General features: G+C 40.5%; 6 protein-coding genes across 16 annotated transcripts; 4 read left to right on the top strand and 2 right to left on the bottom strand.

The window, feature by feature from the left end:
• The first annotated feature begins 2104 nt into the window (after positions 1-2104).
• Positions 2105-4067, top strand: LOC119721331. The gene is made up of 3 exons (XM_038191363.1): positions 2105-2597; positions 2729-2791; positions 2904-4067. The coding sequence occupies exons 1-3, from the start codon at positions 2450-2452 to the stop codon at positions 3704-3706; spliced, it is 1014 nt and encodes a 337-aa protein (XP_038047291.1). The 5' UTR covers positions 2105-2449; the 3' UTR covers positions 3707-4067.
• A 1659-nt stretch (positions 4068-5726) lies between these two features.
• LOC119721329 lies at positions 5727-7208 on the top strand. Its single transcript, XM_038191362.1, has 3 exons — positions 5727-6162; positions 6280-6342; positions 6455-7208. The coding sequence occupies exons 1-3, from the start codon at positions 6015-6017 to the stop codon at positions 6982-6984; spliced, it is 741 nt and encodes a 246-aa protein (XP_038047290.1). The 5' UTR covers positions 5727-6014; the 3' UTR covers positions 6985-7208.
• A 5497-nt stretch (positions 7209-12705) lies between these two features.
• LOC119721327 lies at positions 12706-14601 on the top strand. Of its 4 annotated transcripts, none has more exons than XM_038191359.1 (4): positions 12706-12833; positions 13548-13683; positions 13873-13938; positions 14064-14601. In XM_038191359.1, exons 1-4 carry the CDS (start codon positions 12768-12770, stop codon positions 14363-14365), a joined length of 570 nt encoding a protein of 189 aa, XP_038047287.1. In that variant the 5' UTR covers positions 12706-12767; the 3' UTR covers positions 14366-14601. The 4 variants fall into 4 exon arrangements, with proteins under 4 accessions (XP_038047287.1, XP_038047289.1, XP_038047288.1 ...); XM_038191361.1 differs by having other exon boundaries at positions 13531-13683; positions 14145-14601; XM_038191360.1 differs by having other exon boundaries at positions 13531-13683; positions 14142-14601.
• A 2002-nt stretch (positions 14602-16603) lies between these two features.
• LOC119721326 lies at positions 16604-20853 on the bottom strand. Its single transcript, XM_038191357.1, has one exon. It carries the CDS (start codon positions 17958-17960, stop codon positions 16932-16934), a length of 1029 nt encoding a protein of 342 aa, XP_038047285.1. The 5' UTR covers positions 17961-20853; the 3' UTR covers positions 16604-16931.
• Positions 20854-25595: 4742 nt separating this feature from the next.
• On the bottom strand, positions 25596-48511 carry LOC119721325 (adenylosuccinate lyase-like). Of its 3 annotated transcripts, none has more exons than XM_038191356.1 (7): positions 48384-48511; positions 43107-43310; positions 41472-41596; positions 39263-39481; positions 37733-37823; positions 35902-36119; positions 25596-26377 (listed from the first exon to the last, which is right to left on the bottom strand). In XM_038191356.1, the coding sequence occupies exons 2-7, from the start codon at positions 43269-43271 to the stop codon at positions 26227-26229; spliced, it is 969 nt and encodes a 322-aa protein (XP_038047284.1). In that variant the 5' UTR covers positions 43272-43310; positions 48384-48511; the 3' UTR covers positions 25596-26226. The 3 variants fall into 3 exon arrangements, with proteins under 3 accessions (XP_038047284.1, XP_038047282.1, XP_038047283.1); XM_038191354.1 differs by lacking the exon at positions 48384-48511 and adding an exon at positions 46497-46722; XM_038191355.1 differs by lacking the exon at positions 48384-48511 and adding an exon at positions 46497-46721 and having other exon boundaries at positions 26249-26360.
• Positions 48512-51622: 3111 nt separating this feature from the next.
• LOC119721323 lies at positions 51623-56422 on the top strand. 6 transcript variants are annotated; one of them, XM_038191351.1, is made up of 6 exons: positions 51624-51746; positions 52358-52433; positions 52877-52961; positions 53594-53889; positions 54390-54494; positions 55519-56422. In XM_038191351.1, the coding sequence occupies exons 2-6, from the start codon at positions 52425-52427 to the stop codon at positions 56050-56052; spliced, it is 1029 nt and encodes a 342-aa protein (XP_038047279.1). In that variant the 5' UTR covers positions 51624-51746; positions 52358-52424; the 3' UTR covers positions 56053-56422. The 6 variants fall into 6 exon arrangements, with proteins under 6 accessions (XP_038047277.1, XP_038047279.1, XP_038047278.1 ...); XM_038191350.1 differs by having other exon boundaries at positions 52342-52433; XM_038191347.1 differs by lacking the exon at positions 51624-51746 and adding an exon at positions 51753-52031 and having other exon boundaries at positions 52342-52433.
• The last annotated feature ends 14255 nt before the right edge of the window (positions 56423-70677 follow it).

The raw sequence follows: 70677 nt of genomic DNA, 5'->3' as shown, positions 1-70677 counted from the left end.
TTGTCAGTATTTTTATGTTTGTTCTTATTATTTTCTTTTAAAATTAATGCTCCCCATATATATTGACCGTAGATGTGAGGGGTGTATCTTAGATTACCCCTCACAAAAAAAACATAGTTGCATGTCAGAAACGAAAGAAAACCTTTTAAATTGGTATTTAGAGGATATGCTAGAGGACCTCTGTGACAACAGACATGAAGAATGCCTGGATACATGGTTGTTAGAAGTCGAACGCAATGAAGAATTACAAATGTATTTTAGAAATTCCAATATGGCCCTTCTCGATTTATGCCATTTCTTGTGTAGCGATTTGCAGCAAGAGAAAAATTTATACATTTTAAAACACTTTATTTTACACTATTAGTATTTTAAGTTTTTTTTTTTTCTTCAAGGCTGTTTCCACAGAGATCCTCTTTTTTAATTTTTTTGTTTTGCTTCGTTTGTTGTTTGTTCGTTTGTTTGTTTTTTAAATTGTTTATTTAACTATCATAAAGTTGTGTGTATGTGTGTAAAGATTTCATCCGTAACAAAACCAAAAAGTTAAAATTTGATATATTAATTTAATTGTGTGAAAAGTGTTAGACAAAAAGAAAAAAACTTTGTAAAAAAAAACAAACTCCAATTTGATCGTACTTGTGGGAGTTCAATAATTGTACAGCATACCGTGTGCATGAGTATCCTGATTAAGGAAGGTTGTATGCAAATTGGGATTCTGAACACCCCTGGGCAACCAATAAAAACAGAACATCGCTTGCGGGACGTGCGCAAACTTCATTGCGGACGTTGTATGCACTCTCCCTTTATTTTGCCGCGCTAGGATTGCGCGGCAGCCAATCAGCGCATTGTTTTCTATCGGGAGTGCGCAGATTCACTTTTAGTCACTAGAAACATCAACGCACGATTGAAAACTTTTTTTACACCCGAATTTCGGGTTTAATTAGAATTTGAATTACGAGCAATTGGCGCGTGAGGAGTCCGCAAAGACAAGGATATGCCAAGAGGTAGGCCCAAACGCAGGCCAGAGTCCGTACGGCCGTCATCGGGGCCACGAAAGAGAGCTTGCAGATCTTCGTCAGCGCCACAGAGAAGCTCGGCACGTCAGGCCGCAGTCCATGTCGCCGAGATTCACGGTGGGCCAAGTGTCGTCAGGGCACCAGGTCATGTTTTAAAGGTGTTTGAAATGATGACTTCATTGTTAATAATATTAAAGGGGGCAAACTGTATCAGATAGTCATTTTTAACTTCTGCTCCAATGAGTCAAGATCATGGATGATAAAGGACGGGTGGATTACTTAAAGACTTTATATTACGACATAGATTGTGAAAGCGGCTTGGGTAGTATTGACAAGTTGGATTCGCGCAGCTAAGCAGGAGGGGAAGTTCAAGATAATGCGAAAACAAATTCGAGACTTTCTCAGGGGTCAGGATGTGTATACTTTGCCCCGGTGCAGAATCCACCCTTCCTACCGCCCAATGACGACCTCTTCACGGAGGCTACAATTTTACTGTATATTTTTGTTTCTCAATTTTTAAAATTAATGCTTCCTATTTATATTGATTGTAGATGTGAGGGGTGTGCCATAGATCACCCCTCACAAACAAAACATAGTTGTATGATGGAAACAAGAGAGAACCTTTTAAATCGGTATGTAGAAGATATGTTAGAGGACCTCTAACATGAAGAATGCATCGATACATGGTTGTTAGAAGTCAAACACAATGAAGAATTACCGATGTATTATAGACAGCCCGCTAGAAAGAGATATCCGAGGAATAGAATTTTGACCGAGGGACGAGACGAGATACACGAGTTGGACTTGGTGGATGTTCTAACTTATCAAAGTACGGGATACAGAGGCTGCTTATGCAAACAAACGATCGTCTTCCAACGTGCATTCCCTAACCCCAAGGATCAGAAGCCAGCAGCATACCGTCAGGCATCCAGACTAGCTGTTATTTAGTAAAGGGACTATGCAATGAATTTTTAATGCAATCCTTAAAAATGCAGCTTTGGGTTCATCCCAACCATTCTCCTGTGTTTCTTAATCCCCTTTCATCTACTCAACACTGGTCCCCATTCCCCCCCCCCAGCAATCCCCCTTAATCCCCCTCCCCCACACTCCTTTGTTCCCTAATCCCCTTTCATCCACTGGACACTGGTCCCTCCTCCAACCCTTCCTGATTGCCTGACCCATGCATTTTTTTTGTCACTGTGTCATTTGCCTCTGAAGAAGTCTTTGCTAAAGACTTCTTATATCAGGCCTCTCAAATATTTGATGAAGCCATCAAAGAAGTGGCAGACGCGTGAATTGGGTTAGAATAAATTTGGCGGGAATTTCAATGAACAAAGACGAGGGAAGTGGTTAAAAGGGGAAGGGTTGGCCCTCTCGGCCCATCTTGCACTTACACCGCTGAAAGCCATCATCGTCATAATCATCTAGCGTACACCATGTCGCGATATTTTTTCAACGAGAACTTCAATGCCGAGGAGGAGTGGGTGAGACTGTTTGCCCTTGTGGGGAACGACCCGATGTGGGGACAAGCCGTCCCGCACGCACCTCTTGCCGCAACTGCGCATCGTCCGAGTTGGGAAATGGGTAAGTAACATTATTTTGAGTCTGATATCTATACCACATTCTCGTGCGTCTGTCACAAAGCTCCCTTAAAGTGATCCGTTTCCTATTTTTCCGTATTTTTATGGCTCTATTTTAATTTTTGCAACACGCAGATCCTGCCCAAGATGCTCAACATCGAGAGGCTGAACTCATTGACCTCACCTTATCCGATGACGGTAAGTTTCTTTTACATATCTAACCGTGTTCACATTTGTCTGTGTAACGCGAACGATGTTATCAGAAAAAAGTAAAGTAAAGCAGATTTGTATTGTTTCATTTTATACGCAGATGACGACGAGGTGTTTGAACCATTAGGCCCATCACCGATTCCACCGCCCAGCCCGGCTCTCGCTCTGCCTCAGACTCCACCGCCCATCCCAGCTCCCGCTCCCGCACAAGTTGCCTCGGCGCAGAATCCACCCTTCCTACCGCCCAATGACGACCTCTTCACGGAGGTTTCAATTTTATTATATATTTTTATTTCTAAATATTTAAAATTAATGCTCCCCATATATATTGACCGTAGATGTGAGGGGTGTATCTTAGATTACCCCTCACAAAAAAAACATAGTTGCATGTCAGAAACGAAAGAAAACCTTTTAAATCGGTATTTAGAGGATATGCTAGAGGACCTCTGTGACAACAGACATGAAGAATGCATCGATACATGGTTGTTAGAAGTCGAACGCAATGAAGAATTACAGATGAATTATAGACATCCCGATATGGCCGTCCTCCTGCCTAATGACGACCTCTTCACGGAGGCTACAATTTTACTGTATATTTTTGTTTCTCAATTTTTAAAATTAATGCTTCCTATTTATATTGATCGTAGATGTGAGGGGTGTATTAAAGATCATCCCTCACAAACAAAACATAGTTGTATGATAGAAACAAGAGAGAACCTTTTAAATCGGTATGTAGAAGATATGTTAGAGGGCCTCTGTGACAACAGACATGAAGAATGCATCGATACATGGTGGTTAGAAGTCGAACGCAATGAAGAATTACAGATGTATTATATCCCGATATGGCCATTCTCGATTTGTACCATTTCTTGTGTAGCGAATTGCAGCAAGAGGAAAAATTAGACATTTTCAAACAGTTCATTTTACATTATTAGGATTTTTTTCTTCAAGGCTGTTTCCACAAAGATCCTTGTTTTGCTTCTTTTTTTTTTGGAATGTGCTAACCCTTGTTTTGTAGTTTTTCACAGTAGTAATATTTTCATGAGGAGATTTACTTTTATTAAATTGCGTATTTGTTCTGTTTTTTTATAACTGTTTTATAAAAGTTTGATTCCTTTAAATGTTTGTAATTTTTATTCCTTTTTAATGTGTGTGATTTTTTATTCCTTTAAATATATATTTTTTTAATTCAAATAGAAAAAAAAACCTTGTAGAACAATTATTTAAAAAATCTTGCGTTTGAAATAAAATGGTTGTGAATGTACTTTTTGCCCTCCTGCTTTGTTTTTTGTTTGAAACTTAAACTAAATAAATAAATAACTAAAATTAAGGAAAGAAAAAAAGAAATAATAAAATAAAGAATAATATTAAGAAAAAGAAGAAGGAAATAAACATTATAATAATAATATGAAGAAAATAAACAAATCAAATAAAAAGAAAAATATAGAAAGAAAGCATGAAAAATGCTAATAATAATTATGAAAAAAAATGATACTGAGCCTCACCGTTAGTATTAAAAGGAATTTAACTCTATCAAACGGACATTTTTAACTTTGGATTCGATAAGACAGGATCATGGATGATAAAGGACGGGTGGATTACTTAAAGACTTTATATTATGACATAGATCGTGAAAGAGGCTTGGGTACGGTAGTATTGACAAGTTGTATCGCGCGGCTAAGCAGGTGGGGAAATACAAGATAACGCGAAAACAAATTCGAGACTTTCTTAGGGGTCAGGATGTGTATACTTTACATAAGCCCACTAGAAAGAGATATCCGAGGAATAGAATTTTGGCCGTGGGAGGAGACGAGATACATGAGTTGGACTTGGTGGATGTTTCTAGCTGAGGTGCAATGCATTTGGTAATTAACCCCCAAAGAGCCCTTAGGGGGCTAGGGTTAATCTTAATTAACCCCTCTTTCCCTCATTCAAGCTAATACCACATTCATCATCACTTTTCCTTTGTTCCTCCTGCTTCATTCAGTTTCCCCATCCCTACCACACTCCATTGTTCCCTAATTTAATGATGCTCCCCCTTCAATGACTTCAAAAGCATGTACACATGTGCAGGGCTGGTGGAACAGGGCACTTGGCACTTCAGATACATATATTGGGGTTCTTGCAGTTGATAGTGAAGTTCATCTTTTCTTCCAGCATCGAGTCTTCGCCCCAGCTAGTTTCAGCACTTAATTACATCGCTAGTGCTCCTCTCTTGCGGACAAAAATGTGCCCCCTCTTGTGGACATAAATGTGCCCCCTCGAACATAAATGTGGCCCTCGCTATGAAAACAAAACTGGCTCTCTAATTTTGTATTGTTTGCAGTGACCATTTCCTGAAATGGTATAGAGAGTTCTGACATGAATGATGAATATGAAAGTCAAGCCCAAAACCCTTACGATGTGCACTGAAAATGGGCACATAATGCATAGTTTGCATAATTGCCAGTTTAGAAGAGCACAACCTATTTGGGAAGATGGTACCATGGGAGGAAAGGTCCATGTATGATGAAAACCAGAAAACATTCATCATGAGATTCTAACTGTGTCACCTTATTGTTGTATAATTTTAGTTGACAAGTGAACTGCCATCTGAATAAAAAAATCTCTTTTTTAACCAAGTTTACTTCTCCACTTACAGAGGCTGCTTAAGCAAACAAACATTCCTTTTCCAACATGCATTTCCTAACCCCAAGGATCAGAAGCCAGCACCATACCATCAGGCATCCAGACTAGCTGTTATTTGGTAAAGGGACTATGCAATGAATTTTTAATGCAATCCTTAAAAATGCAGCTTTGGGTTCATCCCAACCATTCTCCTGTGTTTCTTAATCCCCTTTCATCTACTCAACACTGGTCCCCATTTCCCCCAGCAATCCCCCTCCCCACACTCCTTTGTTCCCTAATCCCTTATCATCCACTGAACACTGGTCCCTCCTCCAACCCTTCCTGATTGCCTGACCCATGCATTTTTGTCACTGTGTCATTTGCCTCTGAAGAAGTCTTTGACATCTTATATCAGGCCTCTCAAATATTTGATGAAGCCATCAAAGAAGTGGCAGACGCGTGAATTGGGTTAGAATAAAGTTGGCGGGAATTTCAACGAACAAAGACGAGGGAAGTGGTTAAAAGGGGAAGGGTTGGCCCTCTCGACCCATCTTGCACTTACACTGCTGAAAGCCATCATCGTCATAATCATCTAGCGTACACCATGTCGCGATATTTTTTCAACAAGAACTTCAATGCCGAGGAGGAGTGGGTGAGACTGTATGCCCTTGTGGGGAACGACCCGATGTGGGGACAAGCCGTCCCGCACGCACCTCTTGCAGCACCTGCGTATCATCCGAGTTGGGAAATGGGTAAGTAACATTATTTTGAGTCTGATATCTATACCACACTCTCGTGCGTCTTAAAAGTTATCCGTTTCCTATTTTTCCGTATTTTTATGGCTCTATTTTAATTTTTGTAACACGCAGATCCTGCCCAAGATGCTCAACATCGAGAGGCTGAAATCATTGACCTCACCTTGTCCGATGACGGTAAGTTTCTTTTACATATCTAACCGTGTTCACATTTGTCTGTGTAACGTGAACAATGTTATCAGAAAAAAGTAAAGTAAAGTAGATTTGTATTATTTCATTTTATACGCAGATGACGACGAGGTGTTTGAACCATTAGGCCTATCACCGATCCCACCGCCCAGCCTGGCTCTCGCTCTGCCTCAGACTCCACCGCCAAGCCCAGTTCCCGCTCCCGCACAAGTTGCCCCGGCACAGAATCCACCCTTCCTACCGCCCAATGACGACCTCTTCACGGAGGTTTCAATTTTATTATATATTTTTATTTCTAAATATTTAAAATTAATGCTCCCCATATATATGGACCGTAGATGTGAGGGGTGTATCTTAGATTACCCCTCACAAAAAAAACATAGTTGCATGTCAGAAACGAAAGAAAACCTTTTAAATTGGTATGTAGAAGATATGCAAGAGGACCTCTGTGACAACAGACATGAAGAATGCCTGGATACATGGTTGTTAGAAGTCAAACACAATGAAGAATTACAGATGTATAATAGAAATCCCGATATGGCCATTCTCGATTTGTACCATTTCTTGTGTAGCGAATTGCAGCAAGAGGAAAAATTAGACATTTTAAAACAGTTCATTTTACATTATTAGGATTTTTTTCTTCAAGGCTGTTTCCACAAAGATCCTTGTTTTGCTTCTTTTTTTTTTTTGGAATGTGCTAACCCTTGTTTTGTAGTTTTTCACAGTAGTAATATTTTGATGAGGGGATTTACTTTTTATTAAATTGCGTATTTGTTCTGTTTTTTATAACTGTTTTATAAAAGTTTGATTCCTTTAAATGTTTGTAGTTTTTATTCCTTTTTAATGTGTGTGATTTTTAATTCCTTTAAATGTATGTATTTTTTAAATTCAAATTGAAAAAAAAAACCTTGTAGAACAATTGTTTAAAAAATCTTGCGCTTGAAATAAAATGGTTGTGAATGTACTTTTTGCCTTTCTGCGTTGTTTTTTGTTTGAAACTTAAACTAAATAAATAAATATCTAAAATTAAGGAAAGAAAAAAGAAATAATAAAATAAAAAATAATATTAAGAAAAAGAAGAAGGAAATAAACATTATAATAATAATATGAAGAAAATAAACAAATAAATTACAAAGAAAAATATAGAAAGAAAGCATGAAAAATAATAATAATAATTATGAAAAAATTTGATACTGAGCCTCACCATTAGTATTAAAAGGAATTTAACTCTATCAAACGGACATTTTTAACTTTGGCTTCGATAAGACAGGATCATGGATGATAAAGGACGGGTGGATTACTTAAAGACTTTATATTATGACACAGATCTTGAAAGTGGCTTGGGTAGTATTGACAAGTTGTATCCCGCGGCTAAGCAGGTGGGGAAATACAAGATAACGCGAAAACAAATTCAAGACTTTCTTAGGGGTCAGGATGTGTATACTTTACATAAGCCTGCTAGAAAGAGATATCCGAGGAATATAATTTTGGCCGTGGGACGAGACGAGTTACACAAGTTGGACTTGGTGGCTGTTTCTAACTGAGGTGCAATGCATTTGGTAATTAACCCCCAAAGAGCCCTTAGTAGGGGGTTACGGTTAATCCTAATTAACCTCTTTTTCCCTCATTCAAGCTAGTAGTACCACATTCATCATCATGCAATGAATTTTTAATGCAATCCTTAAAATAAATGCAGCTTTAGGTTCATCCCAACCATTCTCCTGTGTTTCTTAATCCCCTTTCATCTACTCAACACTGGTCCCCATTTCCCCCAGCAATCCCCCTTAATCCCCTCCCTCACACTCCTTTGTTCCCTAATCCCCTTTCATCCACTGGACACTGGTCCCTCCTCCAACCCTTCCTGATTGCCTGACCCATGCATTTTTTGTTGTCACTGTGTCATTTGCCTCTGAAGAAGTCTTTGCTAAAGACTTCTTATATCAGGCCTCTCAAATATGTGTAGGATTTTTTTTTAACAAGAAACTTTATGGCCATTTTTTTTTTAACAAGAAACTTTATGGCCAAGTGGTCGAGACTGAATGTTGACCCAATGTGTCGTGCCATGCTTATTGACCACATGGGGCCTGATTACGGTAAGTTATTTTATCAGTTACTCAACAAGCAGTATTGAGTATAAGTAGCAAGTAGTAAGTATTTAGTAGTAAGGCCATTATTTCTCTCACATTTGTGAAATTGAAGAGGATCTCCTCTGTAAAGATAGAGATGTTTTGATGTTGCACTGGTTGAAGACAGTTCGGGCCAGTGGATTTGTAGGGAGATATTTTGAATTTGAAGAGGCAGCAGTGTCTGCCTTTGTGGAATATTCATTTCATGAGTTAAACGATAATACAACTCTACTAGAACTAAAACACTTTGTCGTTTAAAAGTTAAAAGGGACAACAACAACAAAAAGCCCACGAAGTCTCAGAATTTCGAAAAGAATCAGACAAGGTTGATAGGCATAATCTCATGGCTCAAGTACCTATGGATATGAAAAATTTAGGAAGGTACCTTACGTAAAGGTAAGGACTATCCACAAGTCAAGAGAAAGGGGTTTCCATTGTTTCCTGGGCGGGGAATTAACCACACCATATCCGATTGGTCCACAATGAAGGCACTTATACCGGCGATCGATGTGGCACTAGAAGAGGCAGATGTATGCATTGGTTAAAATAGGACAACGAGTCTAAGAAAATGCAGTGACTAAAGTTTTGAATAAAAAGGGCAGGGTTGGTCTTCAAGATCCATCTCGCTTCAGCTTTTCAACCATCGTCATCATTTTCAGCAGCATCATCTTCACTACAGATTATTATGGCCAGGCAACTCTTTTTTGGGGAGAGCTTTAACGCCAAGGATGAGTGGCGTCGTTTGGATGCTTCGGTGAATGGCGACCCTATGTGGGGACAAGGGCCGACTGTGCCACACCCGAGTTGGGAAATCGGTAAGTAATCAGGGTTTTTTTTCGTGTCTGTTATCAACCGTACAGTCAAAAACTCATGTCTGTCTGTACAAAGTGCATATAAGGTGATCAAAACTCCTCTATGTACCTTGTTTATATTTGTTTATGCGATCGTTCGTTTCGTCAGTATTTTTATGTTTTTTCTTATTATTTTCTTTAAAAATGCACAGATGACAACCAAGAAGACCAACAAGTCTTGGAAGAGGACTCTATTGATCTCACGGGGCCAGAGGCTCCAGAAGCAGTAGCGGCACGGCCAGATGCTCCGGAAGCAGCAGTGGCACGGCCAGAGGCTCCGGAAGCAGCAGCGGCAGCACCGCCAGAGGCTCCAGAAGCAGTAGCGGCGGCAGATGAAGACCTTGTACCGAGACCGTACTCCCCTCGCCCCAATTTTGATGTAAACGCAGAAGATCCAAATATAGAAGTAACGGGGCATTTATTGTGCTCCGTAGGCTTATACATAAGAACTGTCTTATTTCAATATGTGCGAAAAAATTGCTATGGTTGCTGCGTCGATCATCCATCGCAAAGACAACACAGTTGTCTGATGGATGACGCAGAAGACCATTACTACTCCCACATCCATGAAATCATTGAGGATCTTCTCCGAAATGACAGGGAAGTTCTAATGTTCCACTGGTTGGAAACAGTAAGAACCAGTGCATTTTTAAGGGCACATTATGTATTTGAAGAGGCAGAAATGTCTGCCCTTGTCGAATATTTATATAGCGAGTTGTGCGAAAACACAACTCTCATCAGCATCATCAGACAGCATCATCATCATGGCCAACGATAGTTTCAACGCCGAAGAAGAATGGGCGAGACTCGAGGCCCTCACGGGAAACGATCCGATGTGGGGACAAGGGCCCCCAGCACCACGCCCGAGTTAGGAAGTCAGTAAGTTATCAGGTTTTTTTTCGTGTTTATTATAAACCCATATCTGGTTGTACCAAGTGCATATAAAGTGATCAAAAACTCTTCTATGTACCTTGTTTATGCGAGCGTTCGTTTCGTCAGTGTTTTTATGGGTTTTTTCCCCCTTTTAAATAGGTAGATGTCCTACAGGGTTTAATGGATGAGGAGGCTGAAATCATTGACCTCACGGGATCCGATGACGATACGTTATTTTTTTCATCTTTATGTTTCGAATAAATTTTTTTGTGTGATGTAAACATTCTAATTTACCAAATGATCCAAAAAGATTCGAAAATACTAAATAGATATTTTTTTTCTTTTTAAAAAATGAGGAGATGGAGGTCATCGACCTCACGTAATCTGATGACGGTAAGTTTTTATCTTTTGTTGTTGTTGTTGTTGCTTTTTTTGGTTCCTTTTTTGTTTGAAAATGTTACGTTCCAGAAACGAGATAACGTTAGTATACATAAAAAGCATTATATTTAGTTATTTTTTGTATGTAATTATTTCGCAGAATTTGACTTAGAGGACTCGGTGTTTTATGAGTCCAGTCCCGACAGCCGGAGTCCAGCACCGAGTCTACAGCTCCCCAGCCCTGCCTTTCCAAGCCCCGCCTTCCCGAGCCCCCATTTTTGATTTTTTTGATTTTTTATGCGTTGATTTATTTGAACAACAGACCATAGAAGAACTCAAACCATACGTTGTAGGGGTGTAATGTGATGCAGCATTAGCAGTGCGTGTAGATATAGTGATTCTGATTTAATTTGTATTTTGTGCTTTTTCATTTTGTTTATTTCATTGCATTAATAGTTTGTATTTTGAATGTTTCCGTTTGTTTCTATAATTGCACATTTTTTTTAATTAACAAGATTTTTGGGGTTAATAATTGTAAATATTCGTGTGTTTACTTTTTGTTTTAACTTTAATAAAGAAGTTATTTTTTTATTTGTAAATATTTGTAATTTTTTAATTTACACAGAAAAATAAAATATTTTTTATGTGCTCACTTCAAATAAAATAAAAGGAAAGGCAAAAAAAAAGGTAAAAAAAGAATGGAGGGAAATACAAGAAAACGCGAAAACAAATTTGAGACTTTCTTAGTGGTCAGGATGTGTATACTTTACATAAGCCCGCTAGAAAGAGATATCCGAGGAATAGAATTTTGGCCGTGGGACGGGACGAGATACACGAGTTGGACTTGGTGGATGTTTCTACCTGAGGTGCAATTGCATTTGGCAATTAACCCCCAAAGAGTCCTTATGGAGTTACATGTAGGGTTAATCCTAATTAACCCCTCTTTCCCTCATTCAAGCTAATACCCCATTCATCATCACTTTTCCTTTGTTCCTCCTGCTTCATTCAGTTCCCCATCCCTACCACACTCCATTGTTCCCTAATCCTCTTTTAACCCTAATCGCCCCCATTGCTACAAAATACTACTACCCAGAATTGGTTTGGTAATTGTAATTGGGTTAGAATTACGCATGATCATTTAGTAACCAAAGAGAAACCACCGAACCAATTCTTGGTTATGACCGCCAAAACGCACCCCTAGTGGAACAGGGCACTTGACACTAGATATGGGGGTTCTTGCAGTTGATAGTGAAGTTCAGTTTTTGCCCCAGCTAGTTTCAGCACTTAAATACATCTCTTGCGGGAATAAATGTGCCCCCTCGAGCATAAATGTGCCCCTCGCGATGAAAACAAAACTGGCCCTTAAATTTCGTATTGTTTACAGTGACCATTTCCTGAAATGGTATAGAGAGTTCTGACATGAATAATGAATATGAAAGTCAAGCCCAAAACCCTTACAATGCACACTGAAAATGGGCACATAATGCGAAGTTTACATAATGCCCAGTTTAGAAGAGCACAACCTATTTGGGAAGATGGTACCATGGGAGGAAAGATCCATGTACGATGAAAACCAGAAAACATTCATCATGAGATTCTAACTGTGTCACCTTATTGTTGTATAATTTTAGTTAACAAGTGAGCGGCCATCTGAATAAATTTTAACCAAGTTTACTTCTCCACTAATACAGAGGTTGCTTTTAAAGCAAACAAACGATCGTCTTCCAACATGCATTCCTTAACCCCAAGATCAGAAGCCACCAGCATACCGTCAGACATCCAGACTAGTTGTTATTTAGTAAAGGGACTATGCAATGAATTTTTAATGCAATCCTTAAAAATGCAGCTTTGGGTCCATCCCAACCATTCTCCTGTGTTTCTTAATCCCCTTTCATCCACTCAACACTGGTCCCCATTCCCCCCAGCCATTCCCCCCAGCAATCCCCCTTAATCCCCCTCCCCCTACACTCCTTTGTTCCCTAACCCCCTTTCATCCACTGAACACTGGTCCCTCCTCCAACCCTTCCTGATTGCCTGACCCATGCATTTTTTTGTCACTGTGTCATTTGCCTCTGAAGAAGTCTTTGCTAAAGACTTCTTATACATGTATCAGGCCTCTCAAATATGTGTAGGATTTTTTTTTGAACAAGAAACTTTATGGCCGAGGAACAGTGGTCGAGACTGAATGCCGACCCAATGTGTCGTGCCATGCTTACTGATGAGTTTATTGACCACATGGGACCTGCATACGGTAAGTTATTTGATCAGTTACTCAACAAGCACTATTTAGTATAAGTAGCAAGTAGTAAGTATTTAGTTGTAAGGCCATTATTTCTCACACATTTGTGAAATTGAAGAGGATCTTCTCCATCAAGATGAGAGATGTATTGATGTTCCACTGGTTGGAGACAGTTCGGGCCAGTGGATTTGTAGGGAGATATTTTGAATTTGAAGAGGCAGCAGTGTCTCCCTTTGTGGAATATTTATTTCATGAGTTAAACGATAGTACAACTCTACTAGAACTAAAACACTATGTCGTGTAAAAGTTAAAAGGGACAACAACAACAAAAAGCCCATGAAGTCTCACAATTTTGAAAAGAATCAGACATGGTTGATAGGCATTTCTCATGGCTCAAGTACCTATGGATATGAAAAATTTAGGGAGGTACCTTACGTAAAGGTAAGGACTATCCACAAGTCAAGAGAAAGGGATTTTCATTGTTTCCTGGGCGGGCAATTAACCTCACCATATCCGATTGGTCCACAACGAAGGCACTAATATACCGGCGATCGATGTGGCACTAGAAGAGGCAGATGTATGCATTGGTTAAAATAGGACAATGAGTCTAAGAAAATGCAGTGGCTAAAGTTTTGAATAAAAAGGGCAGGGTTGGTCTTCAAGATCCATCTCGCTTCAGCTTTTCAACCGTCGTCATCATTTTCAGCAGCATCATCTTCACTACAGATTATTATGGCCAGGCAACTCTTTTTTGGGGAGAGCTTTAACGCCGAGGATGAGTGGCGTCGTTTGGATGCTTCAGTGAATGGCGACCCTATGTGGGGACAAGGGCCCCCAGTACCACACCCGAGTTGGGAAATCGGTAAGTTATCAGGGTTTTTTTTGCGTGTCGGTTATCTAAAGTACAGTCAAAAACTCATGTCTGTCTGTACAAAGTGCATATAAAGTGATCAAAACTCCTCTATGTACCTTGTTTATGTTTGTTTATGCGATCGTTCGTTTCGTCAGTATTTTTATGTTTTTTCTTATTATTTTCTTTAAAAATGCACAGATGACAACCAAGAAGACCAACAAGTCTCGGAAGAGGACTCTATTGATCTCACGGGGCCTGAATACGGTGAGTTATTTTATCAGTTACTCCCAGTCTCTCACAAACACTATTTAATATACCACATGATAAAAATATGGCAAAAGGACTTTAAATAATTGTTGTTGTATAATTTCTGTATTTGATGGCTTCAGATGGTGACGATTCCGTATTTGACTGGTCATCACACCCACCATCACCCCCAGCAGCGGCACGGCCAGAGGCTCCGGAAGCAGTAGCGGCAGCAGATGAAGACCTTGTACCGAGACCGTACTCCCCTTGCCCCGCTTTTGATGTAACTTCAGAAGATCCAAATATGGAAGTAAGGGGGCATTTATTGTGCTTCGTAGGCTTACATGTATATAAGAATTGTCTTATTCCAATATGTACAAAAAAACTGCTATGGTTGCTGCGTCGATCATTCATCACAAAGACAACACAGTTGTCTGATGGATGACGCAGAAGACCATTACTACTCCCACATCCATGAAATCATTGAGGATCTTCTCCGAAATGACAGGGAAGTTCTAATGTTCCACTGGTTGGAAAAAGTACGAACCAGTGGATTTTTAAGGGCACATTATGTATTTGAAGAGGCAGCAATGTCTGCCCTTGTACAATTTTTATATAGCAAGTTGTACGAAAACACAACTCTGCTAGAATTAAAACATGATGTCGTGTAGCCAAAAAACACCCCCAAAAAACACACAGAACCCCCCCCCCCCCAAATAAAAACCAGAAAGTTAGCTTTTTTTACAATTTTAATTTAGTTTTCTAATTGTTTAATTAACTATCATAAAGTTGTGAGAGTGTGTGAAGCTTTCATCTCTAACAAAACCAAAAAGTTCAAATTTGATTTCTGAATGTAATTGTATGAAATAAACTTTGTTGAAAAAAAAAGTGGGGAAAAATTTTTTTAAATGCTTAGAAAAAAAACACTGTAAAAAAAAAAATTGGCAAAAAAAAAAAAGAATTTGGAAAAAACAGCCACTTTGTATTTCTAAAAAAAAAAAAAAAAAAAATAATTTTATTCAATAAATAAAAAAAAGTGACATGTATATATTTTATTCTTGCGCGTTTGGTTTGAAAATAAAATGAAGGAAAGGAAATATTAGTTTGTGTGTGATGAATGCCTTGTAATGATAGTATAAAATAGGGGTGATAACGGGGTTAGGTTCAGAGTTCGTTTGTGATTGAACGAGTTAACATCATGGGGGATAGCAAAGCAAAGCATGGTTGGATTACTTAAAAATGTTATATTACAATATAAGGTTAGGGCTCCGCATCGCGTCAAAAAGAAGGGAATGTCATCAGCAGTTCCAGACAGATACAAGGTGCCAGCTCTTAAATGAGAATCCCCCTCCTCCAGTACCTGAAAACACAGCTCAACCATCAATCCAACCATAACTCACCGAAGAGCCAACCAAGGCGAACCGAGATGAAGTCCACCGCTTGAAGTTCCGAAGAACCTAATTCACATTTTTGAGGGTGATGGCTTCAAACAATTAGGAATTGTGCCAACGAAGACATGTGAAGTCTTCGTAAAGACGTTGGCAGCAATGACTGAATGGCTCTTCCAAAGCCAGATTCTAGTTACAATGCCACTGGCTAGGAGACGCCGAACTGTGAAGGGGATCAAAAAGCGGAGGGGGCAGCACAAGCATGAAAAGACCTTTTCGGATCTCAAGATCCAACATCTTCTCAACTTTATTGCTCAAATTGAAAATGAAAGGAAGATGGTTGAGGAAGGGGGGGGGGGGGGTGGACCGTAAAACAAATGTGGACCCACTTTTCGAAGACAACGATTCACTTTAAGATTCCACTATAACCCCAAACTGGTTGTCGATCAGGGCACACCACCAGTCCGCCCCACACAATTTTCAAACATTCAACTTTAGGCTCAATGATTTTTAACCTCACAAGATTGCGCAATACCTTCTCCTAAAAAGGTATAAAAGCGCGTGTAACGGACACAGTTTCAACATTTTGTCAACGAATAATCACACACAAAAATATCATTTAAAATGGATGATAGTCTTAGTAAAACACGGGCAGTTTGGTCTCCAAAAAGTTGTGCATTGCCGTCAAATAGACCGGGCTATAGTTGGGATTCAACAGGCGGTCTGGACGAAGTCTCTGAATTTCGTAAAGAAATTGCAACAAAGCAAGTACTATATCCACCAGAGTCTTACATGTTAAACTTTGCATACAAATAATCTGAACACTAGGTTCAATAAGCCATATACATTTGTAAACCTTGAAAATGATAAAGCCTGAGCAATGATACTATATACACCAAAGTATTAAACCGTACGTTGAAACGGTAGGCGTTTTTTTTTGGGGGGGGGGGGGTTGCCGGAAAATTATGTATGAGTGGGGATGCCTCTGAAAACTAGGATTAATAATGCATAATGCATTTAAAAACTATTTTAAAATGAAAAAGCCTGAGTAATGCCAATATATACTTCATAGTATTGAAACCGTAGGCATTGGTTTTATTGGATTAGGAAAATCATATGTATGTGGATGCCTCGTTCTCAAAAATATTTATTCTGTATTGGCAACAGCACATTATTAATGCATCGTAGTTTCCGAACACGACCTTTCCTGGAGTACATTTACATTGATATCATGATAATTATAGTACTTATAGTATTTTCTCAGGCAAAAGATAATAATTTGGTAAGTCAATGTTTGTTATTAATTGTTTGTTATTTTTCCCGACGGCCTGCATAAAATAAAGAAAATTGCAAAAATGCCGGAAAAAACCCTCAAGAATGTGAGTATATTCACTGGGTGAAAATGAAGACGATGAATCTGAAACAGCTTATGAAAAGTAAATGGACTTGGGTTCACAAGAAAGTTCTTACGATGAAATAAGAACGTCAGTTTTAGCTGCAACAATGCAAGTGAACAGGTTGAAAATACGATTAGTTATGCAAAAATATGCTGAAGAATGCAAGAATATTAATTTCATTTGAAATACTTTATCACATCAAAGCAAGTCTTCTGTTTTATTCATTCTAATGTGGGTTATATACCTTGACCACGTCATGAATGAACGCCTTAAAAATGTCACTGTCCTTGTGCTTGTACCGGTACAGAAACTCGGCCAGGTAACTTGCGTAGTGATGCTTACGGCGTCCGTGCGTTGATAGGTTGGTTTTCATTTGTCGCCAATGCCCCTCGATCTTGTTGGTGTGACTGCCGTCTTTGTTGACGAACTCCTTGGAGTGATTAACAGTCTCATGGGTGTATCCGTACTTAGGCAAGTTAATATATGCTTTCCAGCAATCCGAAATTATGGTTGTTCCTGGCGCAATCCATTCCTGGATTAAAGGGAGCAAGGTTGCTTCGTCTCTATGTTCCACAGTCACGATGAAGCATTCCCTGGAGTCTTCCTCGATGCCGCCAAACACCCACTGCCCTTCAACCTGATGTCCCCGGTAGTATTTTCGCTTCCCGATTTTGCTCTCGTCTATTTGAACCCGTTTCCCCTCTCCTCCGACCTTCTTCTTGTCCGCCTGCATCATGACCACTTCGCACGTCTCTCGACAGAACATGTCCCAATCTACAGCCGTGTGTTTGCCCAGTTGTAGTTGTTGGCGAATTTGATCTTGTTTCAGATCGCAACACCACCAGTAAGTAAATTTGAGGGTTTCTTCCAGCGATAGGTTGCTTTGAGCAAACCAACTTCCACTCCTTATTGATTTCTCGCAGCGATGTCTCTTGCGACCGATTTGCCTCCGGCATTCCCACTTCATATGGTCTGCTCTGTCGTTTGTCTCAACAATGGCCATGCATTCTCCGCACGTAGGACAAGGCATAGCCTTGGCGATGAGTCCAATGTCCTGACACCATGAGATGATGGCATCTTGGCTGCACAGTACTTCTCTGCAAAGTCTATCATAAGTCAGGAAGGCATCTCTATTGTCATCACTTTTTCCGTGATATGAGGAGGAAGGCTTCTCAACTTGGGTGCCTTTGGATTGTGTGCTCGGAGAACATCCATGCTGTATTCCAACATTGCATTTTCTTACGAACTTACTCATTATATGAACTACAGTCGCCTACAATATTTATTTCACTATCTACCGTTGCAAGCACCTCCATCAATATGACTATTACTTTTTTTCGTACGAGTCACGTAGCAACTGAACCTTCACCATAACTCACCTAGAGCCTACTTAAATTAACCATTCATATCCCAAACCACTGTCAGCTGTTTTCAATGGATCACACCAATGAACACATTGTCTAGCAAACATTACACAACAAGCACTTATCTATTACCGGTTGTTCAGCTGACGAAACGTGTTCTTTGTGTTCGTTTTCAATACCTCTCGGTTTTATGACGCCATTGATTGCCGGTTCCAATTAATCCCACTATCTTGCGCGCACTTGGCATTTTCGATGTGCTGTACGCTGCCTATTCACTTTGCCAAAACAATTATTTTACGGCATCAAAACATGTCTGTGAGCGCTACATGGCGGTGTTCTTTAAAGTCTGTGTACTATACCTCGGTCCATTGATTTGTAAATGCTACTGCGAGAAAGCCAACCCTTTCATAACAGTGTTACACGTCCTCATCACAATCGTTAACGGGCACGCTTGAAAGTGGAACTTTTGCCAAGGTTTAGACCACATCCAACACACAGCCATTAATCCTTCTCGTGAAGACCCATACTATTTGTGAGAAAAATGCAATACCAAGTGAGTAGTACTGCAATGAGGAAAATAAAAAAAACCCATAATTTGGACGCCATCCCCAAAAGGACGCATTGTAGTGGCACATGAAAAAAAGTCATATGATTCAGATGTGGAATTCTCAATCAGAATGTTGATCAAATTATCCGTATATTTTCCGTCAGCAACTACAAAAACATTTGCACGGTTTCATTGCAGCTACGTGTTACCATTGCAAAGCGCTAGCCGCTTACAATTGATCACACCTATTAACAACCAAAGGTCGATTCTGTGAAAAACAAACATAAGCAAAATCATTATACAATTTATGTTATAAAATAATTCAAATTAATTTCTGTTAACAGAATATTTCAATATATTGAAAAAAGCGGAGAAATCGTTGCTTACTGCTTGATTTGGAGTCATTTCTAATTCGTTTCAGTCAAAGCTCGAACACTCTTTGTCAGATATACGATCAAATTTGAAATTGAGTTTCAGATCACAATGATGACATGATTGAGAAATTTATTTTAACCTTTATTATTTACTTAACAATTAAAATGAGGTATGAGACTTCTTTCGCACTCCACGTAGTTCTGAAATGTAAATGCCAATGTCCTTCTTGCATAATAAGTTTCGCTCCAGTGATTTGACCACATTATTGTGAAGCCATTGAGCTAAGACTCGGGTGAAGTGTTGTACGTTTTAGTCCTCGTTGGACGTTTCTCTTGAAAATCACATTGATTGTTGAATTACTTGCTATGTTGTTTGTGACAACTTTCCAATGCGATCATTGATTGCATGTGTTTGGTTATCTCGCTGAAAAAGGGATGCATTCTTCTGGAACGCCCGCATCCTTTCAAGAAATACAGGATAAAAGCAGGCGGTGCGCTGAACTTCCTGCTAAGTTTACTGATGTTGTTCTTTGCTCTTCCTTGTCCATTGAAGATTGGACCGTATGACATAACTCAATAACCCAAAGAACAAATAGTGAAGCGGCTAGCACGGCCACTGGTCAATGAGTTGTGCAGAGTAAAAAGCAAACAGGCAATTCAATCAAATGACGCACTTTTGGCAAGTACTTATTGTTTTTGATTATGACAATAAAATATTGAAATGGATTTAGCAAAAGTTGGACGTCTGTAGCCTGCCTGGAAACCTTATAAAAGTCACGATCATAGTTGCCAATTTTGGAGTCGCCTATACAAATTGACCGAGGTAGTAAAAGGGCCTTGAAGAACACCGTCTGTTATTTAGCACTTCCAGGCATGTGCCATAAAACTGAGTGGTTTTCAAATTGAACAGAAAGGAACACGCCTAATCCGCTGTGCGCAGGGTCATTGGTGACTACTATACTTTTGTTCATGTTTGTATGACGATGTGATAATTGGTGGGATCAACAATTGGAGGCGACGACCGCTGGTATTGTAAAACTGAAGGGCTGGGGCTGACCAATTGAAAGCAGCTACCGGCTATAGATGTGATGTATTGAAATCGCCTACCGCTGGTTATACCAAGGGATAAGTGTGATCTATTGAAAGTGGCTATCATTGACTTCATCAAACTTAGTGGTATTGAAGTGGATCAGGAAAAATACAACTCGTCATTTGTATAGGCGGTCATTTACAAGAGCTGGCTTTTATAAGACATTTTGATAATAGGTGTGAACACTCGAAAGAGCTTATACTTCAGGTTGTCTGAGAGGATGGCTCATCACGCCCTCAAAAAAATTGTTGCCTCTTTTTATGAGCACATATATTTTGCAATGGTAACACCATTTATCCACCTCCCCTACGAAACCATCACAGAGCGCGAATTCATTGGAAAAACATTTCTACCCCCCCCCCACCATGATATGTCTTCTGATGGGTGGTCCATTGTCCAGTGATTCTGTGTATTTTGGATAGCTTTATAGAATATACATATTTGTCAAAAATAACAATATTCTCAAAGAAAGATCCACATTAAGAATGTTATGATTTAGTATAAAACTGTGTATTATAGCCGTGTGTAATGTAATGTCAAGCATTGTTGTGGTAGCCGTAAAAGTGCCAACAAGTTGAGTTAAAAAAAAAACAATTATCATCCCGGGGAAAAAAGCGTAAGTTGCAATTTGTATACGCCTACATTATAGAGGTGATCATAGATATGTACGTCATTTCATTATTATTATGATTATTATATTGGTATTATTTGTTTTGCCTTAAAAAAACCCACCAATTGAAACAACAAACGACAGCAGCACATTCAAACACCACTTACATGTACATAAAAATGTACCCTGACTAAATAAATGTTAGTTTAAATTAATAATTGCAAACTACTAAAAACTCAGTTTAAGTTACTCTTACGTTCTACCTCATCAAACACAACAAGGGTACACATTACAATTTATATGTGGCGTTATAAATGATAAACACCCAACACATATTACTCTGCGGCTTTTTAAATTTCTGCCTCCACAGAACGGTATGCCGCTGTCAGTCAAAACAATATTATTAGAGAACGATCCATCTTTAACTATTTGAGTTATAAGCGTGCACTTTCATCTCATTTCCCTTTAACACAAATCAGACTGAATTGTCAAATGCATTTGCTTGCACAATTACGCCATGGATTCTGCAAAACAGCTAAAACATTCACATTGTACACAATTAAAAGACAGGTGAATTCTTGCTTAATGTCCTTGTTTATCTTGTTAATCTTCAACAGTACATCATTATCTCGCAGAGCTACTTTATATCCAATTTATAGTCACTTCCAAAGACCATCGAAACGCGGCAGCCAGCGTTATTGTACACACACAATCACAGGGATGTGTATGCTTCGTTCTTAAAATCACTTTTCTTAGACTCATGTACAACTTTAATCATAAACATTACAATACTATTGGGTTATCATGGTTTACGCAATTGATTTTTTTGTTGTCCTACAGTCTTGACAACTGAAGGTTAAGATGGGGAATTTGGGATAATAACTGTCGCCAAATGGTTAGTTGGTTATGTTTGTGTTTGTACCGATTGAAACATTTGTGAACGTATCACCAAAATATCAAAGCTAATCATTGTGAAAGGTGCCCTTTCTGTTAACATGCATATTGATTGTTACATTCAACTTATCTAACAAAAGGATTGTTTTCGTCAATTGCGAGACATACCCATGCATAATACTCGCTGTATCAAGGTGCATGCCTTAAACAACAACAGGTTATGATGTCTTCAATTGCACCAAACAACCTTTTCTAATACCGACTAAACCAAAAGCTTCCGCAAATTAACCACCGGTCCTTATGAAAGAATGAACACGCAGTCGCAAGGGGGGGGGGGGCAATTGTTTGATGCTACAGTGAAAAAAAACCGCATAATGTAAGTGATGCTGAAAACTGTACACGTGATTATCGACGCCCACCTGCGCCACCAGCACGTCAAATCCACTCAATACAGTTATGCAACCTGTAACCATGGTGTCACCACCACAACAAGTACTAAAATTGCACTGACACTGATGATTCTAGTTGTCCGGGATCTTTTACTTTAGAATAAGAAAATTAAATCAGACCTACTCAATAAGGTTTACGCATTTCATACTCTTAAAAGTCATACGGTCATGTACAAACGTAATACAAACGTTGGCAGTGTTTTACGAGCATAACACGCCTTCAATACCGGTACCTTCAAGCAAGTGTTATCAATATGACCGGCCGAACAGTGGACGAAACGTAATCTTTGTGCTCATTTTCAATATAAAAACAACGATGCTACAAATTCCAATCAAGAGTATGGCCACTCTGGAATTTTTTTTATTGTCACACATTCTGTCATTATTTTTTCAGCGCCTTCAGTAATTTTACAGGAAATCTGTACATGGCAAAAACATTTGATTGCAACTGTTTAATACCGGATTATGTTATACGCCAAATGTTATCCCAAAACTTTCTGACGGAAATGCACCCATTCTATGTAATTATCCTAAATGTTTTTTTCAGTGAGGACCATAACTGTTTCTGAACAATTTTGAGTGTCGTACAATATCAAGTTTTCAACCTCCGTGACGGGAAAAAATAACAGGAATATCAACGTTACAAAACGCATAAGTTGTAAAGCTTTTCCACTATGATACTACGCGGCAAAACAAACTAGACATCGTGATTTACAATAAAAGAGTAGTCACTACATCTTCACGGCCGTTTCAAGCCTTGCATGGTTGTGGCCGTGATAACCTGCAGATCACAGATCTGGAAATATCTATCCAATCAGAGCGTCGGGCTTCAGAGCGTCAATACATCAAACCTTCCCAGCGTCCTGTTTGCTAAATGCGGGTACGACAGAACGAATACTAATGCGCACGCAACATTGAAGATTGCATAACCTTACATTAACCCTAACCCCCTAGGCCCTTGTTGCTTACAACCATCCTCAATCCTCCAAAATTTTCCAAAATTTTGCAACTCCGCCTAAATTTTTCAAAATTGTCAGACAGTCCTGCCTCAAAATGCATTCATCCTCAATCCTCCAAAATCCTCCTCATCCCAAAACTTTGCACTCGTGTTTAAATGAAGGATAACCAACGCCAAATCCTTCAAAATCATCAGACAGTCCTACCTCAAAATGCATTCATCCTCAATCCTCCAAAATCCTCTTGTGCTTCAATCACCATTCATCCTCAATCCTCCAAAATCCTCATATGCTTCAATCACCATTCATCCTCAATCCTCCAGAATCCTCATTTGATTCAATCACCATTCATCCTCAATCCTCTAGAATCCTCCAAAACCGCCAGGAGGATTTTGGAGGAGTGAGGTGGGTTAGGGTTAACAAAAATAGTCAGAAACTTTTTTTCTGTTAACTACACTAGAAACTAGAAGTAGTCAGAGTCATTTTACTCAAGGAACCAGACTAGTACAACATCAAGTTAACGCATGCGCACTTACTGTATCAAGTTTCATGTGTTATTAGCTAGTTCATCTCTTCAATTGATACACTCTCATTTGGATCTCTCAGATGCTAACAATGTCCAAGCTCACTAAGATTAGCAAACAGCATCCTAGGACATGGGCGCAATTACATCGGCGTCTAATATCAACCCCGTTCGATTATGGCAGTCTCTTTTCCGACACCACCCGTGATTTTGTCACAAATTCGGCTGCATCGTTGAACACCAATCCAGGATATTTGATCATGGCTCTCTTGACGACCACACTATTCGTCCTCAGCTTATCCGTGAAATTGACCACTTTCCACGGATTCGATGCTGTCCCGAATATTTACTCCCTGTTCGTCGGGCCACCCTCTACGGGCAAATCGCAAGCAATCAAACTCGGCGCATCAACCCCACTACACCAGCTCATCCAAGACAAAGAACTAATATCCTTCTTAACCCTAACCCACCTCACTCCTCCAAAATCCTCCTGGCGGTTTTGGAGGATTCTAGAGGATTGAGGATGAATGGTGATTGAATCAAATGAGGATTCTGGAGGATTGAGGATGAATGGTGATTGAAGCACATGAGGATTTTGGAGGATTGAGGATGAATGGTGATTGAAGCACAAGAGGATTTTGGAGGATTGAGGATGAATGCATTTTGAGGCAGGACTGTCTGATGATTTTGAAGGATTTGGCGTTGGTTATCCTTCATTTAAACACGAGTGCAAAGTTTTGGGATGAGGAGGATTTTGGAGGATTGAGGATGAATGCATTTTGAGGCAGGACTGTCTGACAATTTTGAAAAATTTAGGCGGAGTTGCAAAATTTTGGAAAATTTTGGAGGATTTTGGAGGATTGAGGATGGTTGTAAGCAACAAGGGCCTAGGGGGTTAGGGTTAATGGAGAAGGTGACACCCTCGGGCCTCTTCAAGAAATTAGCAACCGACAAACAAGGCATCCTGTTGTCTCCTGAAATGTTTGATGTCATTCACAAACTTTTGAAAACAGAGGAAGGTTCAAGTAGTGACATGTCCCTATTGTGCGAATTATTTTCCGGAGAAGGATCTTCATTTACCCTGGCCACACAATCAGATAGACGAATTCCACCCGGCACGCCATTCTCCATTCTAGGGAGTACCCAACTTCAACCCTTGGTTAAACTACTAGTCATGATGGATGAAGGCCAGGGCTTACTCGACAGATTCCTCATTCTAACACCCGAGTGTTACCGACCAACCCCCACTCATAAACTGGATGCGCAACAATACCGGTACATAGATCAGCAGACAATTACTTCTTTTGTTGATTATGTTTCGGCTGTCTATGATCTCCACGTAACTGCAACAACGTACTCGTTCAACGCATCGGCTAAAACAATGTTGAATGACCTGGAAAAATGAGTTTGTCCAATCATTAAATGAAGCCATCAGAACTGGTTCCGTCCCCCCCAAGTCCAAAAAGATCGACATCATACAAAGACTTGCACTTGGCTTACACGTCACAGACCACATAATGTCAAGCCTACTGACCGGCATTGAACTCGCCAAATCAGCCGTGAAACACTTGACAAGGCATGTCGCCTTACTTCCTACTGTGACATGCAAAAAGACGTCTTACTTCAGGTAAGCAATTTTTCTTTGCTTTTTACTTCACCCTTTCTATTATTATCTTTGAATAAAAACCTTCATTTATTATTTGTATACCCGCTCATATCGCTAAAACCCTATAAGGAATTACATAATTTCCCACAAATGATCCATTCAATAAAGGTGCATTCAAAAAGATGAAAAAGATACCCCACTTTATCTAAGCTTAAAAACTTTTTTTGGCCTATACTCATGCCGTGATCCTTTGTTCACATGTTCATTTCCTTAAGGTGTCAGTGTGGGTCTACTGCCCACTATAATTGAAGCTCATGCGCACATATACAAAGAGCTACGTCATCAGTACAAGCATCTCAATATTAGCCAATAGAAATTTAGGACGCTAATACTCTATGTCATGGTCTCTCCCTCATTCATGGACTGTGAGTACATGTATTAAGTTCACAACAAACTACACTGACATTAGTCAACACGGATCGTGAACACAATGACCAGTGAACATGGCTTCTTTTACTGACATTTCCGAATTTGTGAATTTCGCGGATTTACACAAAGTATTACAAGCCATCAGTCATATGTCACAAACCGATATTACTGCTAAACGCAAGGAGTTATTTGGTCTCATCAACGGCGACGTTTTTTGGCCAATCCGTCTCTGGCCCAGCACATTCGCCAAGTTATTCTGGCAAAAACCTTTGTCAGATACATCTACGTTCAAACTATTTCTGTTTCTAGTTGGAAATGGATGTCCCCCTCACATAGCTTGCGAGTGGATACTCATCTCCCAATACTGGAATGCCAAATGTCTGATAAAACGGTTCCAACAGCTTCAGTTCATCGTACGTCATTTTCACTCCTTCAGAAATAGGTGGTTTTACTTTGACGTCTTCACAAACACACACAAATTTGTGTCGGGCAACGCACGTTCTACATGAATCAAAATTTCTTCACGCTTGCTTCCCCACAGTTCATTTCCTCAACACTCAATTCTGTGATGGACACGGAACTTCGCCAACCGACACAAGAGGAAATCAAGCGAGCCATTTGCCTTTTCCAAGGACCAATTATGACTCCACGAGCCTTCATCCAAGCTGCACCCCGGTTTCTACGTAAACTCACCTCGGACGAAATTACCGGACACATGAAAAGCATGACCACCTGGGGAGATGTCATCACCGTCAAACAGCCAAGGAGTCGGGCCACGACTGTGTTCATCAAAAGAGCACCAGGGCAAGTGAACTGGGAGGAGAACAATACTGTCAACAGAGAGGAATACGAAGACAGATTTACACAGAGGATTCCAAACGCCATCTCGCCAACACTCCGGAACAAATTAAGCCGAGACGGATACATCAACCCTGACAACGAACTGTAGATATCTTCCAACAACATCTCCTCCACTCAAAATATCCACCATGTATTACTTCAACCTCCTAGTGTACTTGCTTTGATGCCGCTTTGATGTAGTAAGTACAGTCAAATCTCGTTACTACAAACTCGCTCGGACCTAGCCAAATTGTTTGTTACATGTATATCATAACTTTGTGTAAAGAGTAACATCAGCCCATTCATTGTGCACATACACAGTCGGGACTAAGGCTTCATATTTGTTACAACCCCAGTTCTGTATTAACAGAAATTGAACTTACGAAATTCGACTGTATTCCAACAAATATATATTTATATTTGTTGACATTCAAGGTTGTATAATGTTATTTTTCAACCTTATCACTTGCATTGTTGCAGCTACAGTTTACGCTCATAAATTCCACGTAATAATCTCATCCACACTCAATAACCTTTGATAGTATGTAAAATATTTATTGAGTACTCGTGCTTCAACCTCCATAATGTACTTGCTTACATGTATTAAAATTGTCCAAATATATATACATGTGTTTGTTTTCTTGAGCAAAATTGACATTCGTGGTTGTGTAATCCAGTTTTGCGACCTCAATCACATGCATTGTTCCGGCTACAATTGACGCCCTTTCCATTTCCTCTTTATAACGTTTTTGTATTCTTGAAGTATTGCATCTCCGATACATTATTCATGAATGCATTTACTTTATGTTCAGCGTCGACTAAAGTAACAGCGACATTAATTACAAACACTTTAATAATATTATCTCTCCCCTGGGAAACTGTACTGTAATTATCATGACTTCAATGTACATGTACTCCAAAGAATAAGTCATATTCGTAAACCTACGGGGCCGTATCTTACACATTGTGCTGATGTCACTAGAAACAATATTTTTGAGAACGAGACATCCACATCAATTTCATTCAGTTCCAAACAAAAAAAACGAAGACCTACAGTTTGATGTCCTTTGGATGTCAAGAGCAGGCTTTTCCAAATACATGGTGCATTATTAAGCTTAGGTTTCAGATGCTTCGTAATCATGTTTATCTTGTATATTCTGTTTTCACATTGATCATACTTTTCTTTTCTAGTTGGTGTATAAACTTGCATCCTTTTTTGACCTGGTGTATATACAGTCGACTCCCGTTATAACGAGCTCGGTCATAACGATAACCTGGATGTAACGAGCACATTCTGCCAGTCCCGATCAATTTGTGTACATTACTATGGGGAAATATTTGGTTATTACGTGCACGGACATAACGAGACTTCGGCTATTACGACGATTTTGGCTGACCCAATGCGAGGAAAAGCATTGTTCTCAACCCATTTACAACGACATCTTTTCAAAACTACGGGCATTGCAGCTTGTCAACGACAGACCTTTTGTCCCGAAACGGGTATCATGCTCCCGTCTTCCAATTCAAGCAACACACTTAAGCTTCACCCATCAATGTACCTTTGTAAAGACTTCAACCCAACGTTATTTCATCTCGCCGATCTTTATAAATAAATTCAATGGGACTGTGATAATCGGCGCAGTGGACCGCTGGTCTAGTCGCTAATCCCCCGCTGCGGTTTCCCTTAGCGTGACCAGGTTTGAAGTTTGCTTACGACTGCGGTACCACGTTTCTATATTATTACAAACTAACAATAGGGGGCGCTCAGGAGTTAAGTGTTAACATTGTAAGGAATAGCCTTTAGTACTACCGCCCGAACATCGGGTGCGTAATTGCTCCCTATTGTTGGCTTGTGGCTATAAAAAAAATACGAAGTAAAGAACACAGCATCACAAAACAAACGGCTCTTTTCAGAGCCACCACAACTTCCAAACAGAGATAATTCAGTCTGTCTTCAAAAAATAAAGTTTAAAACATACCGTGTTTCCCACCCCCAAAAAAGAATCCGAAGAATAAAAAAATAAAAATCTTAAACAAATTAAGAACCCCTCCGGCCCCGCCGAAAAAACAATCCCAATGAAAACAGGTTTCCAAGATCTTCAAACGCCCCACCACATATACATTGTACAAATTTTAATCCAAAATTATTACTTTTGTTTATTTATTATTATTATCTTAAAAGAATCCCTCCCGACAAATAATAATCACCAATTGCTGCGAAATTACACATTTAGACACTTAAACCCGGAAGTAATATTAGCGCCCTCTCTTGCCCGATTCCAGCAAATGCAAAACAAAAGCAAAATGTCACTTGGCACGAATGTGCGCTATAGTTAACCGAAATAATTACAATTTCAAAGAATCCCTTCAGAAACAATAATACCCAACTGTTCCAAAAAGTCAACAACCAAAAAGCATCTAAGGATCAGGAGTCATTAAAACCCGGAAGTAATGCATGTATTGGCGCCCTCTCTTGCCCGATTCCAGCAAATGCAAAATGAAAGCAAAATGTCACTCGGCACGATTTGTGCGAGTGACCTACTTGCCTGATTCTTCTCAGCGATGATGCCTTTTCCTCCGGATTCAGGTCCTCAAATATTGAACAATGTTCCCTCAAAGGTATTTTATTTATTTCATTTATTCATCACCATCAGTTAAATATTTAATATACATTATTAACAGACGTACATACCAACAAATGACCATCTTTTCATGTCTTCGGACGTGCGTTACACGATTAAAACACGCACGCACATGTACCGTACCTTGTGCACAACGAATGGGGAAAACTGCGCTCCGGTTTTAGCGAGGTTCCGGCTATAACGACAGTATTGTGAAAGTCCATCGGACCTCGTTATAACGGGAGCCGACTGTATATGCATTGTTGAGGCTGTTTCAGATACATAATTCGTCGATTTTTCATTTTCTACCTGTTAACTCTTTCTTAAATATTTCCATTGTTGAACCCTTTTCACATTGATCGTACTTTTCTTTTTTACTTGGTGTATACGTGTATACTTCATTTTTTTAAAACCTGGTGTATATATATGCATTGTTGAGGCTGTTCCAGATACATAATTCGTCGATTTTTCATTTTCTACCTGTTAACACTTTCTTATATACTTCCATTATTGAGGCTTTTTCACATCTAGTTGGTGTATATACTTGCTTCTTTTTGTTAACCTGGTGTATATATGCACTGTTGAAGTGATTTCAGATATATTATTATTCCATTTTTGACTACATGAGATTCTTCGCATCTATTTTCAACATGTTTCCTATACTCGCATAGTGAAAGGTACTCGAAAAGCAATGCAGCATTTTCCAATTTTACTCGTTATTTTCTAGACTAAAAAAAGTGTTAACAATACATGCAGCACAACAATAATATAAAGAAGCTGGCATGGTAAAAAACGTGTCTTTGTCATACTTCAGTTGTTTAAACCTTATTTCTGACGTCATCCAACTGTCAAATTCCCCTGTACTAACTCCAATTGTCCTAGATTAACTTACAATGTATTGAATTGTCAATGTATTGCACATTATTCCCCCCCCCCACATAAAAACCCCTTAAAATAATGCTCTCTTGTGGCCCTGTCCTTCTCTACATTCCACTCCGTAACCGCGTAGCCACCAACAGGGTGGTTGGTTTGGACTTAGACTTTTTTCAACGGTTCCCCTTGCCTTTGCGCATAAAACCCCCCGGAGCCAGCTCCCGTAGAATAGTACCGCGCCAAGCCACAATAACCAAAAAAAAAATAAAAAATATGTACCGCCCTCTTGTGGCCCTGTTCATCTCTACATTCCACTCCGTAACCGCGTAGCCGCCAACAGGGTGGTTGGTTTGGACTTAGACTTTTTTTCAACGGTTCCCATTGCCTTTGCGCTTGAAGCCCCGAGCCAGCTCCCGTAGTGCCGCGCCAAGCCACAATAACACACACACACACAAAATATATATATAGCGCCCTCTTGTGGCCCTGTCCTTCTCCATTCCACTCCGTAACCGCGTAGCCACCAACAGGGTGGTTGGTTTGGACTTAGACTTTTTTCAACGGTTCCCCTTGCCTTTGCGCATGAAACCCGCCAGCTCCCGTAGAATAGTACCGCGCCAAGCCACAATAACCAAAAAAAAAAAAAAAAAATATGTACCGCCCTCTTGTGGCCCTGTTCATCTCTACATTCCACTCCGTAACCGCGTAGCCGCCAACAGGGTGGTTGGTTTGGACTTAGACTTTTTTTCAACGGTTATCCTTGCAATAGTGTTGCTTCGTTCATCGTTTATGGGAGCACACTTAGTTTCCAATGGATTTCAAATGTTTCTTTTCCAGTAAAGTAATTCCGACATCGTAGCCAGTGATTTTAGGGGTGTATTTTCGAGTGGCGGGGTATTCTGCAATTACTCCAGCAGTTCTGTGTAGTAACATTTCTAAATATGATTTAAGTAAGATTTGAGGCTTTGCATGGTGAAGATACTAAATAATGAAAGGTTTGCGGAAACAACATGTGCGAATAATTTCTCAACTAAGAGAATGGTTCTGAAAAGCACCAGAGGTATAAACTCGACGGTCAGAGCATGCTGACCGGAACGTCGAGTTTATACCTCTGGTTCTTTTCAGAACCATTCTCTTAGTTGAGAAATTATTCGCACATGGTGTTTCCGCAAACCTTTCATTATTTAAATATGATTTAAATATTTTAAATATATAATTGTTAAGTAAGGCAATGGTCATTGTTTGCGTATTGAACGTATAGTGTAACTTTTACTGAAAGAAAAATGATTCAAAATTTCCAGAGCATCACATGAATTAAATATTGGTTTTTTGTTTTTTTGTTGCAGCCTCACTTCGTTCCATCAGCAGCGAATTGGCACTACAATTACACCAAGACACTGGTGTAAATGTAAAACCTGGTCAAAAGCTGTGCCCCAACTGTCGGAAGCAAGTTGGTGATCTTCCAAGTGTCAATGAAGAAAGTGTCCCACTAGCCTCTCTCCAGGCTGCAGAAAGAGAAAATGTTGCAGAAGCTTTCCCCCAGATGACCGAAAGTGACACTGATTTTCTTCCTGAAGAGGGGTCAGATGACTTAAACAGCAGTATAGGTAGCTTGGGATGCTCACCTTTGAAGAGGATGCATTCGGTTGGAAAACGTACTAAAGCACAGTATGGTAGAAAGAAGGTGAAACAAGCAGCAGAAACGATCACAAGCAAAGTTTCTAAAGTTCTTAACATCGATCCAGAAGAGTTAATAACATGCAATGGGTGCACTGATCTTCATCGCCTTATGAGTGGTTTGAAGGAAAAGTTGGTGACAGCTTCACGACAAGAACAAATCCGTCTTTTGACTCTAATCCCAAGTAGCTGGACAATTACAAAATCAATGTCTGAATTTGGGCATATCCATGGTATCACCAAGTACTTAATAAGGCAAGCCAGGACACTAAAATCAGACCATGGCCTCTTGGCAAACCCATCCGCAAAGCGTGGAAGACCACTTTCAGATGAAGTAATTCAAGCAGTAAGAAACTTTTATGAGGATGATGAATTGTCTCGAATTTGCCCTGGTCAGAAAAATGTTGTGTCAGTTAAAGTGGACGATGGTACTCGGCAGCACAAGACAAAACGTTTGCTTCTTGCCAACTTAAAGGAGCTCCACATCGAATTCAAAAAGCGGCACCCAAAGTTAAAAATTGGTTTATCTTCTTTCTGCGCACTTAGACCAAAGTGGTGTTTGACAGTGGACAGCAAGGGTATGCATACGGTGTGTGTATGTACAATACACCAGAACTTAAAACTCATGGTGGATGCCCTTCCGGTAGCTTTGGATTACAAGGAAATCCTTTCCAAACTTGTGTGTTCCCTCGATAGCCGTGACTGCATGATGCATCGATGTCCCAAATGTCCAGGAAAAGAAAGCCTTACAGATTTCCTTCACAATATGTTCGAAACTTCTGACATGGATGACGACGACTCAGTAGATTACAAACAGTGGCTAACAAGTGGTCAGGCAAAGTTACAACAAGTAAGGGATTCTGTCTCTGACTTTATCGAAGCAATCTGTACTTCCGCTGACACAGCAACAAACACATCAATATGTTGTCAAGACCCAATCAGCATACCTGCGAAACCTGAAAAAAAACACTGCCTGCATGCACTGAAGTTATTGTCTTAATGGACTTCGCTGAAAACTATTCTTTTGTCTGTCAGGATGCCATCCAGGGATTTCACTGGGAAACAGAGCAAACCACACTTCACCCTTTTGCCGTCTATTACCGAACAGAAGAAGGGGGTGAATTGCAATGTTTCAGTGCCTGTGTGGTGAGTGATGAACGTGAGCATGTTGCTACCACTATACACAAATTTATTGAGGAGTTACTAAATGATTTCAAGGAAAGATTTCCCCAGCTGAAATGTGTTCACTACTTTAGTGATGGTGCCGGTGGGCAATACAAAAATTGCAAAAACTTCACAAACTTGTGCTACCATGAAAAGGACTTTGGTGTAAAAGCAGCCTGGAACTTCTTTGCTACTTCACATGGGAAGAGCCCATGTGATGGGATTGGGGGTACAGTGAAGAGACTTGTTAGAAGAGCCAGCCCGCAAGCTGTAACCAAAGATCATATCTTCACTCCCAAAGATCTATACAACTGGGCCTCAATCAACATAAACAATGTTCATTTCTTATACATTTCTTCAGAAGAAATTCAGACCCATAACAACGACATCAAACAAGGCATGGAAAATGCAAAAACTGTATCAGGGTCTCGTAGTCATCACAGATTTGTACCAGTTGATGAGTGTGAGCTGCGGATGTACCGCCTTTCAACTGATGATAAATCAACATTAATATCTGCAACTGTATCAATGCAGGAAACTCATCATGCACCAATTGTAGCAGCTGACCTCAACCCAGGAAAATATGTTTGTGTGGTCTATGATGATGTTTGGTGCATTGCTATTGTAGAAGATGTATCACAACTTCATGAGGATGTGTATGTCCGCTTCATGTACAGGACGGAATCAACAAATACTCTCTATTGGCCACAAAGAGAGGATAAATGTAACATTCCATTTGTTGATGTGTTGTGTTGCGTACCAACACCAGAACTTCTACATAGCGGTGGAAGGCAATACAAACTTAGTGAGCCAACCATCATGCAACTCATTCAACTTCATCAAAACTACATCACAAGGAATGCATAATTTCACCTGTGAACAATTATATCAACTGATCAAAAGTCTACATGTACAAATGTAAGCTAAGTTTCATACCCAACTTATTCTTTATGTACCGACTGCTGTTATTCTATGTACGTGTACTTGTATGTAACGGAACCAGCATCGTAAGATTTCGACTCTTTATAAAGCCCAGCTATCCACTGAAGACATTTAGACACCAACATGAAACTTTTCAGAGGACTTCACTAAGGACCAACCTCAAACATATGTGAAGCAAAATTTGGTGCGGAATGTCTGACGTTGGTTTTCGGGGGGGGGGTCAAGTTATTGTAAAAATAAACAATTTGCTTTTTGCAAGGGCTATATCTCATTTAATGAAGTTAATATAAGTGTAAGATTTTACATGAAAGTAGTTTCAATTGGGGGCTATTACAGGAAAAAGATTTGGTGAAAAAAATATTTTCAATTTGTGACTTACACCCCCCCCCCCCCCCCAACATTGGTCCAGATGAGTTTTGGGCCATTTTGGGGCCCCTCTAACTTAAAAATGAAACAAGCTACTTTCTTTTTGTTTAAATATTTGAAATCTACAGCAAAAAATAGCCCAGATTACCAAGTTTGAAATGTCTGGGGGGTATACTTTTAAATATATGGCCCTTTAAACATTGAATTTCGTGACGCGACGCACTTTTGGCCCCGCCCACCTCAAATTTCAAAATGCTGTTGCGCAAGAACGAAAAGTCGTAGAGACTCCAAATTTTCAGAATTTGCATTTCTCCTAAGTATCTTTCAGTACACCAAAAAAGAAAAAAATCCAAGAGGTGATGGTGTGCACCATTTGTTGAGTTGGCATGGAATGACCCTCCTGTGTTGGTTGCACAAATGCTCCCAGAGTTCGGTATCGTCTTACTTCACTTAAATACAAGCTAGACAAGCATTTTGCAAAGACCTCTCCCATTTTGGTTGCACAAATGCTGCCCGAGTTCTTCGTGTCCCGGTTTATGGTTTAGTCATTAAAGAAACTGTTTGTCGTGTCTCATCACAGCCGCGAATGGGATTATAGCCGCATGATGCATAGAGCAAGGAACATTCAGGTTGAAACATACTTAATTGAGAGGCTTGGGTTAAGTAACATGTTGTCTACTTTGTCCCCTTTCGAGATACAGGCTTTGAAGTTACGGTAAGAACAAAAGGCAGGGGTCACGTCAACGATCTTTGCACCATATACGTACCATATCGCAGCGCAGTGTGTATAGGATAAAGCAACATGGATGAAGGAATAGAAAATGTGTGTGAAGACGGCTAACAAGGCAGAATCTAGTGATTTATCAGAGTCTGAAGCCTCAGAAAGTGACTTCGATGTAGAGCTGTCTGAAGAAGCTAGATCTGACTCGGATTCGGTGGAAGATTACCGGGATTTAGAAGGCCGTATTGTTCTGTACCTGTACGAGTCTAAGCTAGACAGCGACGATGACGGCAACGATGCGAACGAAATCCCTGGCGTTCACAATGACAACGATGATTTAGAGGGTAGACTTGGAAAAAGCGACTGGTAAATATGCCCCTTAAACCAATCAATCAATTTGAAATAAACCCCTTTACTAAAATCAATACTTTTTCACCGAACTTGTGAAGTTGTAGTGTAGGATTTAGTATATATTTTAACTTTTGTAAGGTTGATTATTATTACTGACAGCTATGTTAAAAAAAAATTTCAGTCATGCTAGGATCGTGTCTTGCTATTCAAGAGACAAAGAAGCGGCAAACACACACGAGTACACAAGGTTGTCAATAATCACGAATCTCTGTATGTCCATTTCGCACACCCCACTGGTACGCGATTTCAAACAGTGGACCGTTCACTTAAACTATTAGTAAACACTCATTAGTGAAAGAAAGTGGTGACTGTGGCTTAGTGGTTAGGGTTCATGATTCATTTATCAGAAGGGTCCTGGGTTCGGATCCAGATGCTGGCCATATCGTCGTGTCTGTGCAACAAGGTCATATCTCCTTAAATGACGTTTTCAATGTCAAAAGGTTGTATCTCAATCTCGCTTAAAATAACCCCCATGTACACACAAAGTCAATGGACATCCAGATACACGAGATACGACATTGTTGCACGGAGCGTATTTGCCCAAGATACGACTTTGTTGCAGAATCAAGTTACAAACTTGTTGCACTGACAAGACGACATGTTGTGTCCTCGGGCAAGCCACTTCATCCCCACTTGCCTCCCTTCACCCACGAGTATAAATGGGTACCGGCATTCACCAAAGAGTAACCTGCGATCCAAATGTCCATGTGCGACATTCAATTATCTGTGTCCCTATCCTCACCTGTTAGCGCTGTCGTCCAGCGTCCGCTCGAACCACTGCACGGCGTGCGTCTGCAAGGGGTCCCCTACCAGCGTCATGAGATGGCGTGCCAGCGAGCAGCAACGCTCGCTGCGCATCGGGTTGCGCTTGTACGGCATGGCGCTGGAGCCAATCTGGTCCGTCTCAAAGGGCTCCTCCACTTCCTTGAGATTGGCCAGAAGCCGTAGGTCCGTGCAAACCTGGAAACGGTACCAAAAGAAGATGATAAGTCCCAGACAGTTAGCTCAGTGGCTCAGAGTGAGTGACTAAGTTAAACAATGTTGACCACGGTTAAATGACCTGACCCCACTTGTTCAGAAAAGTGGAAAGATCTGCGTGACCATCCTGGCCGACAGAGGTGCAGAATTCAATGTAAATCATCTGACAAACGCGTGGTACAGCATGAGACTCTTCAGGGATCTGGACTAAGATATTCTTCTAGCCACTGCTCACTGACCTGAAAATTCAGGCAGAAATCCTGTAGAACATGTATGATCAGTTTTTATATCTGTGCCACTCTATCTTCCAGACCAGAGAACTACAACCTCAGCAGCAAAAGCTGAACGATGCAGAGAAAGACACTGAAGAAAAGAAGGCGCTCAATGCTGCACTGAACAAGCTGGACAGGTACTGGGCAGATCTTCACTATGGTGGGGTTAAAACAAACACCAGTCACTGTTCTGGCTCACATAACCCTACTCCGAATGACACAAATGAACAGGAACGGACTCACAAGCTACTGACCAGGCCCTACAAAGACATCAAGGCGGCTGACATAGCAGAAAACATGGAATTCTTCAAGAAACACATTGACAGACGCGAGGGTATGGCAATCTTCACAAGGTGTCTTCCACCGGAACAGTGTTCTCACTGTGTAGCAAAACCAATCAGGAATACTGAGTCAGTTCGTATATATAAAATAGGTTCCCTTCACCCGTATCATCAGTCATCCAACCTGGACGATTTGTGACTTTCCTTGAGGTACTAAACCTGGTTCCTGGACAACCTGATGGGAACATCCGCTCTGTTCACAAGAACCCGCTCACCGGCAAACAAAGTTCAGTTGGGGGTGACCGACCGACGCCATCTTGCCCGACTGAAATTTGCCGCGATGCGTGGCCGTACCACTGTGTGTACATAATACATATCCCCTGGTGTACGTGCGTCACACACAAGGAACGGTGCGTGTTAACCAGCTACATGTCCCGCCCATGGGACATCGTTGCTACGTAAAAGAGTGCCCTCTTTCAATGGCGCACGGAGCTCATACCATCAGTGAGAAGCAGCTTGGTGCTTGCTTGTATTGTGAAGGCTGACTGACAACATCATTCAACTCTTTCCGTCAAAATTATAACAACGGTCAACTGACCAAACTACCACGACCATAAATTCCCAAATCCAAGTCGACTAGTCGATATCTTCAGATGCCACTACCAAACCTCAGCTCACTATTCTTACATGTAAGGCTAGTTCCAACCACTAAGGAACACAAAAGGTTATGTATTTACTTGGAAACAGAAAGAGTACACTGTCCATAACACCAAGGTAGCGATGGTTGGCTGAACAAACTACTTCCCAACACCAGGTTATTTCATCACCTATGCAGTTTATCTCCTGATGATGCTGTAAAACTTAACACAGCTCAAACTAGTCAAGTATGATGCCAAAGCTTATAACCCCTTCAGAAATCATCAGACGTTGCATAAAACATTCCAACTCCTAACTATCTTTGTCAGGGTCTAGCTTAATTCGCATCATATTTAAGGTATTCAGTTGACACCTGCTGCAGATAAGTGACACCTGCTTTTCCTACCTTGTGAATGGTAGCGCCAAGGCCGGCCAGTGCAGACAAGACATCAATGTCCACCTTCCTGCTGTACGTCTGGCCGGTTACAATGTAGGACCTGCAATAGAATTGACAAAAATCTAACATTCAAGTAACAATTAGTATCACAAGGACTTTCATTCAGAATGGGGTAACTTTACCCCTTTCATTACCGCATTGTTTATTGACTTGGCTCTCCACAGGACCAAATTGTTTGCTCAGTCATGCGGAAATCACCAGAGCGTGAACAAAATGACCACAAGTCCAAAACTCACTTTTTTCAACCCAGATTTTCACTGCCAAGGAGTGTTTTAAATCATAGGTATTGTGTGTAAAGTTTGTTCCTTGAACCTTACTCTTTTATGTGATGTAAAAATGAAGTCCATGTGTGAAAATATAAGAATGCTGTTTTGTCCATCTGGTCCCATTTATCAAACTGCAAGCCATTTCACCACATGACAAAATGGCACTCCATACCTCAAATTGTGCGTGGATACTTCTGAAGCACTTTTCTCATTTTTTTGTAATGGTAACACTGTGAATAAACTACACCATTAGAATGATCCGAAAAAAACTCTTTCATCTGGAATCAGCAGGGGGGTTCTTGTCAACAAAAGTCGCCCATGGTAAGGAAAGGGTTAAGTTGGTGGGTCAACTTTTCTGGGGTGCGTGATCTTTTCAGTAAGGCTCAAGGATTGAAATGATTATTTTCCATAGCTTTCTAGAGAGGTGCACCTTGCTTTTAGCTTGTGCAAAGGTTTCCAGGGAAGCACTGGTGAAAAAAGGTTGTAAGAGTAAAAAAGGCTCAGAAAAGGGGCCCCAGTCTATTCTGAGATCAAATCCTGTACTAGACAACAGCATTTTGAAGTAATTGTTAATCTTCTCCCAGATTTGCAGATACTTTGCAAGTATTCATTCTTTGGATTTAACCAGGGGACTATTATCTGTGTCCATGTCCGTAAGTGAGGCCTGCTGTCCAAATACATTTTATCCGCATGCCGCTAGCCACCCCATTGTTGGGAAGATACTCCTACCTAGGTGCCTAAATTGTACTTGTGTGAAAATAAGGTTACATAATAAAATCACTGGTGGATTTTGGTTGATCTAGCGTGTTGGGCTTAAAGGGGCGGTTGCCCTTGTTTCACCTAATAGTCTACTAATAGTCTACAAGGACAACAGCATCATATAGCGCTTAGAAACGTAGTATTAAGCGCAGTATAAACGTTTGCTATTATTATTATTATTATAATGGAGGGCTGCTCAGAAACAAAAATTACTCTGTATTGGAGGTGAAAGTTATCACAAGTCATCACAAGTCAAACACAAATTATCTAGTCCCACTTGACAAGCAAGCTCTTCAAAAGAGACTGTGCCAAAGGCATTCCTTTGTCATTGTTCATCTCATATTACCTGAAATGAAATCTAAATTCAGGTTAACTTGTGGTTTGACTTGTGATGGACTTGATTTAACATCGCCCTGAATACATTTTTTCTTTGGTATAGTTTTCCGTTATTTACCTCTGGAATCCCGCCATTTCTGTCACCAGCCTGTCCAGTCGATCCACCTTCTCCCCGTCCCCGTCAAACAGTGCCAGGAAGCTGGCCTGGGTGCCCGTCGTGCCCTTGACCCCACGGAAGCGCAGGTCATCCCTGACCCGGGTCAGATTCCTTAGGTCCATCAGGAGATCTGAGAGCCACAGGCAGGCCCGCTTGCCCACTGTGGTCAGCTGTGCTGGTCTGTCAGTTCAAAACACAATGCATCATCATTAACAACAATGCTTTTTGTTTTGGTTGGGCAACCTTTTTCAAGCATGAGAGACATTAGGAAGCGATGCTGCTTTGTTATACACGGGCATGCAACTGGAAATTAAGAAAACAAGAGGAAATTCCAAATCACACAAGACTTTGTACAGTAGTTTTCAATTTGAAGCTGAAGCATTCAGCTGAAGTAAAAATGAGGAAATCAGCGGATCCGAGGAAAAGTTGCATGCCTGTACATACACTTTTTTGAGATAAAAACCTTGACTCTGTGTCTAAGTAGCCTTTAGTCAAGTCCCACGCGCTTACCCAGACACGTGACACACTCCAGATGCTGACACGTAAAAAGACTAGCACGAGCGGCGTAGCCGCGAGGGCCTTTACCATCTCGTGGAGAACGCTTATGTTTTTCTTTACATTTGTCTACCTATTTGGTAGACATGCATAATGCATTACCCGTTGTGAATTGACCAATGAAAATGCAGAATTACTAACGTAAATCAGCCGTCGTCTGGCGCCAGACAGCACGCACGCCATGGCGCGCACGCGTGCTGTTGCTGGTAACCGCAAACCACCGTTAGATGATTGGTTTATATTGCTTGATTTAAATAACGTGAATAAATGAATAAGTGATTATTTCCACGAGATAGTAAAGGCCCTCGCGGCTTTGCCGCTCGTGCTAGTCTTTTTACGTGCCAGCATCCGGGGTGCGTTACGTGTCCGGATGGTCCGGGTATAGGCGCGTGGGACTTGACTAAAGGCTAGTGTCTAAGGGACAAAGAGTCCTCTACATTCAACAAGTAGAATTGAATTACATGTATAGTTCACGTTGTTACATGATATGTTTTAATATTAAACACACATGGGCAATTCCAGCGTTTTTTTGAAAAGAAGTGTAATGTCAGTGATAAAGCCAATTAACCAGGATATCTTATTAATGATGTAGAGAAATGATCCCAAAACTCCTAGTCCGTAATCTCCTTGATCATTACTACATGGAGATGTATAAAATTTGAAAAATACAGTTTCATGTTTATTCACTGAGTTCTTAACAGCCCTGACAAGGACATTAAAAAACGTTGGACTTGCCAATTGTTTGTTCTTACACTGTTATTCTGTTTCTATGACAGAATTAATACATACTTTTGGACATGAATTACTAAAACACCCATTTTTCTAGAAAGGAAAACTGGCTTTGAATGCATTCGTGGGTGCATATGAAACCAATTTAGGATGGATTATCAAATGTAGTAAATATGTTCGCAGGACGTCAACCGTGACACTAAAAAAATAGCCTTTTTTAACTCCTCAAAGACAGTGGGCGGCCGCTAATACTTATTGGAATGCAGTTGCCAGCTGTGGTATACCCTGACATGGGGCTAGTGGGTAGTTCTACAGCTGCTGCTTTTGTGCAGTCCCGCTACCACACAAAGGCTGTGCAGTCACGCAGTTTGCTCTATGTATGGAGGAATGCCCCCATTACACGCCATCCTTAAGGAGTTAAGCAAATGTTTGATCATGCACTGCACTGGAAACCTCAAAATAAAAGCCTAAAATAAGGCCAAAAAAAAAAAATAAGTCGGTCTCTGGTCAGCGCGCGCGTCGATTTTAATCATGCACGTCAATCTTTTTTTTTTCCAAAATGTTCCGTGGTAGCTCCAACAGCGCCCTATATTGCACCTCCTCAATTTTTTTTTACCAAAGAGCACCAAGGAATGGGAAATTGCACCAAGGCAAATGATCGAGAGCACCAAGGCAAATTATGGAGGACACCAATGTACATGAGGACACCAAAAAAGCAAAATAGTATCACACCTTGTCTGTACAATCCAAGCTTGAAGAAAAAAAAAAAAAAGCAAAAAAAAAAAAAAAAAAGCTACGTCCCTGCGTCAATTCCGGAACTTTGGTCTGACCAGAGACCGAATATTTTTTTTTTTGGCCTAAAATAAATAAACAGAACAGCACATACTGATAATGTGTGAATCCCAACGTTGGTAAGTTCTTCTGAGCTTCGGCAAAGCTGGCAAGGCGCTGGATGCATCGAGCAAGACGGGGCAGTAGGAGGTTGAAGGCATCACTGATAACAATCAGATCCTGAGTGGGGGGAAAGGAAGAAAGGATGAGTTAGCACCAGTTTATGCAATCTATACCACATCACAAGCTGCATCCAATTACCCTTAATCCTAACCCACTTATTGATTTAGGACCAGCCTGTTTTGGGGTTGAGCCCACCCAGTATATGGAAGGGATTGGGGCTTTGGATGGAACAGATCTGGCCAGGATTAACTCCACCAGGATTAACTCCACCAGGCTTCTGACCATGCCCTGGCTCATCACAAAGGAACCAATTTGCAAGGCACTAAGCCTCCAGTAGTCAACAATGACTGTGAGCTTCACATAGTTTGCGACAATAATCCCTCATACAATTGCCTTAAAGGGAATATACATCATTTGCTTTTGCTGTAATTTTCAGAAATGGATGGAATTGGGGGGTTGGAAATATATAGCAAATATAGTTACACTGACTTTTTTGAGGTTTTGGGTTCGAAAATGCTATAAAAACCAAGAAAAACAATCATTTTCCTGTAGTCTGGTTCCCTGACTCCATATAAGAAGAAACAGCGTAGTTTACATATATTGGGGAATTGTAAGGTCAAGGCACAAGTCTAGCTGGCTTGTACCCGTTCATAGGTGTGTAATCGATTGCAAACAAGTGCGATGGTCAATTGGGGCTAGTATTTGAAAAAAAGCCAGTTTTTTCCAACGCTGGTCGGCCGACCAGCGTTGGAAATTGATACAAAAATACCACTTTTCTTGAAAATGACAGTATACCAGGTGTCATGATTTTACAGGATGCTTTACACTGTCATTCACTAACAGTCCAGCAAGGTATTTCAAAATGATTTGGTAGTTTTATTTTTTGATGTTTGCAAATGTTGTATTTTCCCTTTAATGTACTAAGCTCAAATAAAACAAAAAAACATGCTTAGCATCCTGCTTCCCCCCCCCAAAAAAAATGGCCGGCCGACCCATTTTCAAAACGACTGGCCAGGCTATTTTTCAAGATAGCCACAAGCTTTTTCTTAAAATGACTACAACTTGGACTCAGAAAATGACATCCAAGCTTTAATTGGCCTAGATGAAACAGACAAAGGGGCCAAAGTGATGTCACTTCTTAAAATTTATCATTGTTTCAGTTATAAAAAAAAAAAAAAAGAGGTGGCCTCCAAAAGGAAGCGGGTGGGGCACTAAACATGCTTTTTGGGCCAAGGGAATGCTTCTCCCTTCCCAGAAAAGCAAAACACAAAAGAAGAGGGAAAAAAAGAAAAAAACAAGATGCGAAGTCATATTGTTGTTAATCTAATACATATTTAACAACATGGGCGTCGGCAGGGGTGTAAATGGGGGTTGGGTGGGGTTGAGGATTTTTGGAAATAATATGCTTTGCCCCCCCCCCCCCCCCAAGTAATGATTCTACAGTGGTGTAACACATTTGAACTGAAGGTTAAGCTCAGAGATACCGATACCAAATTATTAGTTTCTCTGAATACAACACAAAGAGTAAAAAAAAGACACAGAATAATTTTATTGCAATCTTCTTTACCGTGTTGTCTCCGACGTAGCACGAGGTGGCTCCGAGATGGATGATGGAGGCAGCACGGGGGCAGCACTGAGCAAAGGTGTAGACGTGGGCCATGACATCGTGCCTCCTCTTTCTCTCCTCGGCAGCTGCCATTTCAAAGTCAATGTTGCCCACGTTGTCCTCCATCTCCTTCAACTGGTCATCTTTGATGTCAAGGCCAATGGTCTGTTGAGAAAGAGAGGAGTAACAAAAAATATCATAAAAAACAACACAAAAAATACTCGGAGGTTGGGGTTCCGTTTTGTAAACTGTAACCTTAAACGAGCACTTGGTCCTGAAATCCCTGAAAATTTTATGTTTTGGATTGTTTACTAAGCTTATTTCAGACATGTGGTTGAAAGGACACCAAACTAATGTCTTTACGTTCCCGAGAAAAGATGAAAAAAAACATGCTTGTTTACATCGGACATGACGGAGTATGAATACTTTTTTCGTGTCGTTCTCAGTGTACGCTATACACGTTGTGTGTCTCGGGAACAGCGGTGACCAATCACCAATGCAAAAGAGTGGTTTCGTCATAAAGGCAAACACTTTATGAATGAAATTACAACTAGCATCCAAAGTACCAAACAGCTCGAATTTATGGGGTCGCAAAAGTGAACCCCATGTTTTGGGGGGTGCATTGAGTTCACTGCTCCGTTTTTAGCATCACTGTAACTTGTTTCGTAAATTCCGTAAGACTGTAATCGGATTTAATTTGCTTAAGGGGAATATACATCATTTGCTTTTGCTGTAATTTTCAGCAATGGATGGAATTAGGGGGTTGGAAATATATAGCAAATATAGTTACACTGACTTTTTTGAGGTTTTGGGTTCGAAAATGCTATAAAAACCAAGAAAAACAATCATTTTCCTGTAGTCTGGTTCCCTGACTCCATATAAGAAGAAACAGAGCAGTTTACATACATTGGGGAATTGTAAGGTCAGGGAACCAGTCTAGCTGGCTTGTACACGTTCATAGGTGTGTAATCGATTGCAAACAAGTGCGATGGTCAATTGGGGCCAGTAGGCCCTATTTGAAAAAAAGCCATTTTTTTCCAACGCTGGTCGGCCGACCAGCGTTGGAAATTGATACAAAAATACCACTTTTCTTGAAAATGACAGTTTACCAGGACAGGTGCCATGATTTTACAGAATGCTTTACACTGTCATTCACTAACACTACAGTCCAGCATAGTCCCAGTAACTTGGACCCAACTTATCGCCTTTTTTAACATTTGGACATGGTCTGGCGATAGTAAGGTCCAAGCTAATACCGCGACCTGGACAACACCGTCCCGAAAACCAACATTTTCCAACAAAAAACATCAGATTTCACCTTCAGAACGGCCTCCAAATTACTAGATGTATGCCACCTGAGGTACAAGTAGACATCGATGATTAAGATGGTTGTACTGAAGTTTACTTACGATCCGGAAAAAAGTGAAATTTTCCGTTCATTTCGGAGAGCTCCCCTCGCGATCTTGAACACGTTAAATTTCCGATCGTGTTTAATGTTTGAACGACGCGATTTCTTCTTCATGCCCAGCATACATTCGATGGTCCCCGTATCCAGAGTGCGATTCCGTTACCGAGCGCGCGCGATGCATCGATTATGATAATGAGTCACGTTTGTAAACACATACATGTGCATTTCGAACTGTAAAAGGGAATCGGGAACCAGCTTGAACTGGTATCCGCCATAAAAGCTGCGCTAGTTCCCGACTCCCTATTATCGTTTGAAACGCACATGTGTTTACAAACGTGATCCAGTCTACTCATTATCATTATCGATGCATCGCGCGCGCTCGGTAACGGAATCGCACTCGGGATACGGGGACCATCGAATGTACGCTGGGCATGAAGAAGAAATCGCGTCGTTCAAACATTAAACACGATCGGAAATTTAACATGTTCAAGATCGCGAGGGGAGCTCTCCGAAATGAACGGAAAACTTCACTTTTTTCCGGATCGTAAGTAAACTTCAGTACAACCATCTTAATTATCGATGTCTACTTGTCATGCTTGTACCTCAGGTGGCATATCTAGTAATTTAGAGGCCGTTTTGAGGGTGAAATCTGATGTTTTTTGTTGGAAAATGTTGGTTTTTGGGACGGTGTTGTCCAGCTCGCGGTATTAGCTTGGACCCTACTAATCGCCAGACCATGTCCAAATGTTAAAAAAGGATAGTGGATATTTTGCCGGAGGTAATGACGGCAAACTAACGATTACTAAAGGTTTGCCGGTGGCAATCCATATCAACAGAGGGCGCTGTACTCTTTAAAATAGGGCTGAATTATAAGATGTATTACATTCCCACCAAAAGTTGTGTAGCACATTTGGTGTAATGGTTAAGCAAAGGCTCTAGTAAGCGGGATGACTCGCGTTCGATTCCGACCGCACCACATTTTAAAGTTTTTTTTTCTCATCCCCAAATAAATAAGAATATTCTTCTTTTATTATTTTAACATGTCTCAAACATTTTTTGCAGAGTATTACATTTTCTTTTTCAGATTTGTGGCTCTGGAGGATTTTTTTTAAACATGTTAAAAGGGAAATAAAGTCCGAAATTATAAAATGGTCTGAATCCCATCTTGTGAATACGAGGTAACAACGATAATTTTGGCATGGAGCCAGACTAAAACTTGTCACCGGAAAATGTTTAAGTAAAAAAAAACAGTAACTGCGCATGTTCAGTGCATATCCGGCAAACTAACGTTTACTAAAGGTTTGCCGTCTCCGGCAAAATATACAGTCACTGCCTTAAAAAAGGCGATAAGTTGGGTCCAAGTTACTCGGACTAAGTCCAGCATGGTATTTCAAAATGATTTGGTAGTTTTATTTTTCGAAGTGGCTATCGTTACGGCACTCGTTGTTTAGCGCCCTCTACGATATTTTTTTGGTACGCACGCAGGTATATAATTATTTGTTTCCACACGTTTTATCGAGTAGTGCGCCAGCTCAGCCGATAGAGGGTAGGATTTTGCACCGCGAGGTTGCGGGTTCGGATCTCAGTTTTGCACTCGAATTTTTTTCCTTTTCTAACCTGAGGCTTTGGAGGATTTTTTTTAAAAGGGAAATAAAGTCCGAATTTCATAAAGTTCAAATTCACTTTTTTCCTTCTAATTTTATATTTTCTTGTCATGTTTTTTTTATAAAAGTTGCCAGGTTGCAGTCTACCGTAACGATAGAAAATGGGAAATGCATTACGGCTGCCGTAACAATAGCCACTGCGTTTATTTTTTGATGTTTGCAAATGTTGTATTTTCCCTTTAACAACGCTATAGACGCAACCTCCTCAACCACAACTTGTTGCGTTGCATGTAATTTGAAACACCATTGCATTGGGTGCTGTAAAAATGGTCACTGCACCTGTTGAGCTTTCGCAAGATAAAGCCAAAGTTTCCGCCATGTCGTGAATTTCTTCACATCACTAAAGTTGAAAGCCATCTCGGGGGAAGCATATCTGGCCACCAGAGGCGAACGATACTTTCTGTACTCGTCTTTACAAGGAAATTTGTTGTCCATTTCGCCAGCAGAATTCTGAATTCCCGCCATGTCTTTCGCGTCCAAGTCGAGTATTGATTGGAACTGACTAGTATGTGCACGCAAAATGCATCATCAGCATGTCGTTTATGGTGCCTGGGAACCCGTCCATATGACATCTAAACACGTGTAAATAATGTCGCCGCAAGAGGTCGCTGTTCAAAATACATGGACGAGCGTCAGTTCAGGGTGCACGCAATCAAATAATTTCCCACCGACAACAGTTGTAAATGCCCATACTTCAAAATTCTTGTAAAAATACTCAAAACTCTCACAGGTGTTCGGGCTGCATAGAAAATGCTGGTCATTATGTCATCTTTCCCTTTTTTTTCAATTTCTGGTGGGTTGACGGATGACTATTCGAGAAATTTTCACTCAAAGAAAACCCTAAAACGAGTGATGTTTCCCCAAGCGGTGGAAACGTGTAAAACGGGTCCCTCCACAATACTACTAAATTCGGGATCGGTGGCATGCAATATGCCCTGAATTGGAAGCCCCAAGTCCGGGCAAACTGTTTATTTCCATATCTCTTCAATTTCCTAATTTCATGGCTCTCAGGAACTGTGTAATGTAAAATATATTGAGTGTGTAACTTTTTTTGGACGGGCGGATGTCATGCCATAGGCCTACTTTTGCAGGTGCACCCTTGAATTCTTGTGCGCGTTGGGTACGAGTGAACTCAACGCCCTTTGTTTCTGACAATTGACTTGCCAAGAGGTAATGACGTCACGCTTTCTTTACCTGCGCGCGTATTTAATTCAGACATTGTGGTCCTCGTTTGCACCTGTGAGAAAAAAAGCCTAATCCTGATCATAAACTTCCAGCATTAATTGGGACTTGTGCAGAATATTCATAAGGCTATAAGTCAACCTAAACTCATGAATAACAATGATGCATGAACAAAAGTCTTGGGCACTTCTTAAAAAGGATACCCTAATCCTTAATCCCTAGTCATACTGAGTGTGCAACTCCAACTATTGTGTTAAGCTTAGGCATAAGAGTGAACGCAGAAAAATCCCTTACGCAAGATAAAACGTACCACATGGTAAAAATACACAAGTTCAAAAATCAATCATTGGCTGAAACACATAAGTAGTAAGGAAAAGTCAAAGCAAGTGTGTCTTTACACCTTTTGGTACCTAGAAACACAATCAAGAATATTGAACTTTCAACATCTCAAAACTTCAGGAAACTCACAAATTTGCCTGTGTTCTTAAACAGCAACCTTAAGTAAGAAGCACCTTCATGAACAAACTTAAAAAAAAAAACCCGGGAATTCAAGAGCGATAATGGGAACACTTCAAAAGAGCTGCCGAATGAACAGCTACAAAAATCAATTTCCTATGGCAAATGTAACTGAAAACTACAGGAAACACACACACACACACACAAAACTTCTGCTTAAAATGAACTCAGCAGCTACGAAACAAAGCATTCCAGTAGCCCAAAGATCAGAAATAAAAGAACAATAATATGCAACTTGAAAGATTCTGCAAAAGCTCTGGGAATTCAGTCTCTATCTCTAAACTTCAAAACTCTCACAAAAACTTGGCTAAAAAAGTAACTAAAGCGAGTAACAAGTACAAAATACTTCTCAAACCATCAAGGGAAAGAATGTTGTTCCTCAATGCACATAACTCATATGATTTAATACACGAATATAATGATTAATAATTGACAATAGAAAACAAATAAAAAAAGTAAGAAACTCACCAAGTCCACTGCAGGCCTGGTCTTTCAAGCCCCGCAGACTTGGACACCAGCCGGACACCAGAGTGTATGTGTGCACTCACTGACTGCTGACCGGATTACTGAAACCAAGGCTCAATTCCCGCTCAAACATGCCTGTGCCTGGTCAAGCCACAATTACAGGGGTACACACAATGCAGTTTGTGCTGGGCAACTCAGGGGAGCCACCCCTATTCAGTACACTAACGGGCTTTACATGATAAAACGCACTTTAATTTGGGCGAGAGTCATTATAGCTACGAGAGCCTAATCGATGAAACCACATGCCATCATGCTATCCGAGCTCTTCTCACATCTCGACTTGACTATGGCAACTCCCTTGTTCAAGGATTATCCATCAAAAGCATCAAACGCATGCAACGACTCCAAAACAGGACAGCCAAACTAACTTTTATGGCAAAAAGTCAGACCATGCATCAACTCTTTTTCAACAGCTTCACTGGCTTCCCATCAATGAACGAATCATTTTAACAATCACTTAAAATGGTTTGAGTGACAGTGCTTCATCTTATCTCACTGAACTCATCACCCCATACCAGCCGAATCGTACTCTCCATTCTAGTTCCGATACCAGAATCCTCACTAAACCCAAAACTTGTATTTAATCTCAAAAAGTGTGTATGCGGCTGCTTCCAACCTTTGGAATAATCTTCCTCATGAAATCCGTCATGCCACATCCCTTACTGACTATAAGCTATTGCTTAAAACACATCTCTTCCAGACTTAAGGCCAAAAAAAAAAGTCTCCGGTTTCTGGTATGGAGCTTGCCCAAAAAGTGGTGCGGCGACGCGGCTTTTTTTTTTTTTTACCTGATTTTTTTGCTTCATATGTGTGCTGATGACTGCAAATGGTGCCCGATTAAACATAGTGCAAATATATGGGAGTCCAGAGAGGCCACATAAAGCTTATTCTCGACCATAACCCAATCTAAAAACACGTTAAAATTGTGCAGCAGCAGGATTCCAGTCAAACCAGTGAGTTTGGCGGTTTTGAGACATCATCTTTCATTGAAAAAAAACTTTTACATTTTGCCGACGCGCATGGCTACGGCGACGCGCGCGCATACCAGAAACCAGAGACTTATTTTTTTGGCCTAATTGCCTCATAGGTTGTTATTATTTCCATTCTCCGCTTGGTATTAAACACTTTAATTGGTTTCTTGTGTAAAGCATTGTGATACCAGTTTGTGTAAGAACGCTATGTAAGTGCCCTGATTATTATTATTATTATTATTATTATTAACAAGGAAACCGAGATGATAATCTGAGTCCCAATTGCCTTCAACATAATATTAAAAGAGATGCGAACCCCTATCTGAGTTCTGCGTCTACCACTGATAATCAAACATTCACGGCCTAGCCACATACGGCTACTGGACAACACCCAACCACATAATTAGGAGAGAAAGATTGGACACAGTGGCCCAAGAGCGGGGCAATGGTTCAGTCCAGCAAGCCCCTTTTGCCTAATTTCCCAAGGTTCGTCACTCCGTACCCCGAGCAGACCCGTCTCATTATTCCGTGTCGATGTTCAACCCGAATCGGGGAAACTGAGACCGTATCTGAATCTCTTCTCGTGGGTCTTCGACAAAATATAGCGGTGGAAGCCGGCCGTTTCTGTCTCCTCCCCCCCCCCGACAAAAATTGCACGTGCGACCCGTAAAGGCTGATAAGTTTAGTTTTCCGATTAGTCTCATATTAGGCTTACTAAAAGACATGCAAAATGCGCACATTCGATAATAGTACTCAGTAGACACTTTATATACAAAATAAACAAAATTCGACTGCAGCTTTGAATCCAATAATGTTTGTACCTCGGTGTCTCACTGTCGTTGTGCTGGCTGTAGATTTAATAAATTCCAATTTCTTTTTTTCCGCTTGCCAGTCTTTCACTTGAAATTAACACTTGTCAATTCTAGTATCGCATACCGCCCCTTGTTTAATTCTTCCTTCTTCTTTTCCTTGTTTTCCCATTTGGCTTTTTTTTTTACCTAGGCATATCATACGTCCCGCCCCGTGTTTTTCTTTAAATAAAAAATAATGAAAAATTGATAGGATCTCGTTTTCCTGTGGTAGGATGGCTCTGTAGAGGTGCTAGTCACCTGTTCCATCTTGCCACTCACTGGCTTAATCCGTATTCTGGCATAAACTCTTTTTTAACAATTTATTGAAATTGTAAAAAAAGTGTATTTTTTAATCTGTGGTTTTGTATATCTTGTAATATTTTTTTTATCAGCCAGTAAAGAAGTGTAAATAAATATAAATAAATAAATAAATACGGGCGACCGCAGTGCAAAAGAATTTGGCAGTTTCTTCGCCATCCCAGTGGCCATTTGCAAACTTTGAGCGTAGTAAGAAGTGTGAAAGAATAGAAAGACTCTCCGAACACGAGGTCCTGAAAATTGCTAGGCCCAATTAGGTCTGGTGAAAAGTTGGTCCTTGAATGGAGGATGAAGCGAGTATTAAAATGATAGCTCCGTGGTCCTAAAGGCAAAACTAACCGGCGCAACCCTTTGCGAAGGTTCCTCTAGTTGTATAAGGCCTACAGAAAAGTTAAATACCATTAGGCCAAAAAAAAAAAGTCTCCGGTTTCTGGTATGGAGCTTGCCCCAAAAGTGGTGCGGCGACGCGGCTTTTTTTTTTTTTTTACCTGTTTTTTTTTTTTTTTTTGGCTTCAAATGTCGGCTGATGACTGCAAATGGTGCCCGACTAAACTTAGTGCACATATATGGGAGTCCAAAGAGGCCACATAAAGCTTATTCTCGATCATAACCCCATCTAAAAACACGTTAAAATTGTGCAGCAGCAGAATTCCAGTCGAACCAGTGAGTTTGGCGGTTTTGAGACATCATCTTGTATTGAAAAAAAACCTTTTTCATTTTGCCGACGCGCATGGGTACGGCGACGCGCGCGCATACCAGAAACCGGAGACTTTTTTTTTTGGCCTTACGGGGGTAGGCCTATATGCAGGAAAATATCCTCAAAAATAGTGGCTGCGCAACCACGTGTCAGCAACGGGTTCACAGCAAGCGATTGTGAAACTTCAGATGTAGTGATGCGTGACACACAAAAGTTACCTTGAGCATAGAAGCAGGCGCCGCAGCAGGTAGGTTCTTGCCAACACACCGATAATAAGCCAAAGGATCGAGGCTTTGTTATCCATCTATTCATGATCTATCCTGCATTATGTAACAGTGCATTGTTGCGATCGGCATGAACGTGGAGGGATGAAGCAGGCATACATGGTGCATTGCTACACGCTGGCTTGTTCCGCCGAAATTGTCCTTAGACCACAGCTGATTCTGGGATGATCAAGTTTAGCCTAAAGGTGAGAAATTTCACGCCTTAAACACTGGGGCGTAGGTCAACGTGCTCAAGATCGTCATCCATGACATGACTTCAGTGGAATCATTGCAGACGGAAAATTGGCCAAGTGGTTTCACTTGATCACATGCAACCAAATACTTTGCCCCAATAATGCTTATTGAGCAGACTGTCATTAGGTGTTACCTGTTTTTGATTCAGGCTTTGGATGAGTCATCAGCCTTAATTTTCTGGAAGGTCTTCATGTCTCATTTCGCATCACATGCACGAGTGCCACGCCTGGTTTTGTGTACGTTTACATGATCAAACTTCAAACGGCAGTATGGAAAAGCGGAATTGACGTAATATGCACACAATGCAGTGCTTACGGTGGAAGACATGATGAGGAATGCGGTGCTGTTCAGATATAGGCCTAGCGGTGTGTCCTGTCGTCAGAATACGTAATTTGCTTTATGAAGATGGCAGAATTTAGAGTCAGTTAATTGGGGAATTTTCCTTTAAGTGATAAATCTGTGAATGTGACTGACTGTCTCTCTACTTCCTCCTTCACTCCAATCCTCGCCAAAAGATATCATATCATATTCCATTAATTTTTACAGCATCTCTTTTGTATAGACTCCATAGGCTTGGGAAACACATCACCATCTGCAGTGAAGTTGACAGAATCAGTGAATCAGCAATCATGAAACAGGTGTGCATGAAAAAGTAGAGACTGTAGTTTTTTTTAGAGAATGAATTTAAACAATGTCTTACATTAAATAACATCCCACATACTATTGACTCATCAGGCATGCCAAATCTTATTTGGGAGAGAACTCAATATAACGGATGGTGTCGGGAGCGGGCATGTGAACTTTCCGGTATTCTTACATCCCTCACCTAACTGAAAATAAATGTCAAGAAAATAAAAAATAAAAAAACGGAAAATTACCAACTCTCCTTGATTTGAACGCTGTAAACACAGGTCCATCCTCTATAGGATTTACGTAAGTAAACTTAAGTGACAAGAGTCAGAAAACATTCTTGTACTATGACAAGTAGGATGTAATACACCTCAGGAGCAAATGTTACACGGAACCTTTATGAAATAAGACCTAACTGTTTCCTTCTTTGATTTTTAAAAAAATATATTAGTCAACGCTCAGGTTCATGTTGGTGGTTGCTGTCTGTGTGGCTGTTGGAGGCATGTACACAGCTTGGAAGTCTGTCGAGAAAGCAGGTATGATCACAAGTTAGCTAAGGATGCCTCAGTTTTTACCCAATTAAAGGAATTTGCAATTGGCCTGGTGGTCCAGTGTCTGTACAGTGGATATGATTGACATGTAATGTTTTAGATCGTTTTTCCCTCAAAAACTATCTTCTGCTAACAGTAGTCATGAAGCTTATTAGTTTTTGGAGAAAATTATCTATTCGCTTCATTGTACCATACAGATTGGTTGAAACTGAACTTTATCAAAAACTCAAGAAATATAAGCTAGTGGTCCTGATTAATGCATGCGGGGACACTTCATTTTTACATTTAAGTGAATGGACCCCAAAGTAAATTTTGCATGTTTAAGGAAGGAAAGTAGAGCCCAGTGGTCCACATTACTTAGGCCTACGTGGGGCTTGATACCCTTGGAGAGTTAAAAGTACAATTAAAGAAATTATGCCATTCTAGGAAAATGATTCTTGGAAAAGTCCTAGGGAGTTAGGGTAAAGAGAAAATTTGCAGGGTATGCTAATTGTGGTGTGGTAAGCGTATACATGTAAACGAATAGGTAATTGCAGCCTATTTGCTTGCCCGAAACCCAATACTGTGTGTTTGGTCAATGATCACAATGTAAAATACGCCATCTTGTACTTTAACAGGGCAGACAAGGCAGGAATTTCTTCGCACACAAAAGCGAGCAGCCATGAAAATAGGATATCTGCTCTTGAACAAAACCCGCAACATGACACGGGCTCACGACAAAAAAGTCTTGATTGACGTGGACAAAGGCAAGCCCGACTTCGACAACCTCTTCAAGCATCTTGTTGTCGTGACGGCGTTCTCTGAGAATCACTACAAGGAGGCCATGGGGATGATCGGCTCAGCTCAGAAGGCCATGCCACAGACTAGGATTGTGGTCTTTGACATCGGGATGAAAAACAAAACATTACAAAAGGTGAGTTAAAAAGTGATGTAATGTTAACCCCAAGCTGGACTCGAACCCACAACCTGCAGATCCCACTAGATTCCCACAGATCCCCACAGATCCGAGTTCAATGCTTGAGACCCCACTCCACAATGTAGAGATATTCTTGTCTTCTCCATACCAAGAGTTGGTTATACTTTACCAGGGGCCAAACTTTGCATTCTCTCAGTAAAAGATTGAAAACATTTCGAACTTGAGTTCTCAAGATAAAGCAACACTAAGCTTATTTGATCCCCTAATGATCAACTAATCCACATCAGTTTTGTAAATCAGCAGAAGTGTATTTTGAGATACCTTCTCGTTTCAAACTACTTGTGCAGTTGACTATCCAGCTGTCATGGTCATATAAATGCTGACATGATGGCCTCATTTCATTTGTTATGGATACTGAAATGTCGCAAAACCATTATGATGACCTGATCTGAATCACTGATATTAAACTTTCTTGTGTTGGTCTCTTGTGATCAAAGATCAAGACACTGTGTAATGTTGAGGTGCGGAAGTTCCAGTTCCAGAAGTACCCAGCCTATGTGTCAAACCTAGCCACCTATGCCTGGAAAGTCATTATTATTAAGGTAAGCACAGTACTTACTATCATGAAAGTTTTGACTCGTGAGTTTCACAAGCCAATAGTCTTTTTCTGTAGGTTACACCCCCTCAATGGTGAAAGGGACAAGGATGCCAATATTGAAGGACACATAAGTGGCATTGCATAATGTGCCCAATGGTATCAGGTGCATCCCACTAACACAAAAATGTTATAAGTTTCTGTGCAAATTGGCAACATAAACACATTGCACCATCCTCAGTGCTGAAAATGACAGAGCAAATTTTGAAGGACACTTGCATTTGTGTATCTTGACACAAGTCCTTCATTTGTAAGGGCGACAAAGCACCTTCTATACCATCCTGCATAGAGTTCGTACATGTACTTTCAAACTGGAATGTGCTAGAGGATGCCATTCACTCATCTGCAACATTAATTCTAGCAACATGTACCATGGTTGAGACATTTGCTTGGTCATGCACGACAAGTCAGTCCATCATTTAATTGGTATTGGGCTTTATAAGTTGACCTTGTGACAGAAACTGTAAGGCCAAAAAAAATAAGTCGGTCTCTGGTCAGCGCGCGCGTCGATTTTAATCATGCGCGTCGATCTTTTTTTCCCCAAAATGTTCTGCGGTAGCTCGAACAGCACCCTCTATTTCCGCACCTCCTCAATGTTTTTTTTACCAAAGAGCACCAAGGAATGGGAAATTGCACCAAGGCAAATGATCAAAAGCACCAAGGCAAATTATGGAGGACACCAATATACATGAGGACACCAAAAAGCAAAATAGTACCCACCTTGTCTGTACAATCCAAGCTTGAAGAAAAAAAAAAAAAAAAACCGAAAAAAAAAGCCGCGTGGCCGCGTCAATTCCGGAACTTTGGTCTGACCAGAGACTGAATATTTTTTTTTTGGCCTAATCAGTGTTGCAGCTATAGCTATATGAACAGAGTATAGACATCCCACTCTCAGTGAAGGGGGAGGTCATCATCCTTGTTGAGGATGGATGTAACTACATCATTTACGTTTCTTTCTTTTTTCTATGCAGGAGGCCCTGAATGAATTTGGTGCGATATTCTGGTCCGATGCCTCCGTTCGCTTCGTGAAATCCCTTAGACTCCTCGTCCCGTTTGCTTGCGAGCACCACGGCTACCTGTCCCGCATTCACAGCTACAATGCTTCCACCACGAAACCCATAAAGCACAACTACTACATGACCGTGGATCAAATGTACAAAGCAATCGGCGTCGACAGGAAAGATTATTTTAGCTCCCCCTACGCCCCGCACCCGGCCTCCAATCGCCAGTTAGTCCTCAACAGCACTACTGTCCAAAGGAACTACTTGCAGCCTCTTTACGCCTGTGCCACGGACAAGAATTGTATCAGTCCGCCAGGAGCCAAGCACGGGCATAACCACCGTTTTGATGCCTCAGCCTTGATGCTTGTCATTCATAAATACTTTCCTGGAGAGTACAGCCGAGAAAACGACCATGTGAAGGATTTTGACGATGTGATGTACATGCACAGAGTATCGAACGATTGGAATAAGGCGAAGTTTTGTACAGACAGCGTACAAATCTAGTCCAATTTGCCTTGTAATTGCCTACAAAAATAAGTGTTTTCCATACTCCACAGAAGATTACCTCAAAGGAATTTGAAGTGTGGGTTCTAACTTTATGGGGAAAAATGGTTTTGTAAAACTTGAAGGGTAAAGTGAAGTGCAGAAGACTAGGAGTGTTAATGAAATTATTTACTTCAGAATTTCAATTCATGTGTGCCTTACTTTGACAAATGAAAATGTCATTGCAATTTTTTGTCTGTAGAATGTCGTGTCATGACATAAAGGTTGTTGAGAACTATATTTGAATTTCTTTCTTTTAGTGGACCTGTTAGTGTAGTGTATGGTCATCATACTGTTTTAACCAAAAAACCAGCAAAGGTGTTCATAAATTTAAAAAAAGTCTAAAAATTATTACGGTATTAGGTTTTAGTGGATATTTTCAAATATACCTTAAGCAATTTTTCATTTTATTATTTCACCACAGTATTGGTATGAAATGATCGCCAATCAAATTCCATGCCAACATATTAATGGAAACTATGCAAAATAGTTCATTCAAATGTGAATAGATATTACATGTCACAAATACAATTGTATGTTAATAAACGCACAATTCAACAGCAAGAAATAACTTTAAACAGGTAAAAGTATAGCTGTACATGTATTACAATTTGAGAGCATTAATTTAAAAGTACTTCAAGTGGTACTAGTTTCTAAAACTTGAACGTTTTCTGGCAATAAAAAAAAATCATTTTATTGAGTTTAAAAATGCATTATATTTGTATATACAGTGTACTTGAAAAGGAAAGTGTTATTTTTTTATATTGAGCTATAATTTCTGGGCTAAATTTATGAAAAACTTGATTTAGCTACCATTTGGAAATAATGGAACATGGCTTCTTTCTGACTAGATTTCTTCTGAAACATTATATTTAAAAAAAAACTACCTTTCGCTTATTGCAAAGTGCTTTAAAGAACGAAAGAAGGAGCTGAAAAATGGAGGGTGTTGCTAGGTATAGAAAATGTGGCAGTTGTACAAACTCCAAGATAAAAATTCTTGTGCACAAATTGCAGGCCACCGTTTACAGAGGGCGCACTTTGAAGAAAGTGGTGTTTAATTTGTGAAAACTTGTTGGCGCAAAAGTTGGAGCGGGTCACTATGATAAAAAAGCAAACTGAGACTAGAAGGGTACCGGCTAAGTTCCTCCGTATGAAAAGTGCACTGGATGGAGTAGATTTTGCTTCTATTTTGTGGGACTTGTGGAAATCAGACAAAGACTTAAATAATCAAGCCTGTACTTAGGAAGGTTGAGTATGTTGTCATTATTGAGTGGTTGCTTGCATAAAAAAAACTTAATAAGTTGACCCACAGTCGTCGATCTCGCAACGGTTGAGAATGAGTTAAATGTTGTTGGTTGAAAAAAAAAATAAGCCAAGAATCTGGGTTTTATTCGACCATGGAGCAAAGCAACTCCAGCATCTTTCGTTCAAAGCAATTCATCGATGAATTCAGTTTGCAAAGAGGGCACTTGAACTTGGACCAGCAAATCCCTTGCAACCACCCCAAGGATCTCCCCACCACTGATAGCCAGCCGGACGCTCCAAGGACGGGCATCGGACCTACTGGAACACTCGTCATTCCTAGACCCATTTGGGTACCACCACCGGGATTTCTCAACCATCCAGCGGGGGACTGGGCCAAATATTCCCCGTGGAGCTACCTAGCCCCCGTGTGCCCCCTTGTTCCAGCCGTTATTGGGAGTTCACCGTGGGATGTTGCAGACCCGACAGTCTGGCCGGCCAGCGGGCCGTGCTCTGAGGCACTGCTGGAGGCGTCCCGAGCGGCTGGCCTGATGGGCACGGTGGACTACTCAGGTGAGATTCATTGGCTTCTTCAAAACTTCCTCATTCATCCCCAGACAGACAGGAAAGTGGGGCTGGAGGTTGGGAGGGGGGATTGGCCCTTAACCATCATTAGTGCTAGGAATTATTTTCATTTTAACTGAAATCGTAATTATTGCTATCAAGCACAAACAGAAGATATAATCAAAATTTCCAAAGAAGATGTATTACAATGTAACTTAAGCTATGCTTCTTAAGATGAAATACATTGTAAATATTTTGTTGGAAAAATTCTAGCCACTTCTAGCATTGCATAATCTGTATTACTGTACCATGGCAAATTGGGTCTATTCACAATGTAGCCTAAAAAGAAAGAATAAAACAAAACCTCTAATTTAAACATGTAACTTGAAGTTGGCTCGAAAAGAAAAAGTACGTTTCGGCGTCTATTTACCAGACTCGTTGACGGGTCTGTTGCTGCTTTGCATATTCGAAATTGAGGGAAAGAGGAGAGAGTTGGAAGCTTATAGAAATAAAGAATACAAAATAATGTATAAGTTAAAGAATATAGGGAAGTATATTTTAGACTGCTCATTAATAAGGAAAAAACGTTAAAATATTCACACCCTCCCAGGCACGAAAACTGGACATCCCCATAACAAAGATCTGATTTTCAGCCTTTTCTGCAGAACATACTGAAAATGTCGGAAAAGTGGGGCAAGTGTAGTAAAATCTTATACTCGACCAAATTGTTATCGTTTGTCTAAAGTTATCCTGAGGCACCGTTTTGACGTGGCATCCCGAAGATATTCAATCTCTCATTTCACATCGATTGTTTCTACCATCGCAGAAGTTACGAGCTGTCTAATGAGACTTCGAGCGAAACAAAATCGGGCAACGGAAACTTGAAAGTTCAAACTTACTGATTACACATCAACACTTATTTCAATATTCGCTCGTGTAAAGCAATGCAAAATATTTTTGGCAGATTTAATGGCAGAGTATTTGAATACTCTGGCCTTTACTCTTTTTAATATTCAAAAGTACACGGCCGACCGTGTTTAGTAAAAGGAAGGGAAATTCAAATTGAAATGCAGCATTTTGTTTAACCTTCCAAACGTTAATTTGAGTCAATTACACCCTCAGGTGAAATATCAGCCGCCTAACGTTTAACACATCGACCCCATGCAATGCTGGTGGCCCAATGGGCTAGATAGAACGGTATACGTCCTTGGTACAATCGAAGACCACAAAACGAGATGTCGAATCAACAAACACGCGGGAAAACACAATAGACGACGTCGAGAAACTAGGCACCCGAGCGCCCTCACCTGACTCCACCGAGTAAACCAACCTACAAGCGTTTGAAAACAATTTCTTGGCCTTGTTTATTTACCGTAGAGGTGTCCAACTCGCCCCGGACGACAGCCGATACAGACACCTGTGGTTTCTCGCAGTCGACGCCTGGGTATGGGGTGCAAGTTGGAACACATTATACACCGTCATTATCGAATGGAAAGCTTTCAGCCAGGATTCGAATAATTCTTTTTTACAACAGAGCATTCTAGTACATGACACACTGTTCAGTTTACTGTTTCTTGTTACGATAGGGGCAAGGAACGGCGCTAACCGGAACAATGGGGCAAAACGCATTTTGTAAAAGAAGTTGTTGTTGTTTTTTTCTGCCATAGCCTACTACTACTACTACTACTACTAATATTTTATTCGGCAAATTGACATATATACACACAATTACAATAAATACATAACATTTGATATTAAAACAAAAGGATATACAAACAATAAGAAACCAAGTAAACACTACACACGAAAGACAGAACGTGGACAGTGCAGGGCTGCCGAGAAGAACAAAGTGAAACAAAACACTGTCGCCAATAGGGCGTGTCTCTCCAACCCTACACAATGACTGTGTATTGAAGGAGCTTCCAATATTATGTAGTAAAATTAATGAGCCAAAGGTCATCAGTAAGACCGTAGTCCAAGTTCCAACCTAAAGTTGTCTTTACTTTCAGGATAGTGCACCAAAATATTGTGTCCCGAGCAAACAAACGAACTCGAGAAAATGAAGGAAACATATATGTCAGTTACTTAAAATTTACTTTCAGAAAGTAAGCCCGCGTCGGAATTATGTATACTTGACCGTACGGCCGATTTAGCGTGATATTTGGACTCTTTGAAATATACTCTTTGGTTGTATTGCGCATGCCTAAGTGACAGCGATGACATGTCAAGTGTGAGGCCACATTAGGTAAAAGAGACCAGATTTCAGGAGTACAAATTTCATATGACACCGGCAGTGACACATGCATCTGTAGAACGTTACTTAAGACGCTTAAACTGTGTTCTTCATTAGGACGCCCTCTATAACTGGGAACACAAGGCTGGGGTGTGATAGAGGATTAAGGGGTGGCAAAAAAAGGTATTCGAACCACCCTCCCCAATACATAAACTACAGCTAATGGTGTATTACTGATTCTGTTTACTTATAGCGCAGATAAGAATGAAACCATTGCGCGTATGTCCGACCTTCAATGTTTTCCGGCACTATGCCGGTCTAGGGCACGCCGTTAGATCTCCTCGTAAAGATGCTGTAACCAATGTTTATTACCTGGTTTCATATTAATCTCCCGGCCGGAAAAGTCCAAATAATAAGAACTCTCTGGTCAGCCTACAGGGGGTTATGTGCAACCCAGCCCCATATATGTTTGCCTATTGAGGGCGCTGTTCTCCGCCCTGCAACAGCGTTCACCGGTTTGTGTCATACATTTATATATCAATATCTGGTTCAGTTTGCTTTTTTCGCAACTGTACATGCATAATTAGCGAATAATGAAGTACCCTATTCGGCAAGAATGAACTTTTGTTCACTGCTAGAGGGCCAGCATGTGCAGGGAGTGGGTAAACTAATCGCCCCGTAACCTACAAAAGTCAAGGACCCTAAACCGCAGGGCTAAGATGTAGCGTCTAATCAACACAGACCTGCACTCTTGTGTTTGAGTTTGAAAGACACAGGAGGTGAAATTACTTGAAAAAGTAACAAAACTTACCCCGCTCCGTAGTCCGACGTGTCACAGATCAGTAAAGGATACTCTTCCTTCCATTCCGTAATTCCGTGGATATATCCAGTCTTATGAGAAGCACGTCTCCAACATTCCTAGCCGGCCAGCAAGCTTGCAAGTGGCGGCCCACTGCACTGTCCAGTGGAATTCAACTGCAAACCTTACGAAGCAGTAATAGTTTTTAGAGAAAGTAGGCCGACTAAAAATCGTGGAAGCAATAGCCGGCGTCTGGCATTATGACAGTGCTGGTCGATCGTTCCTTTCGTTATGTTCAGACTTCTTTAGTCAACGTGAATTCCCTGTCGCTCGTCTGTACTGTCACTCGTAAAGCCCTTGGACCATAAGGTCCAGGGATTCGGTATTCACGGAATCTTAAACATGGAATGTTTATTCAGTGTTTGACCATTCATGTGCGTCCCCCACAAACAGCACCCAGCAAGAACAATCCCACATTTACCAGAAACAAGTTTGGAAAAAAACAAAACAAAGCAAACTGGAACAGCTAAGTAAAAAATAAACACACAAAAGAGATTTACAATTCTTGTGACAAGACCAACAAACATTATTCCCATCAGAAAGACACTCTTTATAATGAAATTTTGAAAACGTCACTGATTCATTTCCAGCTAATTGTATCAAAAGTATCTTGCATACGGATTCGAAGATTTTGCACGGGAAAAACAATATAAATAGGCCCACTGTCCTCTTTCGTTATCGCGGGGTAGAATGTCGTATTTTGACAATGTTTTGGCTCTTTCAGAAATCAAATTTGGATTCAATATTTGCATTATTATATATATATATATATATTTTTATCAATGTATACCACAAAACAGTTGAAGAAAGCAAGCCACTTCGTCAGAGACGCTCCCGCGCCAACTACGCGCCCTGGCAACTGTGCAAACTCGAACAGGCCTTCAAGGTCACGCAGTACCCGGATGTGATGACCCGGGAGACTCTGGCGATGGAGCTGGATCTCATCGAACCTCGAGTCCAAGTATGTTATATCCGATGTGCCTTTCTTTATCTTAATTTAGTATCAAACAGATTCGAAATTTTGAGCTACTTGGGCGGTTCTGTGGCGTCACAAAAACCTAAAAGATGCCAGTATCGAAGGAAGAAATTCTCAATTAAATTGTTTCTTTCTGACACAGGTTTGGTTCCAAAATCGGAGGGCAAAGCAACGTCGAAGTTGCCCAAGACCGAAGACGTTGATGTTTCCTAATCCTAGGAGGAAGGGTATCAGCAAGGGACTATCGTTTGCTACATGAGGACCGAGGATTTATGCTAAACTCCAGTTTGTGCACACTGCAAGGGGAATGTGTAGCCTACCGGTGTTGCTGTCATAAGGTCTCCATTCATGAGCAGATGGTTTGGTAGTTCCTTAGAGACTTATATTCTTAACGCAAGCAATAATTTTAGAACAACCATCATTATTTTTGACCTCGGTATATCGCTTCTAACCGACGTCAGATTTCATATTACTTTTTTTTTAATGTTCAAAAAGCCTCCAACTATGGGCGTTTTCGAAATCTCGGTTTCGTATCTGGATTTTGTTTCTGGAGCCTTTATGCTGCTGACTTTAGGGTCTCCGGCTTAATAATGGTTTAGGTATTACATGCTTTTGATTTATTCCCGACCAAGAGCCGAAACGGAGAAAAAATACCGAGATCTCAAAAATTCAGTTTTTATCGTCTGGTTAGTTGTATCGACTGTACAGCCAGTCCAGTGATACATTTGCAAGACAACAAAGTGTTAGTACGCCCTCTCGTGTTATCTAGGATTTTGTTTTCATACTTCGCTCAGCTATCTCCGTATCCACGGTTGCCGGTGACCTCCTCTCTTTGCACACAATTTCGTTCAAACGGTGGTCAGGGGTCAAGACTTCCGGGTGCGCAAGACGCATTCGCACGAAGTGTACGCGCATCGTGGTCATGCAGGTAAGCTACCAACAATGCTTTGCGTTTCCTTCATTAAAATTTAGTGGAAGAGTAAAGTGGTCACCAACGTCGTCGGACAAGGCGGTGGTTGAGCTTTCTGATTTTTTTTTTAACACACGAATATTGCAGTCTGTTGTTTTGTTTTCATGTAAATATTGCTCCGTAAACCGTTTAATATCCTAAAATGGAAGGAAACAGTGGCGTAATTGAGGGGGAGGGGGGGGGGGGGTTGTCTCCAAACATGCGCCTTCTCAGGTGGGGATGGGGGGGGGGGGGGGGGGGTCGAACCCCCCTGCTCCGACTCAATTTGTTTCACAGACATACATTACAAAAGTGACCGACGGACAAGGCGGTGGTTCAGAGCGAGCTTTCTGATTTTTTTTAACACACGAATATTGCAGTGTGTTGTTTTGTTTTCATGTAAATGTTGCTCCGTAAACCGTTTACTACCCTAAAATGGAAGGAAACAGTGGCGTAAGTGAGGGGGGGGGGGGGGGGGGGTGTCTCCAAACCTGCGCCTTCTCAGGCGGGGATGGGTGTGTGTGTGTGTGTGGGGGGGGGGGGTTCGAACCCCCCTGCTCTGACTCAATTTGTTTCACAGACATACATTACAAATAATGTTACCCCCCTGCTCAGACACCCACATTTCAGCATTGATTTGTGATGAACCCACCCCCCTGTAAATATCCTGGATCCGCCCCTGAACTTCTTGTTTCTCTCGCTCGGAATGTGGAGGTGAAAACCGAACATTTTGTTGTTTGAAACTCACTGAGCGCACCTCCAGAAAAAAAGACCCCTTTTCAAATGCAGCTTAATGATATGACCCTACAGGGTGGTGCAAAAAGACGGAAACCCACTGTTGACAACAATTTTCACCAACTTGTCGAGCATGTCTCAAAAATTCCGGAGGTGATATCACTCAAAGCGCCTCCTTAAGTATTTTTAAGTCTTCACTGATGGATTATCTTTTAACTTAGCCCCAGGTTTCAAATTTTTTTTTTTCCCCTCTAAATTGTGTACCCGTTCTCATTGTTCACTATTTTATAGTATATATTTTAACTTATTGTATTTCTTAGCTTTTGATTTACACATATTTATTACATTTGCTGTTCGATTTTCAATTTTAATTTTTAATTCTTTTTTTGTATTCTTTTGTGGTTTTTATTTTTGGAAGTAGGCCTATGTTTTAATTCATTTTTACTATATTCTACCCCAATATTTTTATTGCCCACCCGATTTTAGTTAGTTTATATATAAATATACCTGTTTTAATATTTTAAAGCGATTGGGGATTTTATATGGGTTATGTAACCTTTTCCACAACCCGCGACAGAAATGTCGAAATAAATAAATATAAATATAATGGTATTAAAATGATGATCTTTAAACATAAGTGGAAGAAGTAATTAATGCAAATGCTATATTGTCTCTGAGATATGGTAGTTTAAAAATGCATGTGCCAAACCTGTTTGTCCTCGGACAACTTTATTCGCTTGACTGCGCTCTGGAGCATGATTTGATAACACTTCACTAGACTTACACGTGGACAACAGTGATTTTGGTGACTTGTATTCAATTTAGGATAACAACACTATTCTTGCGAATTTTGAAAGATTTTTTTTGCACAACGAATGGTTGAAGAGCTATAATTCACTACATTATAAAAAAAAAAAACAGTTCAAATAAGTTAAGTAAGTAGGTTCAAATTCCTGTCAAAAATGGGTTTCCATCTTTTTGCACCACCCTGTAGTTAAGCCACTGGTAACAAACATCGTTATGTTTAACAAACGGAAAAATTCATGGGGCTTTTTTTTTGCCGAGTCCTTTTCGATTTCTTTTCCCTTTATTGTGGACTTTCATTATTGGTGTATAGGCCTAACTCGACAAACACGTGTTGCATGGCCTGGCCTTTTGCAGAATAGAATGATGCGCTGTTTTCATGGTCGTTTTCATGAGCTCATAAACCCATGAAACATTGGGCGGCGCTACAAGCAAATCAATGATCACGTCTGACTTGGGCTGCCTTGAATACGAGAGGCGTACCTAAAGCAACTGATTAGTGTGGCTCCGTTCTGACCTAGTCCACCAGCGGAATCCTTAGTCTGGTTCCTAGACTAAACATTCTGACTGTTCTGACAAATCTTAGGTCAGGTTGACGCCATGGATAACGGGTACACGACCACAAACGGGCAGCACCCTTCCCTTTTTCGAAAATGTCCGATGTTTACCCAAATCGATGCATTTTGCTGACACTCGGATGTTTTCGCAATAACTCGGGTACTTCCGGGCGTAAAATAGAGTTATTTACCAACAAAATACCTGTCAGTTTGGAACATTTTGAGTTCGTAAATTCATTTCTGGCATTTACAAAATTTCAATCACAAGTGTATCACCCAGTACATAAATGAGCCTCGAGTATGATGCACTCGTAAGAGTGGGGGCGGGGCGGAGAGGGGGGGGGGGGGCTTTGCTGCGCATGCTCTATTTTTGAATGTGACGGTTACCTGACCGAAGATTTGTAAGAACAAGTCAGAGTATTTTGGTCTGGGAACAAGACTAGCCGACGTGCACAACGCCCTCTGGGGTAGTAAAACAAATTATTATTTTTCTCATAACCAGTCAAGCTGAGTAAACACCAAAATAATAACAAGCAGAATGGCAAATTGGGAACTGTTTGTGAGATCGAGAAGGACGGGGCATAAAATATCACCATTAATGTGAACAAACTAAATACACCATGATATTTAAAATCACTGAGTACACGACACAGATTAATTGCTTGCTATTTTGGGATCGAATCAGAATAAAGGATGCAAGTTTAACCATCCTGGGGTCTTCTCTTGAGACCGAGTATGTAATGAAGGGAGCGAAGTTGAAAAAGGTGGACGCGTGGGCATAGTGTGGGCGACATTGAATTAAGTGAAAATGTATCCTTAGACGATCAGATCTGCCGTGGGCTAACAGAGTTAACGATCTACTGTGATCACTTCAGCATGATAAGGAATAATGTAACATGTAAAAAAAAAAAACAAGAAGGATTCGGGCATTTCAAGTCCGGAAAATCAGAAAAACACGCTGTTTTTTTGACTGGCATTTTCATGGTGTTATATCACAGCCGAGCCGGATGAATAAAAAATCTGCCTACGGGGGCTCCAAGTCGACATATGAGTTGGAGACAAACTGTGATTATGTTGTGATGAAATTTAACAGACATCAATGAAGGATAATCCCAGAAACTGTAAAAACATCTTTGTGTCAGTTTGAATTAAATACCCACTGTATATGAACGGTATATAGGATCATTTTGCATTTTCATCGTTTGAAGCAACAACATTTCTAAAAATCTTAAGAAGGTTGCATAACAACTAACTTTTAATTAGTGGAGCTGCTTTAGGTCCTTTTTTTGCAGATTGTGTTATGGCTTAATGCGGAGTCTGTATTTTGTTTCTTTTCTGAAAAAAAATGGTAAAAATATATTCCGTGAATTATTACATGCAATTGTTTGAAAAAAAAAAAGTTATGTGCTGACCAAGCATTCAGGGATCGGATGAGCCATTACAATGAACCCATGCCAATCCCTTATAGGACTCTTCTGGGATCTCGGCGGTCCCGGCCTACACACTTCCTTCCCTATCCATCCATATAACCCCGGAGGGCCAGGCACCCTGGTAAAAACAAAGAGCTAAGAGAGGAACAAGGCGGCACCCTAAGCCCTGATCCTCCGAGTGGACCACATGCCCTGAACCTGTACGAAGATGCACAACCTGGATTTCGCAGACAGTCCCAGCAGCAGAGAGCTTACCGATTAAGCTTAATCGGTATAAGCGCTAATACTCTTGGTATTTTAGAACGGTAAATTAAACCGTAAGTGGGTGCAGCATTCTCAAGCCTTATGGCCTTACTGAGGTCGCCTCAATCTCCACTCTGAAGGATATTTTTGAGAGTTTTAAGGGGATCGAAGCGTCATCTGCAACATTAACATCAGCCGACATTTGAAGAAAAAAAGGAGGGCAAAAAAAAAAAACCAATAAAAAAAAACAACAACCGCGTCGCCGCACCTACTTTTGGGGCAAGCTTCACACCAGTAATCGAGTAGTTTTTATTATTGGGGAAGGGGGCGTCAGCTGCAATTTCTCCCAATAATATATCCAAGCGCAAACAAGTTATTTAGTAAGCCTTTCTTCCCCAAAACCAACATTATTCCCTCCTTTTTAAACATTAAGATATCACTCCCCCAAGTCCCAACATCCATCTTATATACATCCTGTTAAACAGTACACTGCAAGGAATGGACGTATTATTCTGTGCATATTTTCATGGCTGCATGCCTATATATTAAACATATTAGAAAAGCACTTTCAAGAAAAGCTAAAGTCCACCGTTTGGCCGCCCCTACCCCTCTTGTGACCATCAAAGTGTACAAGGAAAAACCACCTTTGTAAGCATAGAAGTTACTTGTAGCCAATCATACTAATTTAGATATGAAACATTTAAAACCGCCTACTTTAAAATGTAGCTCCACCCCTAAAAGGGCACTTGCAACCGTTTGAACGTATCCTTACAGTGCATGGTAAACATAGTTAACCGATGGAGAAGGATTAAAATAACAAGTGTTAGAATGGTAGAATGTTATTTCTCATGTCTAAGTTTATTTCAAAGCACGAAAAACAAAGGAAAACGGAAGTTAAATACAGTTTTTCGGCGTTGTCATTTTCTGCGGGGAAGGGGTGGGGGAGGGGGGGGGGGACATTGATAGTTGCATAAGCGTCAAAGGGGGGTCATGAAACATATTTGTTTAAACATTAGGTAAAAGTATGATGCTTCATCATAGCCTCTCCCATATTTCGTCACTGCGTGATTTGATAGTGTGATTAAACAAGTAAGAACCGCAGAGATTTTTTTGTAATTGTCTGAATTCTTACGGAAAGGGCTTGAAATTAAGTTTATGATTCATAATTGGCAGTAAACGGAACCACTTCAATACTATCTTACTCTGCCTTTAAAAGCCTCGCAGCCCAATAAAATATTGCTGGATGGATATCGGATAGATGGTTAAAATTTGAACATCACTCGTCTCTTTGGCAACAACGATTTTTGACGACTTTGTTTTATTCTTTTGGGAAATATTTTGGAGTGTATCGGAGCGGCAGGGAGCAGCAATCGGAGCGCAGACTCCGCCAGGTTTGGACGGAGACCTTGGGCCGCCCATCCACGGCGCGATCCGCTGCCTCGCTGCCGGGGCCCCGCGCTTAATGAGGATATCAATACTACACGTGTCGCGCTTGTCCCAATGGCTCTGCCGCCTAATTGGAGTTTATTGCACGTCCGCGCTGCCTTTTTTATGATATTATCGACGTTATTAGGGGCCGCACATTATTAACAATTGCCGGGGCCGGTGTGTGTTGCGAGAAGAGAAAGCGAGAGGGGAGAAAGAGGCGAGTTTTACGGGCGAGCCGAGCGGCTGGTTTTCGCCGAGAAGTCAAGGGGTTCGCGTAGATGTCATTCGGTCGTTTATTGTAAACTGTCACTCGTAATATCAAGGGAAGTTGGTTGTCTCTGATCGTAAATGTTTATCGAGCCATTGTGTTATTAATGAGGAATGTGACTTTGATGTAATAGTTTTGGCTTAATGACTGCCTAGTTTGAGTTGAGGGAAATAAATAAAGCGATCTATGGCAGGCTAAAATGCTAAAAACAGTTTTTGGTATAACCTCGAGCAAGCGGTCTTGAACCCATCCGGTACAGGGAGCTCCGGAGGCCACAGATTCGATTAAATTATAATCTTTTCATTGTGACATGGGTTCTGTTGTGATTTAATTACATGGAGATTAAATCCCCTCGTTTTTCTCCTCCGGTATCGATCAGAGCCCTGTTTTGTCGGAGATAAAGAAACACAACTAGGACTGGAATAATATTTGGCTTATCCAGTGTGTGTGCCTAGTCTGCCATGCACGAGATTACATAGGGTCGGCTGAATAAAACAAACTTGTGTGGCGATCGAAGATACATTCAAAATACAAAACCAACAACGTTTATCGTGCATACTATGGAACGACACTATAATATGCAACGAACACAAAGAATTAGACAGACACATGTTATTGCATGCTCAGTTCAACGTGCACTCTCATCAGAAAGAAACTCAGGTTTAAAGGGAATGTACAACATTGGCTTTTGCTGCAATTTTCAGAAATAAGTGCATTTGGAGGATTTATATGTTTTAGCATTATTGTAAAACTGACTGGTTTCACGTTTTTGGCTTGTAGATGCCGGAAAAAACCAAGAAAACCAATTATATTCTTGTAGTCTGGTTCCCTGACCCCACTTAAGATGAAATGGAGCAATTTATAGACTTTGGGGAATTGTTTGGCCAGAGTATCAATTTAGCTGGCTTGTACCCGTTCACAGGTGTGTAATCAATTGCAAAGAAAATGTGGAACAACTAAATATAAGAAATATGGAGTAGGTTTTGAAAATAGCAAGTTTTCTCCAGCGCTGGTCGGCCGACCAGCCGTTGGAAAAATACAATTTTTCTTGAAAATGTCAGCACACCACGAGCCACAATGCTACAGGATGCTTTAGACTGTCAATCCCTAAACAATCCAGTAAGGTATTTCATGATAATTGGATCATTTCGTTTTTTGATGTTTGCAAATGTTGTATCTTCCCTTTAACTACGGTAGTGAGGATTGTAATTTCAAACACAATGTCATATCCGGTCCATAGGTTTAACTTTTTCTTGCTTATTTTGTCATGAATAAAACGCAATTTTGTTGAAAATAAATCAAAACAGGAGGAAACGATGATAACTAACGATATACATCGGATGCATGAGCTTCGTAAATCATCTCCCCTCCTCCGCCATGTTCGTTTTATGGAAAACATTTAAAGCTCTACTGTTAGTTGTTTCTTTACTATTAATTCAGTCGCTAGGTTTTTTTTAACATCAAGTTGGACGGCAAGCGAAAACCCGCGAAATTTAAACAATAAATTCAATGATTTAGAAAAAAAGTACAGATCTATCTGTTTGAGAAAATTGCGGGAACCATCGACATAATTATAATATAACAAGGTTTCCTGTTTCTAGGTGCTTGGGCGCCCTCTATAGTCCCGCAATAAGCGAAGGTCAGAAGTTAAGTTTATCATCAAGGCCAGCGCGTGCACCGTCGACAATATTATAATACTTGTGTGTAAATACTTCATGCCTCAAACTTTCGCGTATTTATTCCACAAAAACCAAGTCGTCAAATTTCCGTGGGTGAATTTCTTTCTTTCACAACTGTTCTCTGCCACGCTGTCTATTTTGAGCAATGCACTGATTAGTCATTAAGTGAAACGTTTCCTTGAATATGTTTTTCGCCCTGTCGCAAATTGGCAATATTATCTCCTGCGATATGAAAAGGCAGTGTTCCAATTTCGCACTCGTAACGAGGCCTATTTGTTACCAAAGAGGTCGATAATGTGCCCTTCATATTGTCTGATTGGAAAGCGTGGTGTGCTTTATGACTGTATATGAAATTGGAAGATACCCGGACACCCGGAGCCATATTTTGAAGACTTTTTTTTTGGAGGGGGAGATAAACTCACACACTCTGTGGAATAAGAAGAGAAGCTAGTGATGAAAAAAAATCATGGGTATACTAGGAAAAAAAGTTGAAATTTAGAGCCGTAGGAGTTTCGAAAACTGAGGAGATAAGGACTTGTGTTTCACACACTTTTATGGTACACCAAATCGATTTAAGGCCTCCTTATTTTCATGTTACATTCACATTTAAAACATAGAA

The sequence above is a fragment of the Patiria miniata genome, unplaced genomic scaffold (genome assembly GCF_015706575.1).
Source record: "Patiria miniata isolate m_02_andy unplaced genomic scaffold, ASM1570657v1 HiC_scaffold_13, whole genome shotgun sequence".
NCBI lineage: Eukaryota > Metazoa > Echinodermata > Asteroidea > Valvatida > Asterinidae > Patiria > Patiria miniata.
Note: the sequence above shows the minus strand (reverse complement) of the source record. Positions and strands in the feature narration are given on the sequence as shown.

What these genes read in the sequence shown, in the direction of transcription:
- LOC119721329 (XM_038191362.1), top strand. Translation starts at nt 6,015, where the DNA reads ATGTCGCGATATTTTTTCAACAAGAACTTCAATGCCGAGGAGGAGTGG. An exon ending in TCATCCGAGTTGGGAAATGG is followed by an intron (nt 6,163 to 6,279) that starts GTAAGTAACATT and finishes TGTAACACGCAG; the next exon opens with ATCCTGCCCAAGATGCTCAA. An exon ending in CCTCACCTTGTCCGATGACG is followed by an intron (nt 6,343 to 6,454) that starts GTAAGTTTCTTT and finishes TTTTATACGCAG; the next exon opens with ATGACGACGAGGTGTTTGAA.
- LOC119721323 (XM_038191347.1), top strand. Translation starts at nt 51,896, where the DNA reads ATGCTTATTGAGCAGACTGTCATTAGGTGTTACCTGTTTTTGATTCAG. An exon ending in GAAGTCTGTCGAGAAAGCAG is followed by an intron (nt 52,962 to 53,593) that starts GTATGATCACAA and finishes GTACTTTAACAG; the next exon opens with GGCAGACAAGGCAGGAATTT. An exon ending in GGAAAGTCATTATTATTAAG is followed by an intron (nt 54,495 to 55,518) that starts GTAAGCACAGTA and finishes TTTTCTATGCAG; the next exon opens with GAGGCCCTGAATGAATTTGG.
- LOC119721325 (XM_038191354.1), bottom strand. Translation starts at nt 46,682, where the DNA reads ATGGCGGGAATTCAGAATTCTGCTGGCGAAATGGACAACAAATTTCCT. An exon ending in GAAATGGCGGGATTCCAGAG is followed by an intron (nt 37,824 to 39,262) that starts GTAAATAACGGA and finishes ATTCTATTGCAG; the next exon opens with GTCCTACATTGTAACCGGCC. An exon ending in TTGGCGCTACCATTCACAAG is followed by an intron (nt 36,120 to 37,732) that starts GTAGGAAAAGCA and finishes TACCGTTTCCAG; the next exon opens with GTTTGCACGGACCTACGGCT.
- LOC119721327 (XM_038191358.1), top strand. Translation starts at nt 12,740, where the DNA reads ATGGCCGAGGAACAGTGGTCGAGACTGAATGCCGACCCAATGTGTCGT. An exon ending in CCACATGGGACCTGCATACG is followed by an intron (nt 12,834 to 13,530) that starts GTAAGTTATTTG and finishes CATTTTCAGCAG; the next exon opens with CATCATCTTCACTACAGATT. An exon ending in ACACCCGAGTTGGGAAATCG is followed by an intron (nt 13,684 to 13,872) that starts GTAAGTTATCAG and finishes AAAAATGCACAG; the next exon opens with ATGACAACCAAGAAGACCAA.
- LOC119721326 (XM_038191357.1), bottom strand. Translation starts at nt 17,960, where the DNA reads ATGAGTAAGTTCGTAAGAAAATGCAATGTTGGAATACAGCATGGATGT.
- LOC119721331 (XM_038191363.1), top strand. Translation starts at nt 2,450, where the DNA reads ATGTCGCGATATTTTTTCAACGAGAACTTCAATGCCGAGGAGGAGTGG. An exon ending in TCGTCCGAGTTGGGAAATGG is followed by an intron (nt 2,598 to 2,728) that starts GTAAGTAACATT and finishes TGCAACACGCAG; the next exon opens with ATCCTGCCCAAGATGCTCAA. An exon ending in CCTCACCTTATCCGATGACG is followed by an intron (nt 2,792 to 2,903) that starts GTAAGTTTCTTT and finishes TTTTATACGCAG; the next exon opens with ATGACGACGAGGTGTTTGAA.